Source organism: Pleurodeles waltl, chromosome 7 (assembly GCF_031143425.1).
Source record: "Pleurodeles waltl isolate 20211129_DDA chromosome 7, aPleWal1.hap1.20221129, whole genome shotgun sequence".
Taxonomy (NCBI): Eukaryota; Metazoa; Chordata; class Amphibia; order Caudata; family Salamandridae; genus Pleurodeles; species Pleurodeles waltl.
In genome coordinates, this window is record NC_090446.1 from 67,791,033 (window position 1) to 67,863,121 (window position 72,089).

At 43.3% G+C, this 72,089-nt stretch overlaps 2 pseudogenes; both read right to left on the minus strand.

Moving 5' to 3' along the window:
* Positions 1-15,356, minus strand: part of LOC138246806 (alpha-2-macroglobulin-like) — a 132,405-nt pseudogene extending 117,049 nt beyond the window's left edge.
* A 1,230-nt stretch (positions 15,357-16,586) lies between these two features.
* Positions 16,587-55,480, minus strand: LOC138246807 (alpha-2-macroglobulin-like protein 1; annotated as a pseudogene).
* Positions 55,481-72,089: the final 16,609 nt, after the last annotated feature.

Here is a 72,089-nt window from a genome sequence, read left to right on the forward strand (position 1 = left end):
AAGAGAGCATTATCCTAGCAAGAGTTTGTGAAGGCAGAATAGAATGCTTCGCAGAGACTTGGCGAGCCTTGCTGAAGGCTTCTTCAGGCGAGGTGGAACCTGGTGCCATGCTCGTCTGGATCTGTGTCTGCAACCTGGGTGACGTTTCTCACCTAAGTCGTCAAGTGTTAGTCATTATATACTGTATAATATCTAGGATGGAATTTGCATTGGCACCTTATAAATGTTTTGACATAATCATATACATCAGTGGATGTACTAATAAGGTAAAAATATGTCAATATAGACTACATTATTTGGATAATGGTTGTTTTATGGCCTTGAAAAAGGCACAAGCCCAAGGCTGATGTCGCACTGCGGGTTTTGTTGATGTCTATATCTGAATGACTTGAAACTTTCACAGTTCATGGAGAGATAGGCACAGAATACTCCTGCATCAAAGGCAGACATGTTGATGATTCTGCATAATTTGAGGAAACATGGAAGCCTGCATTGTCAAAAATGGCATTCTCCATGGTCTAAGTTTGGACCCTTATGACCTAATATGGATTCGGGGCTGAAGGTAAACAAGCTAGACAGACTAACTAAAATGTAGACTACAGCAAAAGTTAAACCTGTCCTGTATCTGTTTAAGACCCTTAAACTAAAAGAAAGAAGCCTAAAAGCAAGTTATTAAAATAGATAAAATGATAGAATTACTGAGGGAACAGTCATAAGATGTATGACATTCCTGGAATAATTTCTAAGCTAGATAGTCACTAAATTATCTCTGAATGTGTTTTTGACTGATCTCGATCATCAGAGATATTCATTATATGATTAAAGAATAAAAGCAGATGTCAGAAAAGTGGTTTTAACAAGACAGCAATTCATCACTTGTTACATGTTCAGTAATACAAGTCTTCAAACTGAAATGAAAAAGGTGTCTCTGTGCTGTAAAACAAGATACTTTCAACAGTTTCTTTAGAGTTTGGCAAATGGGATACTATAAAGAAAACTTGACGGACATCCTGTCCGCCATTTTAAAAGAGTCACATGATATAATGCAGTTTTAATACTGCGGATGGCATATACATTACATTTGTGATAGAGCATCCAAATCCACCAAATTAGTCACTTTTTTCGGTTCTTAATATCCTCCAAAGGGGTAATGCTTGAAGGTTTACCCCGGCAGGGCTCCACAAAGATGGTACATTTAACATGAGGTACTTCTGCTGAGCCCATTTTTAAAGGGGAGAAATCTCTAAGCTGAGCAAACCTGGTTTTCTTGCCTGCCTCGGGTGGGACCTCCCTGGGCAAGCTTTAAATGATGTCCTAGTTCACTAGAGGTAGAAGAAATGACAAAGGTCCTGATTTAGAATTTGGCAGATGTTACTACATTACAAACATGACCGATATTGTCTGGCTTATTAGAAATACCATAGCTTGTATCATACTTGTAATGAGGCAGACAGGACATATGTTATGTTTGTGATGAAGTAATCTGTCTACCAAATTGTAAATTAGGCCCTAAGTCTCATTTCCCCAACTTCTGGGAAAGTTCTTTCTGGTCAGTACTGCAGCTCGAAGCCCTCAGAAAAGGCATTTATGCACTCTAACTATCTTTCAGCAGCCTCAGATCCTGCAGGGCCCAGTCCACTACGCTGGGTACTGCAGAAGGCCTGGGCCCTACAACTCTTCTTGCCCTGTAGTAGGTAATTAGGAGCCAAACTATTTTACTCTGGAATTCAGTTCCAATCCCTGGGCAGGAGCCCTTGAGACCTCTGCTTCTAGCATAAGTCAGATGTCAGTAATCTTCTGCCAGCAGTGTCTTCAACTTCAGGTGTAGTCTTCCTTTGTCCACTACAGTTCCGAAGAGGTAGTGGTGAGTTGCCAGTCTTATCCTGTGCACTAGTCAGAGATTGGAGAATTTTTCCTAACCAACAGTAACTACTTTTATGCCCTATGCCAACCTGCTTTTGTATCAGTTCCTCTCTGCTTATTATTATAAAAATTAACAAAAGAACTAAATTCAAGATGGCTGAACACTTCTTCCTTATGGAAGAGCGCCAGGCAAGCCCTGAAACACTCTGCTATTTAGATGAGCTCTGCTCCTCTCTGACATGGTCGCAGCTGTTTTTTCCAACTGGGAAAGTCAAAGGGGCTCTGGGAATGAATGAGAGCAGATTTAATCTGTCCATTTGAAGTTTTTTTGTCTGGCTGATAAGCGGTTTCAGTGACTCCATTGTCTCAAGAAGAGCCTACGGAAGAAGAAACAGTAAGGGGTTCTTTGAAAGTAAAAGGGAGCATTGTTATAAGACTGGGCTGGGTCTATGTTAGGGTTATGCTGGACTTATGATTTAAGCCATTGGTAAACCTTCTTTGAGGAATGCTGGAAGAATCCAATCCATGTGACAACATTATCGCACAGTTGGTCAGCAAAGAACGCCATGAATCATGAATGATATAGCTGGTAATCAGAGATGGCCATCGTCTCTTTGGGATGTGTGACAGTTTGCAGTCTGTTGGGAATTGTATGCCATTGCCAGGACACTGGCGCAAAGTCTGCTCAATGTGCAAGCAGCTTCAGTCCAAACTGTGCCAGCAGTTCGCGTTGACTGCCAGACTTCCCTTTGCTGAAAAGCACCCAGCTGGGGTGGGATTGGGGTATCGCTTCCACACACATGGGCCACTCAGATTATTAAGTAGAAGTTCCAGCCCTACTTCTTGAAAGCTGTGCTCTACCCTTCGGCTAACCCCCATTTCTGTAGTGGAGCTCCTCATTTGTTGAGCTGTCTGGCAACACGCATGCAGCAGAAGATTTATGTTGTTTTCTTGAATCTTGTTCTGTTGGGTTGCTTTTTGACGTACTGGGTTTTGTTGTTTTGTATTTGTTTACCTTGATGATGTGTTACTTTTCATTGTGTCATTGTGTTGTGCTTTTGTATGTTGTTGGTGTTTCTGTGTAGTATTAATGTATTGTATTCTTGTGATACTGTGTTTTGTTATTTTATTGGTGAATTGAATCTTGTTTCTGTGTTGTGATATAGTATTAATGTTGTTTGGTTGCTGTGCTATGGGTTAAATAGCCTGGCTGCTTTCTCCTTCTGATGACTATGAGGGTGAGGGCCTTAAGGTATGTACTAGTTTTAAAATTACCGAAGGTCAACTATGGAGATCATATTTGGAAAAGAGATTTTTATTATCAGTGCAGTTCATTTGCTTAGAGCCTGGCTTATCCAGCATTAAACTGAGAGTCCAAGCACAGCTGCTGAAAATGTTGTTTTGCTTAAGCCATCCTGTGGAAGGCTCTCTGTGCCATTGCATTTTTTGGAACTTTGCCTTCATTCAAGTTCAACATAATAGCTTAATTTATCAACAGCTCAGATTTTATGTTTTTTCAGGTCTTAGAAAAGTAGGATTTTGGGGATTTAATCAGCAAAATATTTCTGATGCTCTAAGAATTGCCCTTATTAGAAAACATTGCCACCTCTGTTGCAGGTGTTTTGCACTCACCGCTCTTCAGGTACCCCACTGCCTTTTCTTTAATCTCTGGTGTCATCTGGTTGGTCTTTGCGAGGTACTGCATCATGTAGATATTGGGGGCAAACTTGACCATGTTCTGCTCGCCACAGCCATATGGCATGGCCATGAGTTGGTCGATGTTCTGCAGGGCAGTGCCCATGATGTCACCTATATAATATGCAGTGCAGTGATGAGAATAGATACAAGGATACAATAGTACTGATCACAAGCTCACTGTTATTAACATAAATGTAAAGGTTTTGGGAATAATAGCAAATGGCTGGCACTAAAGATGTGAAGTAGTTAGATGTTTATGAGATTGGGAATGTGCAAGGGAAGGCATGAGTGGAAATATGAGGGTCTATTGATCTATTAATGAAAGAATAGAAAGGGGTGGAAGCAAAGAGGAAAGAACAGACGTCTAGTAGGAGAAGAAAAGTAACAAAGGAACAAAGAGGCAAAAGAAGGAAGGTATGAAGTGAGAATGGATTGGAGGGACAACAGACAGAGAAAGGTGAAGGTGAGTGGAAACAAAGAACAAAAGGAGTGAAACAGAGTGAAACAGAGTGAACAAGCATGAAGGAGAATTATATGAAAAGGAGAAAAGGGAGGAGTGAAGAGAGAAGTCAACGGGTGTGGAGGAACAGTATAAAAGAGGTGGAGCCAAAAAAGAAACCACAGAGCAAGGTGACGGATACTGCATCCACTAAAATCTAAATCCCATAGGACATAATAGGATTTACATTTTGGCAATGGGATATCCGTCACCATTGTGACTGAGTAACTGTTCCATCAAACTCTAAATCAGACCCTTAATACCTAAATAGACTTACACTTCAGTTTAGTCTTACTCACTGGGAAGTGGCCCCTGTACAATTCTTGGCTTGGTCTCTCACCCAAAACAAGATAGTCTAACTCGCACACTCAGAGATCTGAGTACCATTGCATCGCTAGTGGGTAGGTAGTCTTAAGGGACTTAAGTCTGAAATGGGTCTGATCAATGCAATACACATTCAATCCTGACTGTCTATAAACATCATAGCCTTTAAAAGACACACAGCCACTCCTAGCAGTATCTTATTGGCAAAGTGGCCCTACTCTCTACTACTTCCTACCAACCTACCCACCAAGGATCCACTTTGATGCATATGATTGGCAATAGCTGCTTGGTCTGATTTGACTGTCATGGTCAGTTCCTTTGCAATATTGTATTTTAATCTTCTGTTCTTGTTGGGTGACTTTTCAGATTTCGTTTGATTTCAGTTGCAAAAAAAAATACTCCTTTATGAACTTGCAGATTTGCAATTACAACACTCAATTGCTCACCTCTACCCTTCTTGCCCCAAACATTCCCTCCTCCTTATGTCAATTATTCACTCCTTGATCACTTCCTCTCGCCCATATAATCCCGGTTTGCCTCTTCTATGGAAGAGTCTGACCCACTGCTGTATCAGGAGTCAGTTTCCACATAGGAATGTCCCCATTCCCCTCACACAAGGTGGCAGTCAGAGCATTACCTCCGGCACAGAGTAGAGAGGTTTAGGCCTTCTACTCCAGGACTCCACCGGGCTGAAAAGACAGAACAGGAAACAATCAGGAAACTTCCAAGTGAGTCAGCACTCAGCATGCACTCTAGGACAAACAAGTTGTTGGGTCAGTGAGGTCCCAATTAATAGAACCACCCATGCACGCTGCAGTGTCTCATTTTACACCCCAGCAGGGGTGTGATGCGCAGTCAGATGTGAGGTTTCTGGCAGGAAGTCCTAGTATGACATTGGTTTCTGGAGTGATGTCCCAGTCAGATGTCAGAAAACTGGAGTAATGCCACAGACCGATGCTGGGTTTCTAATTATTTTTCAGTCTGATCTCTGGTTCTTTTAATTCAGGGTTTTCAGTATGATCCTAAACTGACATTTATTTTTCGGATTGGATGCTACGGTCAGACATAAGCAACAAGCATTATATCCCTATAGCAGTCCCATATTCTGACGTCATGGTCTTGGAGTGCAGTCAAAGTGTTGCACTATGCTCCATTAGTGTTGGCAAAATAATAATGTTAGAGTTTGTGATTGTGAGTGGATGGGCACAATTCTGAATGCCACAATTTATAGTCTGATGCATTCCACTCACATCATCTCTCTTTCCATTTGACCTCTCTCTTCTCCTTTGTTCTCCCACTTCCCTTCTCATTCTCACACTACCTCTTTATCTCCGATTTCCCTGGCTAGAGTTTCCCAAAGGTTCCATATAATAAAGAAGGTAACGTAACCATTCTATAGAAGCACTTAATAGTCTGGGAGATACTATTATCTCAAAAACTAAACTCTGTATTTTACTGAAGTAATACCAGTAGTGGTGGGTGAAATATTTCACACTGCAGATGGAGTTTGTGGAGTTTTGTCCACTCCACATTCTGCTTAGAGCGCAGAGTTCCGGCCAACTGCCGTTCGGTGAAGTTTTTTTTTTTTCGGGCACGGCTCGCCAACATTAAGTTGCCAAGCATTAGCAAGAATTTGTGTCTTCTAGCGTGATTTTCAGATGCTATAACACTTCCGGCAGTCACAGCTGGTCGCAATTGCTCACGCTGAGAAAGCTGCCCCTCAAGTAGAAAATCTACTTGAGTGGCAGAAAAACGCAGTGCCCTGTTACTTGCAGCATGATGCCGTTCGCACTGATTTTAGAGTGCGCAACAAGCTTCCAAGCTAAAAATTGCGACATGCCTGAATTCCGCCCACTCGCGGAACTCTGTGGAATCTCACAGAGTTCATATATAACTCCGTGGAATTCCGCAGAATAAAACTCTGCGAGTTCCGCTCACCCTTAAATACAAGAAAGAAATAGAAAAGCAAGCTTTTGAAAAGCAAATGGCAAATGAGGCTCAATTTTAAATCAGAAACAAGTTTAGACTTGTCCTTTAAATCAAGAGCTATTTATTAAAGTTATGTATGACCCGTTTGACTGTTTCACTGAATTGTTTGTAATACTAAACACTCCTACCTTTATAAAGTGATGACATTGGGAGTCCCTACATCATAGTTTTTACAATTGGACTTAATAAATTATATTGTATGTATTCAAGCCTCTACACCAGGAGCTCACAGCTAAGCCCACAGATTATTTTTTAAATGTATCTAAACATATCTATCTATCTATCTATCTATCTATCTATCTATCTATCTATCTATCTATCTATCTATCTATCTTTACTTACAAATTTATAAATGCAGTTTAATAAAATAAAACAGTAAATAAATTAATATTTTTTTAAAAAAAAGCTTTTTAGTGAATTTCTCTGTTTTTTTCTAATGCAAAGTAAGATATTATTACCATACCTAAATATAATGTCACTTTTCCAGTAAATTTCTAGTTTTTTTTAGCGTAAAGCAATATTGTATTATGATACTTAACTATGCCACCACCCCACCGTCCACAGCTTTTGGCAGTGTGTGGCGTGGGGCTGGCTTCTAGGCCTGCCCTGTGGTGAGACTCGTGCCCAACCCCCTGTGGGCAGACAACCCCCCACCTACATGGCCTTCAGTCATGCAGGGCCTGTGGTTGGCTGCAGGGTCTGGCTTGCCACCAGATCCTGCATTCAGCACCACACAGATAGCTAACTACCATTACAGACACTCATGCTGCATTTTTTTAATGGTTTTTGATCCTGCGGGACTCTTGCGGGACCTAGCGCAGCCCTGGTGCTCCAATGGGACACTTGTGGCAGCAGGGGAACCTCAATGACTCCTACGAGACACCCTCAGGATAAAGGCAACCCAAAACAAATATTTTTTAAAACATTTGGCCCCAGGGTGTGTTATTCTGGGACCATCCCACAAGGTCCAGGGTGTCTGAGTACCCTTATATTACCCCATAAATTCTATTTGTTTTTAATTTTGAGGACATGGGGACTAAGTCACTGTGTCCTGAAATGGTGGCTGCAACATTTCTCCTCTTGTTGCAGCTAGTCAATCAGGCACGAGCAGGAGGTTTTTGCTCCCACATGATCGAGACAGTTGATGGGAAAAAAGGTTCTTCCAGCCAGTGAGATAGCTCTGTTTTTTTAAATGTCATGCTCCAGTGAGAGTACCAACAAAACCAACTGTCCAGATAGACATGCATTTTGAACCTGAATTTCTTAAAAAAACAAATCATTAATAGCATCCTTTCTGCCAAATTAGGTGCTATTTTGTTCAATAGTTTGTGCTGTAGTGCTGCTCAAAATCCGTATGGAAATTGCATGGAAAAATTGGGTTTTGGGACCTCCCTTTCTTCTCGGCCCCTGCTTGACAGATCACCCTAAAACTTTAATGGGAGGAGATGAGGTGGATGAACTGTTTTTTTAGAAGGTTTCGTGAACTTTCATTAAATGGTGTCAAAGTTCTTAGCAAATCAAAAAAACACTGTTCATATGGTAACTAGGTCCTAGCAATCACTACACAGTGAATGAATTACACAATTGCCTTCAATTATGCAAATTAAAATACACCTGATGTAAAAAGAATCCCGATGTAAATTAGTGTGAAATAATAACTGGCATTCACTGTTTACCATCTTTGGCCAAGCCAATATTGTCTGTGGCCATTTTAGAATACATTTCCAAGATGCCTTTCAGTTTGCAATCATCGTGGCTATCTTAGAATTGTAGAAAAGGATGTTCTTTTAAGATCGTCACTATGTTGTTTCTCTACACATTATGGGCTGTCACCTTGATAGTATTGAAAATAATTTTGCAAGATCGCACAAATGTGATTTTCTGTGTCGCTTCCAAAATGCCCGCCACTTTGCATTTAGGTGCAAAATGTGGCAATCTTGGAAGTATGGAAACAATTCCAATATGGCTGCAGCTGTTGTTATTGGCTATCCCAGTGCTAGTAAGATTGCACTACAAGTAAATACAAAGCAAATAGCACTGGTGAGACATCTTGGAGCATTAGTTTTTTTATACTGCTAAGATGTTTACAATGCTATGATGGCCAGCTTAGAAAATATAAAATAAAGGTCCAGGTTTATCTGGCCACCACTATTGGCAGTTTCAGGCCTGCACAATTTTACAAGCATTGTGAAGCCAATATTGGTGGAGACAGAAGGTAGAAAGCCACAGTGGGGGAGAGGTGCCTCCACTCTGACACTGGCAGCACTGCACACTGTCAGGGTGGAGGAAATGTGAGATAATAATACACAGGCAATGGAGGGTGGGTATGTCACGTTGGCTCTCATTATCCTAAATAAGACTACTGGATTTCTCTGTGGCAGAGTCGTTCCTGGTGTGGGGGACTAAGTCGGACCCACTAAGAAAGACCCCTGTCACCTTCAATCCGGTTTTGCTCCGGCTAACTAGCAGTGCCTCATCTCTCCCAAGGGGAAGGGATGATTTGGCAACCGAGCACATGACATCTTAGAACTTCTCAGGGAAGTCGTGGTCACTCAGGTCCCAACCAGCTCTCTCATTCACAGTATGATCTCATATACAAATGACAGAAACAGTTTAAGTTTTATAGATTGATTTAATAAAACAACTGTATTCTAGATAATAAGGCGTGAGCCGCAATAACCAGAACCATACAACACATTAGGATTAAAATAGTAACAAAGAGAGTAAAACATAGGAATAACGCTATCATAGTGTTAACTGATTACGTTCTCTCTAATTGTATTCTATTTTGAGCACAGCATGTTAAGCTCTAAGCTTGCCTTTCAGATTCCCTGGGAAGACATCAACCCTCATACCTGAGCAAAGGCCTGTGATCTGGATCAGCATCTGCAACAGGGCAGTCAATGTCTAGTTGTGGTTCCCTGGTCGAAATCTCCCTCTTTCCTGTATTAGGACTAGGAAGTGTTTTTATAACTAACATGTCGATGTGTTAACAAAACGTCCCTACGTAAGAATGTGTATCGTCTACAAACCAAAGACTAAACTCCTACCACGTCTATCGGCAATGTACCAGACTGTATCCTTGACTGAAGCACAGAGTGAGCAAGAATGTATTATTTGAGAACTCCAGTGCTGAAGTAGGCTAAACAGTGAGATATAAGAAAATAAAACAAGACCGTGGAACTGGCTATTGAAAAATAACAGTACGAGGCTGAATAAAATGCATCTAGAGCAAAATGCACAAAGGCCTACTGCCTGAAGCAAACGCGCAAAAGCTACATAAAAATGGCTACACTACAGGTAAACTCAGAGTAATAGGTGAAGGATAGAGAGAGACACAGAGGTAGAGAATGAGAAAAATAGAAAGTGAACATGAGAAAGAAAAAGAAGGAGTGGCGCAGGTCATGCACTCCAATCGAACACATTTTTTTTAAAAAAAAGGATGGTAAACAGAAATTTTCTATGACTGAGACAAACACAAGAATCCGGAGGAAAGCCATCATATAAAGAGGAGGAAACTGAAATAAACAAGAGAGCCTTCCAGTCATGAGCAAGGAGCAGACCCAAAGACTACTGTAAGTATATCTTAATGCATTAGTTACAATGATGTCTGTGAGAGACAGCTTGAGCGGTCTGCAGAGAGGCAGCAAAAACTAAAAGGAAATGAATCAGACTCCTATATTTAGCAAGGAAACAGCTTGAAGGGGTACATTAACTTTGGCAGATTTACCTTGACAAGAATGGGCTTGATGACAGTGTTAATACGTCCTTGGCTGGGTGTCACAGTGATCTCATTGTCGCATACTTCCCTAGTGTCCAGAGCTTCTGTGGTGACTGTCAGATTCACTTCACCTGAAAAGTTGGAGAGGACATTGGGTGAGATCGGCTGTTGAGGTGAGGGGTGCAGTAGGATCCATGGATGAAGTGAACTGAAAAAAAGAGGAATTGGAAAAAGTTTGGATGATGAGGAAATTAAATCAAGGAGAGAACAGCATGAGAAAAAAACTAAAGATAAAAACTAAAGGAGTATGGACAAAAGGGGTCAGAAATAAAGGAGGCAGAGGGACAGAAGATGTGTTGTTACTGCTGATGTCACATGATTTGTTGTTTTGGTATGTTGGCAAAACACTGTACTATAGTATGATAGTTCCCTGGCCATTATGAAAAATGTACATTTCACAATATCATCTCATTACAGAAAATGACAAACTGACTATAGGGTTTGTACCTCTAAACTCTGTGATCTGTGAACAAATTTAACCTAACGTATCAACTTTTTGAACTTCATTGCATGGGTTGTCCAAAGTAAGGGTGACTCTGTTCATTGCCCTTACTAGAATCCAAATATTTGAGGTAGGAACAGGTGCCTTCTTGAAATGGTCATTTTCTGGTAAAAAGTCAAAAGGCAAACCCCGAGCAAGGTTGAACTGAAGATTAGAATCTTTAAGGGACAATTAAATGGAACAATAGCTACCAAAGAATATCTGATTCCTGCTCAAAAAACATAAACAGGGCCTAGAAAAGCCTCAGGAATTAGTGGCTTTAAAGATGAAGAAAACTCCTGCCAAACATTATAGGATCCATGCAGGAAGCATGGTTTACTGGAAGAGAGATGCAGGTGGACTTAAAATGGTCTCCAAAACCAATTAAATGACTAGCCAAAGGGGAAGGTTTCTTGCATGGCCACCTGTGACTCCTTTTATTGTAGCTCGGGGTAGCCATCTGCAATTTGGTGCATGCACAGCATGGAAGCATTCAACCCAGGAACAGGGAAAGTTGATGTGAGGAAAGATATATCCTCATTCACAACCCTAATGAAACTTCAGTGAAGTGCATCCTAAACCCCATAGCCAGGAGAAAGGAGAAAGGGGGTTGATAGCCTGTCAACTAGTGTCATAGGTAAATGCAAAGCGAGCAAGCACCAGACCAAAGGCAGTAGACCCAAGGCAGCCTTCTCACTGGTGCATGAACGGAGGGCTGCTTCCTTTACTAAACATGGTTGAGATGCCACTTCTTGCAGGTGCATGGGAGGGACCCAGCAAGACCCCCCCGCCAGTAACTTCCCCCTTGTAGGAAAGTGCAGCAACATCACAATTAGATCTGTGATAGATTTCTGCCACCATCTAGAAAAGTATGCTTTGCTTGGCTTCTTCCAGAACATACATTAGCGACCACAAATTGGCAGCAAGGAGCAGCAGGGAGTGAGCTTGTTGTCCTGAGTTGTAAAACTTCACACCATTAGAACACTTTCTCAATTCAACAAACTGAATATTCTAGGTTTGAAATATCTTAGCCAATATTCTCGCAGTTTAGTGCTGGCAAATAGATTTTCTGAAAGTGATACATCAGAACATATTGAAAGAAAGTTAAGAGACCACTTTGGAATCCTGAATCTTGATTCAATTTTGCATACAATATGGGATTGTTGCAAATTACTTCCAATACAAGCCAACTGATTCAAATTGATCATTTTTGGCAAAGTTCTAAACTAAACAATTATTATTCTCAGGGTCGGCCAGTAAGGATAGGTATTTTACAAGTTGTTTTCAACTTTTGGTAGTTGTATATTTAAAAGTTATTACATAAATCAAATGCGTTCTTGCTAATGAGCTGAGAGGTGGACAAGCAAAAAAGAATGCCCATTTTATTACAATTAAAAAGGTGTTTATAGCTTTGAAAACATACAATTCTTTCTGCAGTTAGAGAGATCTAGGGCCAGATGTAGCAACGAATTTGCGAGTCGCAAACAGCGAAAATCGCCGTTTGCGAGTCGCAAATGCGTCTATGGTATGTAGAAATGCATTTTGCGAGTCGGAACCGACTCGCAAAATGCATTTCCTTGTCGCAAATAGGAAGGGGTGTTCCCTTCCTATTTGCGAGTCGCAGTGGTATGCAATTCCAAATGGACTCGCAGTTACCATCCACTTGAAGTGGATGGTAACCCACTCGCAAACGGTAGGGGGTCCCCATGGGACCCCTTCCCCTTTGTGACTTTACCCAAAATTATTTTTTCAGAGCAGGCAGTGGTCCAAGGGACCACTACCTGCCCTGAAAAAATCCGAAACAAAAGGTTTTTTTTTTTTTTTTTCTAAGTGCAGCTCGTTTTCCTTTAAGGAAAACGGGATACACTTTGAAAAAAAAATACTGCTTTATTTAAAAGCAGTCACGGACATGGAGGTCTGCTGTTCCCAGCAGGCCTCCATCCGTGTGAGTGCCCTGAGTCTCTATGGGCTCGCAAATTGCGACCCACCTCATTAATATTAATGAGGTGGGTCTTTGCGACCCCATAGCTACTCGCAGAAGGTGTCTGAGACACCTTTCTGCATCCCAAATTGCGACTTGCAATTTGCGAGTCGCAGGGACTCGCAAATTGCAAGTCGCAATTTGGGAGTTTCCTACATCTGGCCCCTACTGCCTATTATAACGTATTTGCTAATCAAGAGCCAGATTTCTGTATATTTGCCAAATCTCTTTAAAAAGATTTGAATTGTGGAAGGCACTCAATAAGTTATTCATATGAGAAATATGTCTCTGCTTTATTTGAAGTAGCAGATATTCCCATTCTAGCTTAATGTTGTTCTATCCTTTTAATCATCATTTTGTAAGTTGTACAATATGCAAATATAGATGTGTTGGTGCCCAAAACAAATTAAAAATGAAATAAATGCAAGTGGTACAGATTAAATTAGTTCAAGGGGATCAAACTTATTGTCAAATGTGAATCCTTTGCCAAAAAAAGAAAAATGTGGATGTTTATATTTAGTAAAACAAATGCATGGGGGGGCCCCTGGCCCACCCTCCGAAGCACCGGGGACTGCCACCTCCCTAGGGCACTAATTAAAACTGATGTGATGGGCCACCTGGCCCCCAAAGCCCAAAGGACGGCCACCTCCCCAGGGCTAATTTAAAAAGAGATGGGGGGGGTCTGTCTCGGATCCCCAGGCCCGGGGGACCACCACCTCCCTGGGGCTATTTAGTTTGAGGAGCAAATAAAGGCCCTGGGGACCGCCACCCCAAAGGGCCGGCTCCTGCTATAGCTTGGGGTGCCCACCCCGGGACATAGCTGCTTGCTGTGACTTGGTGGGAGCTAAGTCACAGCACACACTCTGCTCAGACGAAGTGAGAGCTGTCAAACAGCTGTCACTTCATGCGAGGGGAGCTTTCCTCTATTTCCCTGCCTGCAGAGATGCAGGCAGGGAAAGTGAGGAAATGTTGTTCTCACAGAGAGGGAGTGGCTTTAGCAGCTTCCTCTCTGTGACAGGAATGCCAGCTCCTACAGAAGGTGGGGAACCGGCTGGGACCGCGGGGGCCTTCAGGCTTCCCCTGCAGTCCCCAACATTGTCACTGGGTGCCCTGGGGGGCACCCAGGTCACATGGCCGGGTCTAGGGGGATTGGGTCCCCAGGGCTGAGATCGGCCATGGAGTGGGGGGACAGGCAGCCCCCCCCCCCAAAAAATGAAAATAATTAGTCCGGGCTCCAGGGGATCGTGTCCCCGGGACCAAGGTCAGCCTGGGGAGGGGGACCGCACAGCCCTCCTCTCCAAAAAACCCATGGGGTTTGGGTTCTCATAGGGGTTACTCCCGCTGCACACAGTCAAAATATATATACAGTGGCTTCCTTGGAGACGGCAGCCGCAAAACAAAACCATCTACTGGCTTGGAAGCTGGAGACCCCTTAAACAATATAGATGAAATAAGGATGCCTTCAGGTTTTCCTCAATTGGAAAAGACTATTTTTTTTCATATTTATTTCAGTTAATCATTGTACCTATATTGATTTTGTTCTCACACAGAAGAGCTCCACGAACCTCCCTATAAAGCAACAGACAGCACATTATCATTATCACATGGAGAGCGGTTACAAAAATGTTTAATGCAATTAGAAAAAGGCCCCTTTTGCACCTGTTAAAGATCTATGAGTCAAGGTATCAACAATTCTTCAGTATGCTGCTGAGCTTTTGTCATGTGAAAACTTAGTTTTGTAAGTAGAAGACTTTACTAGTGCAAACATTTGACCCAGAACTAGTTTAACAAGTGCTTATCACAAAGCATTTGGGGCAATCTCCCTCATGGACTTTCTTTTACTTACAACTGCTAGCAACTACTTAAGAGATAATGTGAGGCACAAACTTTCAACTGATTAAGGGAACCTGTTTAGAATTTTTGCACAATTTGAAGTTTGCATTGGAAAGATTAGCCATTACTTATTTAAAAGTAATGAATTAGGATATGGTCTTACAGATGAAACTTAAAGTAAGAATGAAGTAGAAAGTTCAAGTTCCACGTCTTACAGATGTTAAATCATACTCAAGAATAACTAAAACTGCAGTCTTTAAACAAAAAAACAGTCATATTCATCTTCTTTCCCAAAACACTAGTTTGGCAAAAAATTTTATGATTTCAAGAAAATGTCCTTTAAAATGTAAAATAGTGTCAGAATTGTATCTGAGAGACTAACGGGGAAGGCAGAGTACGAAACAGTATTGAAAAAGTCCTCAAAAGAAACATTAGAATGACTTGATATTGCTGAGTGTGAGAATGAAGACAATGGAAGACAGGGCAGTGGCATGTGAGGAGAGATAGTCCGCTAACCTAAGGTAGGGAAGGGGCTCATAGTGTGGGATCTACCAGAATAATTAACCTCATCAGAAATGTGCTCCATGCAGGGCACCATCTCATACCTGCTTTAGGTTTCTTGTCAGTTCATTAACCCAACATGCTGTTTATCACCATTATTTTGTTCTTCCTTGTCCTCCCCTGAAGTTTACCTTCAGATTGTCTTATTGCCTTCTTTGCTTGTCTCTTGTTTGGGGGTATATCCTATGTTCTCATATTGCTGCAGGAATCCTTCTCTCTGGTATCCAGGAGGTCAACATTGCTATCCTGATCTGCTTTTGGTCTCCACATTGTAAATCATAACTAGGAGTTGGGTAAGTTGAAGACATATCTGCCTATAGACTTACCTGTTCGGAATAATCTTCATTCTAACACTGTGATAGTGATCCTTCTATTCAGAGCACCTGATGCTTACCATCTATTGTGGCCTCCATCGTATTTGCTTGAAACCAACAGCTTTCTGATTACTGCCATGCTATGTGAAAAGCTCACAAGCATTTCTCTTCCCGTTCGCCATTTTCTTCTCACTTTGCGTACCCTGATATGCGAAGGACCTACCCCCTCCAAAGAGACTTGTGAAGAGGACTGCAAAGGAAGCTCTGGACTTTCTTTATGGCTCCATCTACTCCTACTGATTGTCAATTTGTGTTAAATTTTTCTAATATCATTACTATAATGATATTAACTTTTCTTTCTGGTTCTTTCTTTAATAATATTGTAGATATCTACTGTGGTATGTGTTGACCTTAAGTAGAGGTCCTGTACAAACATTAAACTTTACTTTCATATTTTTCTGTGCTGTTCAATACGTGTTTGTAGGGGTTTTGGTGCCAAAAAATATCAAATTATAAAAAAAGTGAAAAAATGAGAGAAACTCTTTGCAATGTGTATTCAGGAGAATCAACCCTAGTTCATGTTCATATGCACTGTCCACTAAAGAACTGTTAGATCTTTATTTTTATTAACATTTATCGTTATTTTATTTTAAGACTTTGCCTCTGAAGGTTCCTCGGTTCAGGTAGCCACAAGCACAAAGTCCTAAGTTGTTGTGGAAGTCCCCCTAACGTAAAATACAAAATAGTCACACCATCAACTTTTTCTTAAATTACAGAAGCTCCAAGATAAATTGCCAAGGAAGTGGAAATTTATATATGGAAACTGAAAAATTTCTAAAACGTTTTAGGAATTGTTACATAATAAGGGGAACACATCTTGTTATCCTATGTCACAAACCATTTTACAACAGAATGTGCGCTATAGTTCACGGAGCTACACTAATTACTAAGGTAACACGTTCAGTGGCGCTGCTGAGCAGTGAAGAAGGTATGACCTAGAGAGGGAATAAGGGCTGAAAAACAACAGCTTGCACAGAAACTCTGAGGGATTAATGAATAACGTAAAGAAAAGATGAAGGATGGTGTTGAACGAAAGAGGGAATAAGGAATTGATGAAGAAGGAAGCTTGAAGGAGTGAAGAAAATGCAGGAACTGAGAAATAAATGAATAAATTGGAGCTGGAAGAACGGAGAAAAGGGAGAAAATTAAGAGCAGAACAATTGGTGAAAGAAAGAAAAAACTCTGAAGGAAGGAGTAACAACTTACCCATTTAATGCTGTGACCAACCAATAAAATGTCTTTCCTTCGCTGGCACCCAGGCAGAGGTTGTACTGGCTGCTGGGATGGGGCTCCACCGTGAACTCTTCTGATTTCAAAAGCTTTGTCTGGATCTGTACGGCAACCAGAACACTGAGTAAGACGTCACATACTCAGGGCCACAAACTATCCTCCAGTTCTTGCCAAATAGTAAATCTCAACAATCTAGTTTATTTTTTATGTTTTATTTAACATCAGCTGCATATTTTGTTTGTGTGAAATATTCATTTTTGGCACTTTTTTAATGCAATTTTTGAAAACCAAATAGATTTGTTTTAATTTCTAAGATTTGAATTTACAAAGAGGAGCCCCAGACCTCTCTCGAGTGTAAGTGACAAATTCATTGAAGGAAAACCACAGGAATTCAAAAGGCTTTAAAAATCCAAGAAACAAAAAGATTCCGGTGTAAAAAATACTTTTTGAAAGAAAGAAACTATGGAAATGCAGATTTGACAAGGCTGACTCTAAGATACAAAAGAGGTGAGTACCAGCCAATAAATGCTTGAGGATAATTCTAAAGCGGTGGGGTTGCCACTACTGAGATTAGGCATTCGTTATTGGAGAATGTGCATCAGCCTGCCCAATCTCTGATTAAATAGTAGGTGCTTCTTTTCTTCTGCAAAGTGGATCTCAGTGTAATTCACCTTAAAATCTCAAGGCATGGTTACATTGGTTTGCACCACACTGGCACAGCACCCACATGCCTTCCTGGTACTCACCTTGATGGGATGCTTCAGGTAGTTAAAGACAGTGGCCTTGAGTGTGAAGGTCTCGTCCCACACCACAGAGTATGGAAGTGAGAGCTCCACAAGAACGGCTTGAAAGTCCTCAGTGTCAATGGGGAAGACATCCCAAAACCGATATCCGCCAGACAGAAGGCACCAATGACCCAGTCGGTGATGGTGTCGGGGACGGTGACAGGCACTATGGCTGTCCCAGACTCTCTAGAATAAGAAAAGGGAAAAGTGTAATAAGAGGGGTCTCTGTGTAATGATCTCAGGAGCCTGGCTAAGCCAGGAGATAGTAACAGTAGGAACTGGGGTGTTGCCACTGGTGTTGTTCTACATGGTACAAGGGATTTTATTCACTAGCACTTAGTACAACCTTATGTATTCCCATAGTTAAAAGAGCCAGGAAACCACTGTCTGACACCATCACCACATCACTGCAGAAAAAGATGTAATTTGCTCCTTGGAGCTGAAGTCATCATTCCCACACCCCATTATCCAAGGAACAAGGAAAACTATGGACTACCCAACATAATTCTGCAAAACAAATTAACAAGTTGTCTTCTACTTGTGTAGGGTACACAAACATTCCTCAGTTATAAAAACCTCAAAATTGTTATTTCGTTAAAATCCGTGGAACATGTCACATAAACTGTCCTCTTATGATAATACATTCAGCGTTCCCAACACACCCCTCTTGTGAAATATTGTCCAAAAACTGCTTGCTTCTGAAAATAGTTGGAAAAAGAGGGTTATTTCTTTCTTCTGGAACTTGGAAAATGGTGGCTTAAACCAAAAGCTTTGGGCTATCAAAAAGGCATCACATGCCTTTTTTTAACTGCATGACGAAATTATACAATTTCAAAAAAAAAAATAGGCATAATGATTTTAAATGGTGCTAAAAATATTATTGAATTTGTGAGTTTTAGCATTATGAAAATGATAAGGAAATATATACGTACTTGTTTTATTTTGTTTTCCTGATAAAACAACTGTTTGTTGAAAAAAATCTGTTTTAATGATGAAATTAGAATTACAGTAATGGGACCTCTTGGCATCGCTGGTGGAACCCCTGGGAGCTGCTGGGGACTAAGAGTAGCATGCTACCCTGTACCTAGCCACACCTTCATCCTGCACTATATAGTGCCTACGCTGTCCTGCTGTGCTGGGTGCCTCTTGGCATTGCTGGGGGAGCCGCTGGGGGCCACGTGTACCATACTATCCTGCACCTAGCAACGCCTTCATCCAGCACTATATAGCACTGGCACTGTTCCACTTTGGTCAGAGCCTCTTGGCATGCTGGAGGAGCCGCTGGAAGCCACAGGAGACTACGAGTCCCATACCATACTACTCTGCACCTAGCCATGCCTTCATCCTGCACTATATTGCGTCAACGTTGTCCTGCTGCATGGGACATGCCCAGGCAGAGCCCAGACTAAGGATGGGCTCCTCCTGCAATTAGCGCAAGGAAGAGGCAGGGCACAGCCACTCCCCCCTTAGTTTTGTCAGAGAAATGTTGTAAGTCTGGTAAGAGCTTTCCATATTTTTCTGGGTGGAGAAGACCTTTACCCCCTTTCTATATGTACTGCCTGGCAGGGCTCATTCGAGCCAGGAGCCCATTGGAGTGAGGAGGATGCTGGCTATCCCGCTCATTTATAGGAACTGTTCTTTTAAACGTAACTTCTCTTCATCCCTTTGGTGACCACCCCGCGATATGGGAAAGTGAGTGATCACAGTGGCCCCCTCCGGGGGGGTAAGTGAAGCACCTTGGATGAGTTCTTAAAATAGGGGTTTGGATTTATTTCAAACGAAATTGAGGTGGCGGAGCACAGCTTTTCGCTATTCTTGCTCCCCACCCCCAGTTCCACCCTAAGCCTGGATCCGGATTTGATGGTCGCCCAAAACTGTAGTACTAATGAGGAAACCATCTCTTTAGATATATAGAGCGAAGCTTGGGGTGGAAGCGTTAGTATCAACTAGCACTTCTTCCTCTGCATTGGCCCTGAAGGAGGCACCCAATTCTCAATCACATAGTACAACCAGGGGCCTGTTAGGAAAAAGGAAGAGAGCAGCTCCAAGCTCCAAGTCACAAAGGCCCTGTAGCTCAACCCTTGCACCAACGACTGAAAAGGGGCCAATAGAAGAGGATCCTTTCTTTAGAAAAATGAACGCCCTTCATTGTGACCTCAAGGAATCAATATTAGAATCAATATCAAGTAAGCTCGAGCCTATCTATGCCAGCTGGAGGCTATTGAAGCCACACTAAGTAACCTGGCCTCCCTCTCAGCTGCACACCAGCTAATTTGGGCATCATCAAACACCATATGCCCTGAGGCAAGGCTTGGAGTGTCTTTATCCAAGTTCCCCTAGAACAAAGGAAGCAGAATCCTCCTCTTCTTCAAAGAACACTTTGAATACTCATTCAAAACCACCTAGGGGTAACCAAATGGGAACAGAGTCCCTAGCAAGGATGAGTCAAGGCATGATTGGTAGGGCTGGAACTAGCAGGAAAAGTTCAAAATGTGTGGAGAAAAATCAGATCTTTCCCCAACTCCCCCTGAATGCACCCAGTATGTTTTGGTGCTAAGAAATGTTCAGACTATCCCTACATCGGCTCATGAAGATTTTCTCGGTTTGAAGAATAAGACAGTCCAGTGGCTCAAAAATAAGTCTGCCTGGATGCCGGATGATAATCCTGAGATAAGGATGCTGTAAAAAGGAAACTAAATAGACTCTTTGACTGTTAATTTCAGATCGCCACTATAGCCTTATAGCCCGCTGTAGTGGGCTATGCCAGCCATTAAATACCCGCTCCAGCGTTAAAGGCCCGAGCCAAAGCCGAGGGCCTTTAACAAGGGAGCGGATATTTAATGCCGGTATAACCAAGCTACAGAAGACTAAAAGACTATTAGAACATTCTGCCACTAGAGGGCAGAATTTTCTAATAAATAAAACAAAGGCATCACAGAGCCAGAGGGGATTGAAATCCCCCCAGGCTCTGTAAGGCTTCTGTTCACAGCAACAGCTATGAACAAAAACAATGGAATGTTGGTGTCTACTGGCCATTAGAAGCCTGGAACACTCTATTGCTTTCAATGTAGCTCCCAACATTCCAATGTTCTAATGTTGGTTAAATCCCTTTTACATGTCTTTGGTAATCAATTTCAATCTCCAGGATTTATACAGATATTGCCACTGGGCTATTTTTATAGGCCATTTGTACTCTCTAGGGCAAACGGCGGTGAGGACATTGATTGTTCCATTCCTATGAGACACAGATATAATGTGCACCCCAGTAAAGTCTTTGAACCACTGGCTGCATTGGAATATTCAGACAGGCGCTGCAGTAAACTGGATTCTTCTACCCGGGCAGCAGTTACCATACTCTTGAAACAGGAAACATTACATCATCCGCATAATGGGGACTTATCCATAAGTCAAAACCCTTACTCGGATCATGCACCTCATAGCTCTAAGCAGTCGCAGTCCAATTCAGCACTGCCTAGTAATCAAACAATAGGCCTGTTGGGAATGTCCTTAGTATTTTCTCCTGGAGCATTACAAGACCTCGCTCAAAAATTTCAAATCCGGATTGGGTCAGCTTTATAACTCCTTTGAAATTACATGCTGCCAAGAAACACGGATAATGTCAGCCTTCCATATTGATAGGTATTATGCCTTCTTTCAGCCAGCAATGCCTTCCAATGGCCTTGCTAGCTTCTTTTCTGTGAAAGACTTTCAAACAAAAAAAATGCTGGGCTTCCTCACACTTCCTGGCCTCTCTTTTAACATTCCCTGCTGAACCTGATATCTTGCTGATACATTTTTATTATAATACTTTTAATCAGTCAGTGAGGGATCTAATTGACCAATTCAATTAATGTTTAGAGGATTTTTACCAAAAAAAGTTACTGTTTGTATAATTTGGGCCAGAGATTTTAACATTGTTACATGCAAGTTTTCTGACACATGGGTATGTGGTTTTAGCAATGCACATACTGAAAATGTAGCTCATTTTAACCATTCAGGTTATGGAGAGGCACTAAATGAATTAATGTTGAAGTATAATTTAATCTTCCAAAGTGACATATGGGGCCTGGCGAATGTGTGTATTCCAACTTTTACAGGAAACCAAGCTGAAAGTACTATAGATTACATTATTTTATCAGTTGAGTTAAACCCCTACTTAACTGGCTTTGTGGTGTTCAGTAGTTGTGTAACTCAATTTCTATCAAAATGGATTCCTTTATTAAAAGTCTAACCTTAAAAGGAGCGATAAAATGGTGATCTCCAGGAACAAGGGATTAAAGTTAAAATGGGAGAAGGTGGACCCAGTGGTTTTTAATCAAACCATAGTCAAAGACACTATGGAATCTATTTTAACTTGTCTAACTGATGAATCAGGGCCAGCCAAGATCCAATTCAAATTTGATAATATCTGTAGGGCCATCTTGAACAATCTCACGTCCACTGAACCGCCCTGTGAAACGCTACATTTTCGGTGGGTTAACTTGGCTTGCTCTGTTGTCCATAAGCAATTGATGAACTGGTTACAAAGCTGCCCACATGTAGCATGTGATGTTAAGGATGCTAGAAGGACATATAAACAGGTTCTCGAGGAAAGGAAAACCGAGATTAGGAACAAATACCTGGAAGACCTCATAATGGATGGAAATTTAAGGGATAGTTCCAAATTCTGGGAAGCGGTCATCCGCCTTTCTTTGCTGTACTAGATTATGTAATTACTGTGGATGCATGGGTGTCTTATTTGACAGAAAAGCTTTCATCAGGAGATCTGTAAATGTTCCAAGGGTCCAAAGGCAACCCAGATATGGACCCCCCCCCAGAATCTCCAAAGCCCTATTAAAGTTTACGAGGTGATCCTAGCTATGAATGAATGCATTCCAGGAATGGCACTGGGCCTGGACAGCATTCCAGATGATATTTTCAAAGCACAGTCCCATGAGTGCCCCTTTATTGAAAAACTTATTTAGATCCACAGTATTAGGCCCTATCCCTGATTCCTGGAAGACTACCACCGTTGTCCCTATTTTTAAGAAAGGAGACCGGACCCAGCCGACTTTTTAACAGCAAATCTCCTCAATGTACTCAAGTGCCAAGATCCTGCACCGAGTATTACTATCCTGTCTTAAGATTGGGCTGCAGCAAATAGCGTCTTTTCAGAAGTCCAGTTTGGATTCAGATCGGGCATCAGGACAGTCAAGCGATGTTTAAATCTTTATTTAATAGTGGGGAAGTATGTCAAGGCAAAAAAGGGTTCAATGCATTTGGCCTTTATTGATCTATCAAGTGTCTTTGACCTAGTGAATCACGCCAAGTTATGGGATCTAATGGGTAGAACGGGTGTTGAAACACAACTTTTAATTCTTATTATATGGCTACACTATTTCCTTACAGTGAGGGTGCGTTGTGGCCCTTCAGGCCCACATTAGTTCTACTCAGGGTGTTAGGCAGGGTGCCTATTGGTCCCTTTCCTTTTTCTGCTTTACACTAGTGGAATCAACAATCACTTAGCAGAAAATGGAAGGGATGTGCAATGTATGGAAAATAAATCCATACCCATTGTGCTATATGCTGACGAGGTATTGTTGGTTGCCTATACAGCAAATGTCCTCCAGATTCTTTTAGATTTGCTTCTAGCTTACATGAACAATTTGGACCTTCAGGTAAATTATTCAAAATCTTATATAATGGCCTGTGGGTGCGCAAGCAGTAAGTCCAAGCATTCTGTTATAGGAAACTTTAATTTAGCAAAGGTAAAAACTAAAAACATTCTAGGGATTCTTTTCAATCAGCTCCTTAGCTAGAATGCACTTTTAACTTCAAGACTGCAGACCTTTAACTGGAATATTGAGTCCATACTCAGATTTGCCCACAAGCTAAAGAAAAAACGCAATCATAGAAATGTTGAGCCTGTATAAAAGTAAATGCATCTCGGTTGGGACATACGGAACTGGCCTATGGGAATATTGTAAAATGGGCATCCACAAACCGGCTGAAAGCCAACACATGTGTAGACTATTGTCAGTACTCGGGGGCAGTACCACCTTCATATACCACAAGGAGCTTGGGAAGCCATACCTGGAGGACCTTGTTGGGTTAGCTCCTTTGTTACTATGGGTTAAGATTTAAGGAACCCCTGAGACAGGGCTTGGCAGAACCTGCATCACTGATTGCTTGTTACTCAATATGGAAGACCTGATACCCTGGCTGTCCTACTTGAGGGAATCATTTAAGACGATAGAATTTCAGAAACTATACAATAATCCTCATATAATTGGGCCAGAACAAAAAATATGTGTTACGCAATGCTACTTGGAATATTTTATGAACTTACATTTATAGAAGGCCCAAGCTAAAGAATTAATAGTAAAATACCCTTTAAAGTCAACAACAAGCAGTATAGAGCCCTACTTAGGATGGATCATGAATCCTACACAGTGCTATTGGCTCACACTTTTTAGGCTCTGCACGTTGCACTTTACATTTTCTTTCCCCACGCCAGAGGACTGGCAACAGGATTTACCTCCATGCCGTTGTGACAATGTTTCAACGGAAAGCACTAGTCATCTTATTTTTTTTTGCATCTTGTAATCAGTCCCAAGGCTTTCTTTTCTTGCGAAAGACTAACTTGAGACATCACAAGGATAGGATTATATTCTTGCAGTGTTTAGGATCTCCAGAAATTTCTTATGCATTACTAAATTTCATAATTACAGCTTTTGGTATCAAGAAAAGATATGAATCCAATAACGAGCACAGTGGTTGGACTTGAATGAGCTAATCGTTTTGCCAAACTGTTATCTATGCGGATGTTTGGCTTTAAGGATCAAGGAATACATTTATGATTGTAATATTCTGTGACGTATATGTTTAATAAATTGCACTCAAGTTTTTTTCACCTCAGATTGTTTTGAGTTTGTCATTGCCACAATTTTCTTTTTGTACTGTTTTTCTTTTTATTTGTTATCGCTGTGCTTTTTTAACTCCTGCTGAATAAAGATTTGTTTGATTTGATAAACCTAGATTTAAAGTAATGTATTAAAATGAACTATTAATTGAATAAAATATTGCTTTTTAAAAGTTAGAAAAACAAGATAGGCTTTTGATTATATAAAAGTATTTGTTTACCTTGTAAACAGACCTGGCCACTTTTTGAGTATTACACAAAATTGAGCAGGAGTGAGTGATTGACCCTAAAAGAAGGTCATTGAATAAGTCAGGGACACCATCTATGTTTTAACTAATTTCAAAGTAATTCATATCTGCTTAAGATTCTACTGAGGCATTTGCATATTTGAACAATAAAAAGCATTTTAAATGTACTTCCATGTTGAATTTCAATATCGTACACTGCACATTTAGACTGCTGGAGTAAGCATAACCTTGTTTCAAAGTTGGCAAATGTAGGCAGAAATTGAGGACTTAGTTAAGCCATATTTCTACCTACCCTACTGTATCTATCTTTCAATGTCTTCTCACATTTTTCCTGCAAGAGGAGCTAGACACCTTCCTTTTAGTGTCTATCTTGAGGGTCGGTTTATTGCGTGTTCTTTCCTTGCTACCATGTAGAAAACATATAAAAGTAGGATTAAAATGTATTGATTTTAGAATTATATTCTGAAATGGTTCAGAAGGCAGTGCACTGGTCCACTGATTTTTCAAACCACGCTTAAAATATTTGGCATGCTTGCTATATTTTAGCATTAAACGTGTTAGACTTCTATGGACTTAGGGGCATATTTATACTCTGCGCTGAATATGTGCCATTTTTTAATGCTAATTTAGCGCAAACTTAACTCCATATTTATACTTTGGCGCTAGACACGTCTAGCGCCAAAGGTATGGAGTTAAAGTCATTTGTTTACTGTGAAACCCTCCCTTGCATCAATGAGATGCAAGGTAGGCATTCCCCGGCAAAAAATGACTCAAAGGCCCTAGCGCCTTATTTATCCTCCTGTGCAAAAATGGGGCACGGAAGTAGGCTGGCCTAAATAGTGGCGCTAAGCCTGCTTAGCGCCATTATTTGACACCTGGTCAGGGCAGGCGTTAGGGGACCTGTGGGCTCATTCCCATGGTGGAACTCCATGGAATGAGTCCACAGGTGCTCTCCCCAGGCTCCAGGGACACCCCCACAAACACCAGAGGGACAGTGGAGGATGGGACCCCATCCTAGGTAAGTACAGGTAAGGAAAGGTAAGTATTTCCCTTTTTTTTAATGCCATAGGGGGCCCAGATATGGGCCCCCATACATAGCACAGGGTGCAATGGCCTTGTCCCCTGTGCTGGCCATTGGGGTGGTGGGTATGACTCCTGTCTTTCCTAAGGCAGGAGTCATGTGGCATGGTAGGTTTAGCATCAATAAATGACGCTAGACTGGTTCGAGTCATCAATTTTAACTCTAACCAGCCTAACGTCATTTTTTAACGCTAAACCCCCTTCTCCCATACTGCCACTCCCACCCGGCTAACGTCAATTTATTTTACGCTAGCCCACCCTCTGCGCCGGATTGTGCCATTCCAAAATAAGATGCCCAGCAGGCGTCTTGGAATGGCACTAGCCTTAGTGTGTTCTGTTTTACTCACACCGGTTCACTTGAGTACACATAGAATGTCTTTTATGTAAATAAATATACCACTGGGCCTAAGCTATATACTGCACATTCACTCTGTGCTTTCACACATCCCATCAGTTTGCTATTTTGCCACAAGGGAAGCCAGTCATACAGTGATAGCACAGGTTGAACTGATACTTGACCTGATATTCTCTGATCTAATTCTTGTTGAGATTTTCTGAGGTTAGACAGACCGGTTCAAACATTTCATGCCGGCAACATGGATGAATAGGCCCTTCCTCACCAACAGCATGATGAGGGCCCCCAGCAAGAGTGTTAAACATACTCTTGGCACGTCTCTGCTGGAAGGAATTTCCTCTATTGGTAATGGAAAGAGAGGAAAGAATTAGAGAATGAGGTGGTCCTGGTCTACAAAAAACGAGTCTGTCTAGAGAGGCCACCTGGAAGGTGGGACCACTCCTGACCATGCGTCCTATTCTTTACAAGTGGAAGAGCCTATATATGAACTGGAGTTGGGGATATTCTAGAACTGAGAAGGGAGGAGGAGTCATACAAATTGTGAAGGAATTGGAGGTAAAATACCACCCTACATTTGCTGAAACCTAGTACAGATAAATGATTAGAGACCAGCATATAGGTATGCATTGAGAGTTGATTAAAAGCTTCAATGAGACTGTTACCATCCACAGAGTGAGGTAATGAGGCCTACAATCATTGAATTAACTTTTGTAATGATTGGCAAAGAACAATGGTGTCCGATATTTAATAAAGCACACTAAACAGTGCAACCTGACCCGTTTGTGTCAAACCGCCTCACACTTCTGCAATGACCTTCCCACTTCCAGAAAATAGGAGTCACAGAGCATCTTACTACTGACCATCCTACATGAGGTACCAAATTCAGTTTTGCTGGTCAAACTGCTGTCACCAGCGCAGGACAGCTCCAAATACAAACACTTTCTCATATTGTAGGTTCTCTCAGATGGCACATGAATAATTTTGAAACAGCCAAAATGCTAAGCTAAGACAATGCTAAGTTCAACTGAGAAAGGTCACACTTCACCATTAGTGTTCTAGCTAATGAAAGTATTATTCTTTCAGTGTAACCTCTATGAAATTCTAAGAGAAATAGCATTTGGGTCCATACATAAAAACATACCTGACCTGAATGAAAACATCTACAGTCTTGGGTCAATTACAGCAGAATTTTTTTTTCAGAATAAAACATCTGACTGGTGGGTGGATCGCTGTCCACTCTTGATCATACTTTAGGCCATTAAGAGACAGGATTACCTAGTCTGGGCTTCAGGTACAAAGTATCATGTAAGGTGAAACATATTTTATTTTCCAGTTCAACACCTTGTTCAAACATAATTTTCAGAGAAAACACTGGGGTATTTATCCATTTATTTGAGTTTAAATAGAACTATATATCACGATGATAACATCACTGGCAGTTAGAAAGGTGACAGCTTATAAAATCCAGCCTTGGTGCATTTAGACACATGGATGGTATTTTGCCTAGTTAGTCAAATTCTGGCAATAATTGCGAGTCTCTCTTGACAGAGGGACAGTTGGGAAATAAAAGAGCTAGTGACTCTTGGATTGTGTAGTTAGTTAAGGGAGAATGATGTAATATGTGGGGTAATTAGCAGTGCATAATAAGGGCACAGGTTATAGTTGCCTACACCTCAGTGAATTTCTAGTTTTTTTTTCATGTAAAGTAATATTTTTCTACCAAGTCAACACAGCACAAGCAGCCAACCCCATCCTGCAAGGTTTGCCGTAGACAACCAACTTCACTCCTTTTGCTGTTTGCCGAAGAGGGTCAGCTGCACCTCTTCCTTCAGCCAATCCACCCCGATGGAGCCACCCCCACACTGTGCACAACCTTTTGCCATGTGCTGCGTGGGGTCAGCTGCAGGTCCTTGCTTAGAACCAGACCATGCATCTAACTCCCCACAGGCAGCCACCCATAGTCAGCCCACCCCATGCCACACATGGCATTTTGTCAAGGGTGGAGTTGGCGTGGAGCCTGGTCCCTCATCCAACTCTCTGCAGACAGCTAACCCTATGCTGCACACTGCCCCTGACTACACGCAGCTGGGGGTTAGCAACATGGCATTGCCAGCCGCAAGGGCCTTTGGCCAGTCAGCCAGAAGACTACCAACAAGGGTCCGCTCCTTTGCAATGGCGAAGGAGTATCACCACCCTGGCTGAGCCAGCAGCAGAAAAATAAAACAATAGTTCCCTATCATTTTATTTTTCTGCTGCTGGCTCAGCCAGCAGCATGTGAAGGGAGGGTCAGGACTGGGCAGGAAGGGGGGAGATGGGAGGAGGAGAGAGTGCACCTTAGTGTTGGGCTGGCCGTCTCAGGCCGGCCAAACCGATGCACACTTAGGTTTCTCCAGCCCAGCTGCGTTGAACACTCTGTCTCCATCCCCCTGCCCTCCCCTTGGGATTTGCGGCAGCCGCTGCTGCTACCAATCCAATGTCACCCACAGTCAGCCTTTGGTGTGCATGGCATTGGGTTAGCCTTTGGGCCCTAGGAACGCAATCCCCTGTGTCCAAAAGATATATATTAACGGAGGGGGGCAAGCAGCACCCCTCCCCAGCCTTAATGGGCCTTTCCCGTGGCCAAATTCCAATAAAAAGTGGAGAGGGCTGTGTGCCCTCCGTAACCTTTTCAGGCTCCGGAGACATCATCCCCTGGGGCTAAATACAAATAAACAAGGGAAGGGGCATTCAGCCACCTCCATAAGCCTTCTAGGGCCCCAGAGACCCAATTGCCCAGGGCCAAGTTCTAAAGGGATGAGGGCCATGTGGCCAAACTCCCCAAGACTTATTAGGCCACCCGGGATCCCATCACCCGGGCCGCATTGTATTATACAAGGGCAGAGGACACGGAGCCACCCCCCCACCCTGAAAAAACAAAACCCAAAGTACCATTTTAAACCAAAATAAATACAGGAATTCACCAGTTATAGTTATAGTTATAGTTACTATAACTCATGCCCTAAGGTAAATATAACTAGTGCCCCCACAGTTTTCTCATCAATAATTTCATTGCAAATACTGCAGTGACATTATCTCATTTGCGCTGATGCCGACTCAGGCCATCACCACAGTTGCTAGCTATGCACTCCCACCACTGACGCTGTGGCTGGCACCACCTCAGGAGGACCCAACCTCCTCCAGTGTAGCTGCAAGTAATATGAGGGTACCCCCACCCCTTCCTCCCCCAGCTCCAGAACCTCAGCAACACAAATATAGAGAGGCTCAAAGGTTGCTCCTGGAAGAAAGGTACAGGGAAAGAATGCACTAATTATTTGGTTCCCACTCAGATCCCTTTCCTTTATATGAGGAGGAAACAGCTGACATTCCTAGATTATCTTCTGCGAGTGGCATTGACACATCACCAGAAGTAGAAGAGAAGTTCCTTTGGTGCCCCCTACTCTGGAAGTTCTCTCACTTCACTCTCAAAAAATGCAGCAGACATTCCTGATCTCCAACGTCCAACGGATGATGTCAAAATAAAAGTGCTAACTAAGTTTCTTTTACCTTCTCAACCAGCCTCCGAACCATTGTTGCCTTTTAATGATGCCCTTTTGGACCTCATTTTGTCAGTTTGGGAGAAGCTATCTCTTGCTCAAGTTGCAAGTCGACTGGTGGCCAGGCCCTACCACCCTGCTCTGGGTGACCCCACTTTTCTCTCTTCTCACCGGTCACCAGAGAGCCTTGTCATTCAAGGTTTATGTTCCTTGGGTCATAGGCAAGGAATATTCCCCAATACCCCAGCATACAGAGAAAGTAGGTGTTAAGAAGTGTGAGTAAAGAAGGCCTTCACGTCTGCCAGCAAGGCCTTGGAATCACTAAATACCAATATTCTGTTGGTGCATTACATCTGGCCTTGTTAGGAATGGCACTGATGATTGTTCCTCATGTTCCAGAGACTCTACAAGACCACTTCTAGGAAGTCCTAGCAGAAGGCCAGAATGTGTGTTCAACATATCATCAAGTCGCTCCTTGAAACAGCAGATTCTGTAGCCCATTCAGTGGGCACTCTGGTTGCCATCAGACTACATGGCTGGTTCAGGACCTCAGGCATTGCATATGTGGGCCAAATTGACCAAACTTCCATTTGTTGGCACAAAATTGTTCTGTGAGATAGAAGAACTTAGCACTCGAAAGGTTTAAAAACAGTAAAGCCATGAATCATTCATTAGGACTCCAATAATACCTTAATGAGACTACTGCAAATTCCTCAATTTTTGTGGCTTTGCTAAAGAGTTTTCCTATCAGCAACAGCCGTCCTATCAGCCACACCACCTCAAAACCTGTTGGTCTGCCAATACAAGGGCAGAGGCACAGGTGGAGGTGGTGGATCCCTCCAGCAAGCCTCCTTCCCTGGAAGCAGTCCTAGTTCTCTTCCCCACACACACCCACAGCCTGTGGGGGCAAAAGTGTCCTCCTTACTGCCACCCTGGAAGGTCATTAATTTGGATCAATGTGTCCTTCAGATTTTGGAAAGAGGTTACACCTTCTCTTCCTTGAAGCTCCACCCCCTATGCCTCCACTGCCTTCCACTCACCCCCCACCACCACACTTTAGATTACTTCTGCATTCTTCAACAGGAGTGGTGGGGTTACTACCAGAAGAGGAATAAGTCAAGGATGTTACACATGTAACCACCCGGTACCCAAGAAGGATAGCGGTCTGTGTCTGATCCTGGCCTTAGGGAACTGAACTTTTTGCTCAAAAAGGAAAGGTTCAAGATGCTGCCCTAGCACAAGTACTACTGTCATTGGAACGTGAAGACAGGTTGGTGTCACTTGATCTAAGGGATGTGTATATCCATATCCCTATCCAGCAGACACCAGAAGTTCTCACTATTTGTGGTTGGTTCTAGACACTACCAATTTGCGGTACTTCCCTTTGGCTTAAGGTCAGTACCTAGGGTCTTTCCAAAGGTGATGGCAGTGGCTGTGGCCCATCTCAGAAGGTTGGGCTTCTCATTTTTCTGTACCTGGATGCCTGGCTAATCAAAGCCACTTCACCAGAGGTGGCGTTACTCCATCAATAGTAATCAACTTCTTTGCTATCCGACCTGGGCTTTTCCATCAACAAGCTGAAATTGCACCTTTGGGCTTCCCAACAACTCCAGTTCATAGAGTCAGCACTGGGCATCAGCCATCTCAGCACCTTCCCTCCACCTTAAATGATTGCCAACATCCTGGAAATGGACCTACCCTTTCAGCAAAGCACGTATTTACCGGTTCTGAGAGTCCTAAGAATCCAAGGTTTTCTGACTTCCTGCATTCCCCTTCTGATGAACACACAGTGGGACATGGGGCCCTGCAATGGTGCCTCTGCAGGCAGTGGCTACATAATGGGAGATATCTGTCAGACTCCATCATGGTCCCTCCAGTGCTGCGGCGAAGGTGAAGTGGTGGGGGAACAAGGTGGACCTGAGCTGCGGGATGGCCTTCACTCCCTCTCCGACAGTGACTACAGTAGTGAGAGATGCCTCCACCCTAGGGTGGTAAGCCCATATGGAAGATAGGAGATCAGAGGCTTGTGGTATTTGGAAGAGCAGGTTCTTCACATCAACCTGTTGAAACTGTGGGAGCTTCAACTGGATCTTAAGCCTTCAACCCCTCTATCCAAGGTTGGTCTGTCCAAATCCTGGCAAACGATGCAACAGCGATGTGTTATGACAACAAATAAGGGAGAGTAGGGTTTCACCTCCTTTGCCTGGAAGCGTTGAGACTGTGTTTTTTTGGCACACTGTCAATGAATCTGCCTCACTGCCAATCACCTAGCAGTGTCTCAGAATGTCAGAGCTGACAGCCTGAGCAAACATTATATGCCGATCATGAGTGGCGTCTTCTACCAAAGGTAGTCCAGGACTTCTTCACCCAATGGGGCACTCCTTGGTTGGAGTTATTCACCTCTTGGAAAATGGTCAATGCCAGCAGTTCTGCACCCTCCAGTGTCCAATGAGGTGAGTTTATGGGAATGAGTTTCAGTTGAGGTGGAGGTGCCATTACACATTTTCCCCAACACACTTTATTCCTTGTTTTCTTAGGTGATTTCACCAAGACTAGGCCCAAGTCATTCACATCGCCCTGGATTGGGCAAGAAGGGTGTGTAATAAGTACCTTTTACGATTCTCTACGTGACCACCACTTCACCTTCCCTGCCAGCACTTTCTCTGCCAGTCGAGAGCAATGGTTCTGTATGCCAATGTCTGAGGCCTTCACCTACATATGTGGAGATTGAATAGGGAAATGGAGCTCTTTTCAGCTGCTACCAGAGGTGGCGTTTGTCATCTTGTCAGCACACAACCCCTCCACCAAGTCGATTTACTTAGGCAGATAGAGCTACTTTGTTGCATAGTGTACAGACAATAATGTGGACCCAGTGCAGGCCAAGCTCTTTCAGGTCCTGCAATTTGTACTTTCTCTTGCACAGAGGGGTTGTGCAATAAACACTGTCAAGGAGTACCTTGCAGCCTTGTCTGTATTTCTTTATCTGATGGACGAGCCATCCCTTTTCAAGTCCCCCAAAGTCATGGTTTTTCTGAAAGGGCTGACAAATTTGTATCCTCCAATCCCCTTTGTTGTGCCCCAGTGGAGCACTAATTTAGTCTTGACTTTTCTTACGGGGACTCTGATTGAGCACCTACAAACTTGTTCCTTGAAGATGTTGACTCTCAAAACTGTGTTTTTGGTGACTATCACCTCTGCTAGCAAGCTCTCAGTTCCTGCCCGCCTTTTTACCTCTTCCTGTCCTGCCAAACTGATGTTGAGAACCAGGTGGCTTTCCTGTGAAAAGTGGTGAGTCCCTCACACCTGGGTCAGTCCATCACCCTCCCAACCTTGTACCCTGTCCCATTCCTCGAAAGAAGAGGAGCAGCTGTATCAGTTGGATCCTATATGGGCAGTGACCTTCTATCTGGATTTCACCAAGAGTAACCAGCCCTTCGTCAGATACTGGGTAAAGTGGTGCAGAAAAGGACTCCCTTGAAATGGAACATCCTTTGCACCAAAACCTACCATGCTTTGTCCAAGAAAGACCTTCCAGAAGGCATAAGGGCTCATTCCATCAGAGGCAGATCTATGACTTGTACCTTTGTCAAAGACGTCCCCATCGTAAAGATCTGAAAGGTGGCAACATGGTCATACCTGTACACTTTTGCCAACATTATTGCCTGTATTCTGGGATGCATAAGGATGGACACTTTACCAGGTCCGATCTACATAATATTCTTGCCTAACCATCATGAACCTTCCTCTGAGCTAGGGTACTATTGTGAAATCTGTTCTACAGGAGAGGGATTTGCCGGCAGAGGTGTCCATAGGAATAAAAGGATACTTACTTGAAGGAATGATCTTCCTGGTTGATACTGTTATCTACCTGCAAATTCCTTACCGACCTGCCCGCATTATAGGGAAAGTTAATAAGATCACAAATTATTTTTTTGGTGTTGCACTACTCTGCTGCTGTCATTCCCTCTGTTTGCCTTGAAGGCTTGGAAAAATGGATGAAAACTGATGTCATTGCACCGGGGAGAGCACTATATGGCTTCGAGCTCATCATCTTACATTGCTTCCAGCGTTGACAGAAGCCAGAACCCCTACCAGACATGATGGCTTTGAAGCTTCCGGATGCAGTCTGACACCTTGGATTGTTCTACAGGTGAAGAATCTGCAGGTAGCCAGAGCATACACCAGAAAGATCGTTACCGCAGGTAAGTAACTTTTTCTTCTTAACACAATACTAAAACTCTCCAGTCAGTGCTAATGGGTCACTTTCTCGCAGCTCATTTCATCTGCAGTGCACCGCATCCCAGTTAGCCACTTGTTCCAAATCAAGAGACCATGATGGAATGCTGTTACCATTGCGTATAATTGTTTCACCAATCCAAAATGGCCAACACATTGACTCTAAATGTGGTATCCATGCTGGAACTTTAAAACAATGATAGACTATTTACAGTATCTTTACAAGATGGACACCCGCTGCTATGTTTAGTCTTGTTGTTGCAAGCATATGCCAGCTGTGTTTAGACTGCAGAAAGTTTTCTTTTTTCTACCTGTATTATTGTAATTTATTATTCATATGCTGTTGCGATTGTGTGTGTTTTCTTGTGATTGTGTCAGAGGGTAAATGCAAGAATGAATCAGTGGATGGATAACTGGGTGCAGATTACAGATACATGTCACCATACAGTTACAGGCATGTATGGTGAGAACCTTAAACCATCCGTGGTACAAGAGGCACGTTCATTCAAAAGCCAGACCTATTGGCATTGTCAATGCTTATTCCACTTTCAGTCTTCTTCCTCCCTTCCTTGTAAAGCTTTCTAACATGGTCTGATAGCAGATTTACTACTAAAAATACAAGGAAAAAGAAATATATAACTAAACATTTTCTTTAACAATAGTTTCACACATTGTTGATGCAGGAATGTTAGATTCTGACAAAACCTTGCTCTATGTGACTGAATGTCATGGCCTTCTTGTCTCATTCAGTTTGTAAACATATTACCACCACACAGGAAATAGTTTCAAGTTGAAATGTTCTTGGGTGGAATTTAAAAGCATTGATGTAAACTGTAGATTAATGGGATGACTGGATGTTAGAGAATATTTCCTATTCTTGTTGAAAGAACCATAAACAAGAATACAAAATATTATCAAGAGATTCCAATAACCAGTGTTTAATTTGAGCTAGTTTAAAGTTCAGGATTCACTGGCACCCATTTTGGAGCACTCATTTTCATCATCAGACTCTGATCCAGCACAAAAGAGAGAAAGGCAAGCTGCTGAATATGTAAAAGTATGAGTGTCGGGTCCAAACGTTTGCTCAGGAGCCCGCGGCCAGTGCCTTCAAATGTCTGAGGTAGTGAATGACAAGGATTTGTAGATCCACAACATTCCTCTTTAATTCATTACCAGACCCTCCCTGCCTCTCTATCTTATTCTTCCAGGTTATGTTTCATCACAACTCTATTTATTTCTTACTATTTTTTCATCTTTGTCTTCCTCCTCATCTCCCCATTTTTCTCTCTTGCTCTGGGTTAGAGTTTGATGAGGAAAAATAAGTGCAAAGTACTAAAAATGAGTGCTGGTGGGCCCCACCTGCATCCACAAACTCAAATGAGGCACTAAACAAGCCGAAAAAGGGAAAATGAACTTTTAAAAGAAGGGGAAGCGGTGGCAGTAGTAGAAGGCAGGGAAAGAACCTGCAAGCGTGAAATGGAGGGACAGGGACTGTATGATAGTGGGTAATAGAGACATGAGGTGGAATCAAGACTGGAGAGCTAGGTCTTTGGAAGTCCTGACATTCGGCACTTGTGACAGGCTTCTGAGAACAACTTGGGGCCCTGCTCTTTTTCTTTTCTACTAAGCAATGCCAGTGACACATTTCAACTAGAGAGTAGAACTTACCCAATTTATCTGAGATTCCATATCCAGGTCTCAGGGAAATGCTTCCTGACCTGCTCCTCCACCTTCGGCACCGGGTCTGGCAGAACATTGGCTAGCACCACATCAGGTTTTGGCTTTAATGCTAACAGAACATGTAAAACATTTATGACAGGGCAGAAGGCAGGTAAGATTTCATCTCTTGAGTATCCTATTTTCTGTAATACACCCTGATCAACCTGCTGTGTGAATCCAATTGGTGAATAAAGCATGTGCAAGTGCTTGGGTGCGTCCAAAGGCACCGTTAATAGGAAAATAAAATGCATGTAGAGAGATTACCATCTGCCATATATTACAAACAAATAAGTGCAACAGTAAATCCAGTAAAAACATTGTGAGTTTGAGTGAGGGGGCGAGAGCAAATGTGAGAGGGAGTGAGTATGAGTCAGAGAGTGTGAGTGAGTTAGAGTGTGTTTGTTTATGTGTTTTATGATTGTGAGTCTGCCGCTGGCCATGGCACACGCATTTTGGACTTATGGTGGCACCCAAAGTAACATGCTGTCTCTGGCATATTGAACATAATTTTTTGCGTGAAAAAAGGCATCCATGGCAAAATGCAGGCCTGGCATACTATTGGCACAGGGGGCTCTGTGAATATAATACTATTATTTGCATACTGGAGAAATCCTTGGCATGGGGGGCACCCATGGCAAAATGCTGGCACTGGGGCATTGCAGGTAATTTATGGCCTGCGAGAGGGCACCCAGGTTAAAATGCAGACCCTGAAATACGGTAAGTAATACTTGATATAAAGGGACATGTTTGGCAAGATGGTGATGCTGGCATACTGGAGGTAATTCTTTGCCTCAGACAGGGCAGATCGGGTATACTGTAACTAAAGAGGCAGGTTGGAGGATGCAAACCATAATAACATGCAGTCTCTAAAATAACTGAGGTGATTTTTAACACACATGGTACATGGAGAGTATCAACGGCAAAATTCTGATATTGGAATATTGTATGTAATTCTTGCCATGAGGGTGTACCCATAACAAAATGCTGACCCTAGAATAAGGAAGGTAATTCTTTAACATATGGGAAACTTTCAAGGCAAATTTTGAAAAAAATGTTTTTTTTAAATGGGGTGAACTATTGGCAGGTGTTACGCCCCACGACTTTCAAAGATCAGCAGCAGCCACTGTATGAGGCTATAAATACGAATTAAATTTAAGAGGTAGGCCTAATCATACAAGAAACGTGTACTGAGTCAGAGCAGTAGAGTCAGGGACATCAATACTCATTGTCAAAGGCACACAAAGGCATAGCAGCCGCAGGGGGTGAGGGAGAGGAGCGCCAAAAGCACTCTACGGCGAGTGTGATACCAAGAGGGATGAAGTAATGAGGTGTCCGTAGGATGTACTCACGTAGTTTCATGGCACTTTCACTGAAGTCTTCAAACTGTAGATATATGTCCTCAGCGAAGAGTTAACATTGCAGTGGCTGACGGATGTTGGCATTGGTTACCATCTTTACTCCCATGGCCTGTCGGCAAGGTTGAGAGCTGCGTCATGTGTGGAACTGTGGCTACTGTAATTGCAAACCCCTGTCCGCCTGCCAGAGACCATCTAGCCGAGCAGGGGCAGTAGTTTTTTGTGTGTTTTTTTTTGCAGTTATACGTAGCTAAACTTGACCCTATGGTACTGGATCACTTTACATGAGCACCAGTTACATTACAAAAGAGCACATTCATTTTTTTAATTTTTTTAGGTGAGGGGAGAGTAACTGATTTGCCCAGAATCACCGGATGTTGAGTCAATGCCAAGACCCGAACCTGGTTCCCCAGTTCCACAGTCGGCAGCTCTGGCAGTTACACCAAATACTCTCTAAGTAGTAGTACTGAATGTAATGACTGAGTCCGCTGATCAGTGACAGTGAAGCAACCTACACATTCTTCCCACATTCAGTGAGAGCTCTGACGCTCAGCCAGTGAGTGACATAGGTGGCGTGCCAATGGCCCCATGCACTCAGTGAGGGCTCTGACACTCAATTAGTGAGTCACATAGGTGGTGTGCCAATGGCCCCATGCACTCAGTGAGGGCTCTGACACTCAATTAGTGAGTGACATTGGTAGTGTGCCGATGGCTTAATGCACCCAGTGAGGGCTCTGACAATCAGTGAGTGATATAGGTGGTGTGCTGATGGCACCAAGCATTAAGTGAGGGCACTGACAATCAATAAGTGACATAGGTGGTGTGCTGATGGCTCCATGCACTCAGTGAGGGCTCTGTCACTCAATCAGTGAGTTGCATTGGTGGTGTGAAGATGACTCTTTGCACTCAGTGGGAGCTCTGACACTCAATCATTAGTGACATAGATGGTGTGAAGATGGCTGCATGCACTTAGAGAAAGCTCTAACACACCCTTTGGGGCACACGTATGAGAAGGTGACGCATGTGTCCCAAAGCGCCACTTCTCTTGCATCTCCGTTGCCCCCCCTAATGACACCATGGTTGCGTCACATTTACCGTACGGCACCCCATGGCAGTCGTTACCATGACAGAGTCAAAATTATTGATGCTATTGTGGCACTTTGCTGATCTGGAACCCAACATTTGGGCGCTAGAGCAGCAAAACCCAGGGAGGCCCATAGCTTACTATGGGTGTGTCACTTGCCTTGAGCAGGCATTAACAATGATGGAATTTTTTTTGCAGTTAAAACATGTAAATTTCACTGCACCATTTTTTTGGGGCTCGCTGCGTGGGAACGCCCCCCTTGCATACAAGGGGTTGCGAAGTGGCATAATGCATGCATTGCAGCACTTTGTAAATATGGCGCAGGGAAATGGCCACCTTAACACTGCCTTAGTGTAACAAAAATGACCCTACGGCGGCGTTAAGGCACCATAAGGGGCCTGTAAATCTGCCCCTTTGTGTTTAATGGTGTGAAGTGGAAGTCCAAAATGCCAGCTCAATGAGGCTCTAAACTCACTCTCGGGAGGGCAGTGTGAGGTGATATACAGAATTCTGCCTGCGCTAAGTACGGACTATAACACTCACTCAGGTGTTGACTGTGAGAAGTTCAGACTATTCTTTGCACTCTGTGTGGGGTCTAAAACTCTCTCAGAGATGAAGAGTGAGTAAAGGTGCATCCAGGCAGGGCTCTAACACTCCCTCTGTTGGGGGCATAGAGACACCTGCCAGGACTAAATGAGGGCTCTAAAAAGCCCTCTGGAGGTGAGGATGCAAACCGATGTAGAGATGACTCCCAGCCCTCAGTGACGGTTCTTACACTTCCTCTGGAGGTCTCCTTGTGAGGGGAAGCACAAACAGCCTTCTGACCTTAGTGAGGGCTCCAACGCTCCAGAGAGTGTCAGGTATTTGGTAACACATAGAGCACACAACACTGACTGTGGGCTGCAAGAACCCTCTCAGTGGAGACAGTGTGAGATAATTTATAGACTACTCCCTGAACTCCGTGAAGCTTGTAACACTCCCTCAGGAGTGATAGTGTGAGATAATGTATAAACTGCTTCCTGGACTCAGTGAGGGCTCCAACACTCCCTCAGGAGGGATAGTGTGAGATAATGTATAAACTGCTTCCTGGACTCAGTGAGGGCTCCAACACTCCCTCAGGAGGGATAGTGTGAGATAAAGTATAGACTGCTCCGTGAACTCAGTGAGGGCTCCAACACTCCCTCAGGAGGGATAGTGTGAGATAATGTATAGACTGCTCCCTGAACTTTGAACGGGTTCTAACACTCCCTCTTGAGTGATAGTGTGAGATAGTGTATAGACTGCTCCCTGCACTGAGAGAGGGCTCGAGACTTCCTCTGTGGAGATAGGATTAGATAATGTATAGACTGCTAATTACATTCAGAGACGCCATCTGGTGTGACAGTTTGGTGAGATGCACAGACTCAGCCCTCTGCGAGGGCTCCAAACTCCCTCTCTGGGTATACAAGTTTCTCCTTGCACCAAGAGGGGACTCTAGCGAAAGTGTGAAGCTGCCATTCCTTGCACACTCAGCCTACCTGCACCAAGCTGTAGACGTCAGGGTCTCTGGAAGACAACCATGGCACGAAGGAACGCCTCCTTCTCCAGCCCGGGCAGCCTTGCTCAGCGTCTGCCACTTGGTATGGGTAGCCCCCAAAATTACCACGCCGGATCATGTCGTACACCTGAAGAGGAAATTGTTGAGACAAAAACAGAACAAAGACGTTATTGCGAAGAAGTTAAATTATAGTAAAAGGTGGGTGCCAGTGACTCGCACACAAATCTATAACCAATGAATAGGACTTCTAGTGACTTTATAAATCGAAGGGTGATTGGTTTATTGCGGTCACAAGAAAAGGGCGATTTTAACACTGGCTTATAATTCACAAGACTCATTTCATTTACAGGCCACGAAATTCATACTGCAAGCAGAGAATCCTGCAGTATATACTTTCAGATCAATTTTAAAAAATACAAAAGTATAGCTATTTTAAATTAAGTTACTCACTTGTGTCTTTTCCATTTATTTCCCAATTTAAAGAAATCGTTTTTCATTTTATGTTGCTATTTTTTCATACCTTCTCTTTGCAATCATTAAACTGCAACGGGGAAATAAATGCTTCTAACCAATTCATCTGTTTCCTTTACATTTTGATATAGAGGGCTGACTGATCCAATGGAAAGAACTAAAATAAACAATGTTTTTTTTGTATAATCAAGAGATTGCTTGACTAAGAGATTGAAGGGGGCCTGGACTACTGGAGAAAAAAAACAGATTGAAGGAAGTAACTAAGTAATTCATTGGTGTTAATTTATAACCAATAGTTCTGTGCGGTGCTTTCTTATGTGCATTGTTGGCATCAGGGAACTACATGTTGAGTAGTAAGAGTAACCATGCATGATATATATTAGACCCCCTGACAAAAAACAGGATGGCGAGCACAGGTGAGTCACAGTTACCTTAGAGCAGGAGTTATAGTCAGTTGAGATTACTATAACTCAACTGACTATAACTGGTGAATTTCAGTGGTTTTGTTTCTTTAAAATGGTATGGTATAACTCACATTTTCACCTAACTATAATGTCCCTATAACCTTTGTTTTTCAGTGAATTTCTAGTTTTTTTTTTTTACACTGAGAAATGGAAAATGATGAGAGAAAACCATTTTCTCTAAAACATGATTAATCAGATCTCACTAGAGGCACAGCTAAAATCACCTTAGAACAAACACACCACAAGTCCTAAAAAAAGTTTGGTATCATCAACAAATGATTCATATTGTGACTACCGTCGCTATTGCGGAATACTTTATTTTCGCCATGGCGAGGGTACTTCACAAACTAATCTAGAGATGTCCATTGGCGCAAGAGTTCCTGTAAATGCATTGAAAGTGTGTTGTAAGGCTCCGTTAACATGACGGAACCACACTGCACACTTTAATTTTCTTTTTTACTGAAGCACAATTTTGTTTTTGAAAATAATAAAAACAATGACCCGCACCCCCCCGCATCTCACCATGGGAGTTTTCTCCCATGGTGTGGTGGTCATTGAAAAGCTTTTCTTTTTACCTACAACCATGTTTTGAGTTGCAGTTTGTTAAAATAAAAACTGGCCACACGTCTACCCACTCTAAATCGGGCAGCGGACACATGGCAAAACCTCAGATGGCCCTTACTCTCTCACTCCGTGGCAATAGTATGTATGCAATGGAGATGGGGTAGTCTAAGTCATTTATATACTGAAGGTCGTTTGGTCTGTCAATCTGGCAGGTGGACCTTTGTGACGGATTACCCTCTCCAACAAACTCTAAATAAAGCCCTAAATGTGTTATCACCATTCATGTGTGTTCTATTTTTGTGATTCTCAAAAGCAGGCTTTAACTGCAATGCATTTTAATGACGACTATGATTCCAGAGGCCTTTAATGGCTGGGACAACATGGTTTTAGTGTTGTGGCAAACCACTCAAGGTGGCGTTCCTTTGGGACACCACACCCACATGACCCTCGGGTTCATGGTGAGCTCACCCGGGTACCTTTTATGCTTTTTTAGATTAATTTGTAGAACGCATGGACCATGTCACTGAGCCCTGTAATTCTACCCCATATTGTTACTATTGTGGCCAGCCAATCAATATTCAATCTTTTAAATTGGCCAATCAAAGAATATGGGGGTCATTCCGACAGCCGCCCGCTAGGCGGAACCCGCCATGCGGCCGCCAATGCGGCCGCTTTCACTCAGCCCCCATTCCGACATTCCCGCTGGGCCGGCGGGCGCAAACCTAGTTTGCGCCCGCCGGCCCAGCGGGAATGAGGCCGCAACATAGGAGCCGGCTCCGAATGGAGCCGGCGGTGTTGCGGCCGTGCGACGGGTGCAGTTGCACCCGTCGCGCTTTTCACTGTCTGCTATGCAGACAGTGAAAAGCTGGCCGAGGCCCTGTCAGGGGGCCCCTGCACTGCCCATGCCAGTGGCATGGGCAGTGCAGGGGCCCCCAGGGGCCCCAGGACACTCCTTACCGCCAGCCACTTCCTGGCGGTGAAAACCGCCAGAAACAGGCTGGCGGTATGGGGGTCATAATCCCCAGGGCAGCTGCCCAGGCGGATTATCACCGCCGGGGCAGAAATGGCAGAAAACCGCCGGCCCCGGCGGTGCGACCGCGGCTCTACCGCTGCGGTCGGAATAGGGAAGGAAGCACCGCCAGCCTGTTGGCGGTGCTTCCGTCATTCTTGCCCTGGCGGTCTCAGACCACCAGGGTCAGAATGGCCCCCTATGTGTCATCAACAGTCCAAGAATTACTATTTTGCCTTGTGGTTAACCCCTTGATGCCCATCCAAGCACATTTTTAAATGCTAGTTTCTAGAAACCTACTGAACAGATGTATACCAATTAAGGGGAAGCACACTTTCTGATTAAAATGTTAACTGGTTGTGAAATTTGCTGTAATTCCATTGAGACATTTTTTCTGTATTGGATAGCAGACTTTCATATGGGAATTAAAATGGTAAAATAATCCATGCCCCCTGTTTATTGCCCTTGCTTGGAACAGCATGAAACATTCCACGAAGGAGCGAAAGTGGGTGAACTTTTTTTGCAACGCTTTAAGCAGATTATTTTTTATGCAGGTCAGATATATCCCAGTGCTAAAGTGTTACAGATGAAACCAGCAGGCCTCTGTAGTAGCTGAAATACAAACAGATCTCAGGGCTGAGAAGTTGTCACAATTGCCTCTACCCTTCTCCTTGTTGCTCTTCAAGCCTATGAGATGAGAAGGACATGTGATATATATATATATATATATATATATATATATATATATATATATATATATATATATATATATATATATATATTCAATCTATTGTTTTTCTCAACTGGAATCTACACTCATCATACTGCCCATTCAGTCCTTGGTCTCTCTTATCTGTCAACAGTGTCAACAGGTTGGACTGGAGCAGCAGCATTTCTCACCTTGTTGTTCGTGAGCTCCTTCTCTGGTTTCATTAGTACTGTGCTCTTATCCATGGCACGGACAGCGCATAGAGAGCCGGCAGCCGAATGCAGCTGAAGGGAAATATCAGTCCCTGGTAAGGCCTCTTCTGTAGAAAATCCCAAAGTCACCTGCATAAAAACAAAAACATAAACAGCCCTTTAGAGGTGTCTTTTTTACCTCAGCCTAGAACAGAAACATGGCAAGTTGTGGTTCCCAGAAGGATGTAAACCTGCAAATATTCGAACTACCTTTAATGAACAGTACTTATAATGCCCATTATTTCACTATATATGCAACACAGCCACTGTTTTGGTCTTCCTAAGACAGTTAATATTCAATATTATCCCCTGCTCCACACATACACTTATCCTTCACTAGGACTGGCTGGTGAAGGATCATGTGTCAACGCAGAGCTTCTGCAGATGGTCATGTATCACATGCATGGCCTTTTTCTTGCCCCCCCTCCCCCCTCAGGGACACCAGTATCCACTATTCAGCAAATAGAATGAGTAAAATAAGGTTGACTGCCCTACTAATCCTATTTGGCCATGTTTGGATGGGGAAGACCCAGCCCCCTGCTCTGCCCCCTTGGCTTGCAACCTATTGAGGGCTACATGTATTTGTGCTTGCTGCAGACAATGTTTGTGGTAAGATCAGGGAAATAAACAGTAAAAATCAGCCCTCCAGACCATAAACAGGCCACACAAACCACCAACTGAACAACATCCCTCACACTAACTTGTCAAACCAATGCTTCTGGCGCTGTCACATTGCCATATAGTCTAGTCTAGCCTTTGGTGTGGCTCTTGAGCTCTTGAAATGAAGCTATTTGGTTCTTTCAGACCGAGAGCTGGCCAGTCTGAACCGGAACCATGCCATTTGCTTAAAAAATCTGCATGAGCCACCGTCAGGCCATCTCTTTGCACAGCAGCATCAAAGGCCCATAGGGGACTACCAACGCAAAGCTCCAGCCCGCCCATCCATGACACCCAGCATGCTCTCCATGCTATGCTGACCACCGCCTGCAATGCTCTCCTTGCTCTCGCCGACCCTCTCCAATCTCCAATGTAAACAGGGCTCTTGAATCAAGACTTGAAAAGGTAACTCTTCAGCTGGGCTAATCTGGGGATGAATCCGGCCAGCTCTCCATCGCGGTCGGCCTGAACTTTTGACTTTGACCCAGTCCAGTGCTACCAGATGGCCACAGTTGGCCATCTGGTAGCACTGGTGCTGGTTGGTGCTTTATGCTTTTATGTACTATACTGCAGTTTATTCTTTAAAAATGTTGGTCTTGTATTATTTATTAAATTAAACTTAATTTCTCTAAATTGCTGCTGGATTATTTTGTGTGGTGTTTTCACTGTTTTGCTGTTTGAAGTGTTGCACAAATGCTTTACACATTGCCTCTAAGTTAAGCTTGACTGCTGTGTGCCAAGCTACCAGAGGGTGAAGCACGGGTTATTCTGGGGTTTGCTTGTGCCTTACACTAACAAGGGTTGTGGTTGCTCCTTGACAAACGCTCACACCCCAGTCAACCAACAACCCATTGGCAAATACAGGGGTAATGTAGAGAACCCCATACCTATAGTTGTCTTTAAACACCCTCACAATTTGCCTATTGTTACATACTCTGCGCGTCACACATTTTGTTGTTTTGGGAAATTATCTCCCTTGCCTTTGGAGAAAAGTTACAGAGTACAGCCTGGCATGGCCCCCCACATGTATATGGTGTGTCTGTGTATCTCTGTCCAGGCAAAGGGAGGACATTACTATCCTAGGCTGCCATCTGAGAGGGGTATATTCCGATCAGACATATTCAGAATCATGGACACTACTGTGGCGCCCACCTGCTTAGCCTAGACTTGTGACATTGGTATATTTGAGGTGTGTGGTGAAGGAAGGTTAGTCTTCCCAAACAGAAACAGATACTAAGGGCCAGATTATGATCCTGGTGGTCCGACCGCCAGGAGACTGCACCATCACAAGGATCAGGGATCCCAGCAGGTTGGCGGCGTTTAAAGTTGTGGTCAGTTACGGCAGTGCCAGGTTCGGCACCGCCATGCTGATCATTGCATTCTTTGCATTGGACCCCGCCAGCCTTTTCATGGCGGGGTCCCCGCCATGTAAATGCAGTGCTGAGGGTCACAGAGGTCCATATTGTGGGCAGTGAAGGCCCCCCTGCCAGCACCCTTGGAATGCGCACTGTCTGCTCTGGCAGACAGTGTGCATTCCGAGAATGCTGGGGGCACCCTCTGTGCTATGGTATTGGCCTTGGCTCCCTAAGGGAATGGAGGTCAGTACCGCTGCACTGTTTCCTCCGGGCTGACAGGCAGAAACATCATAATACAGCATTTTTTGCCAGTCAGCTCAGAGGAAACATTGTAATATGACGGAAAGGGTGGGAGGCCTCGTCCCCTTGGCTTTGGAAGTCCGGCTGTCGGAACGCCAAAGTCGTAATCAGGCCCTAAGTTATTTTTCAGTGGCTATATTTTCTAATTGCTTTTCCAAAGTGTCAATCAATATATACTCCGTATATCATAGATATTCATTATCCAAAGTTTCTATGTAAAGTGTACATTTTATATAACTTGTTTAGAATAATGCTATGGAACTGCTGTGCCTCCAGTCACGGGCAAAAGAAGGTTTATCTTCAAAGAAATCTAGTGCCTAAAGCATGTCCGATGCTAGAGCGCTACTTGCAAACTGAGTGTCCACTGAGGTTCCCAGTGTATAATCCTGTGCAATGTGCAGTTAGTCTGCAATAATACTGAATCAGTGGGTGAAGCTGTTCTGTTAACTCCAATGAAAGTACATTCTTGTAAAAGACATTTAGGACACAGTATTTAAGTCAGTCGATTTTCACATACCAAACGATTATGGCTGTGCAATGGCTGCTTGTGCTACCAAGGAAGAGGAAAATCGGATTTTTTTAATGAAACATTGCTCTTCTATTTTTTAAAGGCTATCTTGGAGAAGTACTTTTTTATGTGACACCATCATTTGTTTTTATAGACTTTGAACGTTAATATAATGTTTTGGTTTCTAAAATGGCACTACTTTCCAAAATTTACAAAGGGTAATTTTAACACTAACTTGTTTTTGTTTACTGTTCCTGCTGCTAGCTGATCGTAGATAGGGATGAGGTGTGAGAGTGGTTACTGAAGGAATAACGTAGTAGTGCTATATAGCATTTGTATAGCAAAGTTGTGTGATATAGGTTTTTTGAGGCTGTGTGTTTTTGGCTACAGTAGAAAAAGAAAAGCTTACAAATAAAACATAATTGAACATTGCAAATGCAGAAGAGCAAAACGTAGCTATGTTTCGCAATTGCAATTAAAGGCTCACAAGTTATGAATTTCCTGGGATCCCCTTACACCTTTCCCTGAATGAATAGAGCAGCTCATTAAAACTTTAAAAAAAACTTTTTGCACGTATTCCAAGGAAACCTGGGACACACTTTTTGTTTCAGAAATTGGCTCTCCATGGTTACAGAGATTTTCCGGCATTTCTAACCCTCTCCTGGGTCAGTCTTTCTCATTTAGGATAGGTTGCGAATATTCAATGTTGATTTAAAAGTATGATTATTAATTTTGAAGAAACATTTGTTAATTTCATGGCAATGGTCTCAATTTCAAATGTTGGGGCATTTTGGTTCTTTTAGGTGGCATATCTATTTATACCTATTTTAAAATAAAAATATGCAGGAGTTATTTGTGTACGGAGGAGAAGCAATGCATGTGAATTTCTCTAAGATTTTAAGATTAAACTTTGAATCATTTGCAGGAGGTAGCAGATCTTGTGTATGCATTCAAAGATGCAATTTTTAGATTTATTTTTTACTCATGTCCGTTAATGTTTTCCACTTCTGTAAGACCATGTAGGAGAGATAACAGATATGATTTGAAGAATTTAGTAAAATATGTAATTTATTACAGAAATATTTAAATCATATTTCTCAGTTCCAAGGTCTTGTACCAGTATTTGGCTTATTTAATATTATATTTGTCATTTCAAGTGTATTTTCATTAAAGCTCAGAGGACATTCTAACAATGTGGTGGCTATTTCAGGCTGTGCTTCAAGATCAGGGACTGTGGTGTGCGATTATAAATCAATATACTACCTGTTTTTTTGGTACACGGATTTAAAACAACACAAACATTGATGTTGATGTGAAGGAATTCAGAAGAACAGAACAGAAGCTGGCATCTAGAAGTGCATTGGTGCCGTAAATCTGCGTTTATGAAAGGCTAAATATAGGCAGTGAATGAAGGTTTAACACAATTATTGTCAAACTGCTAAGGTTTTTTAAAAGAACTATAAATTAATGCTATAACATGCAGAATTACCATGTAGGCCTTAGATGAAAATTTGAAGAAATGTAGTATGCTGTCACATTTATGTGTATTAGTCTTGAATAGCTGAAGTAGCATTTTATTGCAAAACTGACCTAGCCTAAGAATGTGAAATGTGTAACTTCTAACAAGCTGACATGCTGACATGCTGACATGCTGACATGCTGTGAAATTAATGACTTAGGCCCTCATTACAACTCTGGCGGTCGGTGACCGCCAGCGGAAATGTGGTGGAAGCACCGCCAACAGGCTGGCCATATTTCACACCACATTTCGACCGCGGTGGTTCCGCCGCGGTAACAGCGCCGGCGGTATACTGCCATGGCGGTCCCGGCAGTCGTATTCCTCCAGGGCAGCGCTGCATGCAGAGGATTTCGACTCCCCTTACCGCCAGACTGTCCGTGGTGGTAGACACCGCCATGGAAAGGCTGGTGGTTTAGGGGCCTCGGGGGGCCTCTGGGAGCCTCTGCACCGCCTTGGCACTTGGCATGGGCAGTGCAGGAGCCCCCTGACATAGCCCCATTGCGCATTTCACTGCCCGAATTTCAGGCAGTGAAATGCGCGACGGGTGCCACTGCACCCGCTGCACATCAGCATTGCCGCCGGCTCTATTACGAGCCGGCTTCAATGTTGTGGTGATATTTCCGCTGGGCCAGCGGGTGGAAACGCTGTTTCCGACCACTGGCCCAGCGGACATGTCAAAATATGGTTTTTGCACATACTGCCGGCACTAGCAGTATGTTGCCGGCCTTCAGCAAGGCGGTAAGCGCCATTTACCGCCACGGTTGTAATGAGGGCCTTAATGTAAAAGAAGTTTGTTTTGACCTTGCCACAGGCATATTTTTGATAAAGCATGATAGCTATATTAAAATGTTTCATTTAACTCTGCCAAATGTTTCTAATCATGCAAAGTCTTTGTATGTTGCATGACTAAGTAGATTGTGTTTAAGTGAGGCAATGCAGAAGCATAAACATGATATTGCAGTTTTCTTAAGGAGAGTAAATGATGAGAACCCTATGGGAGTTACACAAAGTAGCTGATAAAAATGGTTCACTTAAACATTGCTGCCTATGGACTATTTTTCCACTGGTGAGATGATGATAGAGTGTTACTGTTCCCGTTAAACAGTGAAAGCTGATTGGTTAAATGAAGAAGAAGAAGAAGAAACATGCTGCAAAAGTTCAGATTGTATTTTCTATTATAATGTGTGTTCCTAAAGTAGATGGAATGCTAATACATTCACTTTCCCTGCCCGAATCTATGCGGCTCGAAGAGTCTACTGAGTTTCTTGAACCTCTCTTTAAGTGAAGTTCAGCTTTGATTGATAATTGTTAATTGATTCTGAAGCTTTATGCTTTAATCTCTCTGTTTGGAACTCTTTATGGGTTCTAACAGACAACCTTTTCTTGTTTTCCCCAAGTGAATCCTTAGTCTTAGAATAGGGGTTCCTTCATTTATGGAGCATGCTTAATGCTGAGATATTGATTACTTATTTTTATTTTTTGTTTAATGATAGATATTGATGACATCATATGCTGTTTTAATAAAGCTGTGATATTAGGAAGACTGATAAATACAACTTTTAAACTCACACAACTCTCATTATTGACTCAAAACAGTACTTGAAATTGTGATGATTATTTAATTGATGTACAGCTCTTAGTTAATCTCAACTTGCATAAAAGGTCCATTGACCTGTGAAGCGGGGATTTCTCCTTGATGCGTTTGTAAGCCTTAGCTCATAAACCAATATTTACCTGAGAGCTCTGGTCCAGCAACACTTTTCATCAGCTGTCATCTGCATTTTTGAAAAAGTTCCTGTTTCATTAGGATTTGATCTACTGAGTTATGTTTCTAAAGTTTGGTTAATTTATTTACAGATTTAGTAAATATTTACATTTGTTAATGCTGTGTGATCTTTCCTGTGCTACGCAGGATAGAGCCTGACTGCTCACCTTGTTCTTGAAGCACTTGGATACATGCAACGATGTTGTAGCAGCTGTAACTTCGCCATCCTGGAACATGGTGTAGACCATCACCTTGGCCAAAGGTGCCATATCTGGGCTTGTGGGGAACTGGATAGAGAAGGAGCCCTGAAGGACTGGGGCAAACAGAAAGGAAAAAGTCATGGAAATGGTAAAGTGTATGTCAGAAATTCGAAATATGAGAGAGCAAGCTATGCCCTTAGCAGAGAGGAGAGCAGAGATTTTACCTGTTTTTTTAAGGAGCATCCTGTTACTCTTAGTGCTCCTCACACAGGAGGCCGAAGGGTCAGATCAAGAAGAAGGTTTGAGCATTCCTATATACGGTTTGTCTAAATCTCCACACAGTGACAAAAGACAGTTAAAAGCTGAAACACCTACAGTTAACTCTTTGTTAACTGATAACGCCTTGGTTCCAGTGTGAATAATTCCTCCTTTCGATGCAACCTGGGAGTGAGAAGAAGTCAGTGTTGTGCTAAGAGGCAAGCCACTGATGAGCCCTTGAATAAGCTTTGCTACAGTACTATACTTGACAGAATCGACACTTGCCTAACTCCTGGTTTAATTTATTACCTTGACAAGGTCTCATGCCTGCAAATAACTACATGACTGTGAGAATTGATGGGGGTATTAAGGTACACCGAGATTAATTGTAACCATACCTAAAGCATTTCCAGAAACCCTTACTACACGGGCCACAAGTCTGAAACTATTTTATGTAACCAAATGCTATGAGTTACAAAGCACAGGATTGGTAAATGCAAAAATATGTTTTACAAAGTACTAAACCCATTTTGTGAGTTGGAAATAGATTTCCGGCTCCCAAAATTGGTTAAGTGACCCATATCAAATCACTCTTCTGAAGGAGCTTTTAAATGGATATTTCTTCCTAGCTACACCTCAGAATAGTTTATATCAATGGTGTTGCAGTTGCAAACCGTTGACTAGTCACCAACACCTCAAAAGAGGTTGTAACTCACTCACAAAGTGGAAGGTGTCCACTGAGTGACATTGATGGAGCAGGCAGTGGTACAGGAGATCACTAAATAAGAGTGGAGCAACCAGTAATACAGGTGACAACTACCTGCTCTTCTCAATGTCCTCCCATATGGGAAAAAGTTTTTTTAAAGCAGCACCGGTTCCATAATGGGCGAGGGCAGCATAAAAACAAATTGTTTCCCATTACAGAATGCAAACAGAAAAACACAAGGATGGTGGTGTGCTGCTCCTTGTAAGCCACCATCCCTGTGTTTGTAGGCGATTACATGGGTCGCAAATAGCAGTATGCCTAATGAATATTCATTAGGCAGATTGATCTGTGAGCCCCAGCAACTATGGATTTTGCAGCCTGAAGTGTTAGAGCATAGGTTGCATTGCAAAATCAGAGGTTAGTCACAAAGTCGGTGCACAATTTGAGACCTGTCTCTTTTGTACAACTGGCTCATACACTTACACTTATTTATTTCCTTGAGAGCTTACTACTGATCTCTGTCATGGTAGGCGTGTGTCAGATACAACAGATAAATGTAAAAATAACAGCAATAATAATAGCACTAAAGCAAGTATCAGGTTTGGAGAATTATTATTGAAGAAAAATAGCAATCTTCATCTGAATAGAAGTGAAAAGCAACCATAAACTGTACATTTCACAAGTGGTCAGCTTTGAGGATAACTACTATATACTGTGAAAAAATGAGTTTTTATTGTCTGTAGACAGATATGATTTAGTCTCACATTAATCAGTAATAAGTTCCAGAAGGTATTAGTTGCAAATGAGAGTGAATGATATTAAGTTTGTGATGTTCTGAAATGTGCAGATCTCTTTTACCACCAGAGGTTTTGAGTGAGTCAGTGAGGTCAGGTAGAGTGAGTGTGAGATGCTGGCCTGGTTTGTAGTGGGTACCTGAGGTACGTACACCTTAAATCAGGTCCAGTGATCCACCTTAGTGAAATGTAGGCTGTGTTTCTAGCAGTTTAGGCTGTCTAGAGGTAGCTGTGGCAGAGCAGCTTAGGCTGAACTAGGAGACATGCAAAGCTCCTGCAATACCACTATAGTTACACTGTACTTATACACAATAAAAGACAATACTCAGTGTTCCAAAAATAAAGGTACTTTATTTTACTGACACAAGACCAAAAATATCTTAGAGGCAATACTCCTACTGGAGGTAAGTATTATACACAATATCTACACTAGTAACCAAAATCAGGTAAGTAAACAATCATAGATTAGTGCAAACAGTAGAAAATACAATAGATTGCAATGGGCCTAGGGGCAACACAATCCATATACTAAGAAAGTGGAATGCGAAAGTCAGACTCCCCCCCAGGCAAGTGTAGTGTGTAAAGGGGCGCTGGGTGTGTAAGAAAACACCAAAGGTAAGTATAGTACCCCACCGCAGAGCCCAGGAAAACAGGAGTAAAGTACAGCAAGTTTCCTCAGAACACACTACAAGTCGTGATAAAGACTGCAAGCAACAAACAATGATTCCTGGACCTGAAGACCTGTGGAGAGAGGAGACCAAGTCCAGAAGTCGAAGAAGAGTACAGGAAGAACAGGAGACCCTGCCAACCTAGAAGAAGGTGTAAAAGTGGATTCCCTGGTTGGAAGAACAGTACAGAAGAGCACCAAAGAAGATGGTTGCGGGTTCCTGCTTAGTGCAGGAGGTGTCCCACGCCATGTAGTTGGATGCAGGCTGTTTGCTTTGCTGGATTCTGCCAACAAGCCTTGGTTCAAGCAAGTACGTGGTTTGCGTAAAAAAGGAGCTGCATGAACCCAGGAAGGACCTGGGGGTCTCATCTCGGACTGAGGAGACAGAAGGGGCTCTCAGCACTTCAGAGAGCCCTCAGACGACCAGGCAGCACCCACGGGAGTCCCAGAACATGGGGACAAAGAAGATGCAAAGTGCAGTTGTCGCAGTACTACAAAGGAAGGTCCCACACCACCTGAGAACAACTCAGTGAGTTGTGCGTCACAGGATAGAGTGCTGAGGACTTGGGCTATACTGTGCATGAAGGATTCTTGGAAAAAGTGCACAGAAGCCCAAGGAGCTGCAGAAAACGCAGTGCACAAGGGTACTTTTGCAGCACAGGGAGGCAAGCTCTTACCGCATCAAAATTTGGACAGCTGGATCTTTGGACAATCTGGGTTGCTTTGGTACACAAGCTGTGTTCCAGGGAGCATGCTTGTTGCCAGTAGAGGAGTCGCACAGTACCAGTCGTCGTGGTGAAGTGTTCCTCCTGAAGCAGGGAAGCGACTTTGTCACTCTATGGGAGATTCCTTCGGTCCTTCTGGTGCAGGGTGAAGACAGGTAGTCCTCGGAGAATGCACACCTTGGAAACTGTTGCAAATGCTGTCTGGAACTGAAGTTGCAGGTCGCAGGAGTCGTCCTGGATACTTTGTTGCAGTTAAAGCAGTTCCTGGAGCAGTCTGCAGTTGATCCGATGGTCAGAAGCTGAAGCAGAAGATGCAGAGGAGTCCTGGAGGAGTCTTGCAAACCGAATTTGAGAAACACCCAGAGGAGAGACCCTAAATAGCCCTGAGAGGGGTATTGGCTACCTACCCAGATATGCACCTATCAGGTGGGGTCTCTGACGTCACCTGCTGGCACAGGCCACTCAGAGGTCTCCAGAGGGTCCCCACACCTTGGAATTGACAGGGTGCCCTCACACACAGTAACTTTGCACTGAGCCTTTAGTAAATGAAGGTTAGACTTGTAGGTGACTTATGAGTTACTTAAGTGCAGTGCAAATGGCTGTGAAATAGTGTGTGCACTATTTCACTCAGGCTGCAGGGGCAGTCCTGATGAAAGGTTGGTATGAGTTCTGTATGGTGGCAAAAGAAATGCTGCAGCCCATAAGGATCTCCTGGAACCCCGATGCCCTGGGTAGATAGGTACCAAATTCTAGGGACTTATAAGGGGGGTCCAGTGTGCCAATCAGAATTGAAATCTGGAGTCACTAAACTATAGTGACACATTTGATAAGTAGAGAGAGCATAAGCGCTGGAGTTCTGGTTAGCAGATCTTCAGTGACACAGTTAAGCATACTGACAACACAAATAGGCCACAAACAATGAGCATTGGGGTCCTGGCTAGCAGGATCCCAGTGAGACAGGCAAAACATACTGACAAACAGTTAGAAATTGTGGCTAACATGCCAAGCAAGATGATACATTCCTACTGTGAGCCATGTCAATACGACCTTGCTTCTTGCTTTGTTAAGAACCAATCAATGGTGGAAAGTTTGGGTATTGTATGAGCATACTTTATCACTATGATAAGAGTTTGCATGTTACATGGAATGTTGCTTTTAAGGATTTAGGTGATGCATTACCATAGACTAACTGTGATATAGTAAAGCATTGACTGCAACCTTTATTTGGCCATTGCTGACAAAGGCTTTTAGGCCCATATTTATACTCTTTTGCGCCACATTGGTGTAATTTTTTATGAAAAAGCAGCACAAACGTACAAAATATAATTCTATTTTGTAAGTTTGTGCCGCTTTTGCGTAAACAAATTACGCAAATGTGGCGCAAAGAAAGTATAAATATGGGCCTTAATTTTTTAAGGAGTAAAGGTGAGTGTCACCAATTTGATCATGTTATTCATGTCTAGTACCACTGAGAGGTCAATATCAAGTGTGAAATCAAGGTAGACCACAGTGGGAGGGAGGGACAGCACAAAGTCCTAACTCACTGACTTCCATGATGTACACTGTTGCAACACCTGCACTCCTTAGTATTAATTTCCTTATCCTTTGGCACCTTGAATTATTCTCTGATACCAGCAGACATTACGTTGGCTGCAATTTTGGAGGGAAGAGACACTGAAGAAGAAAGGATAGGATGGGATCAGTTATGATATGGTGTTAGCTAAGATCCTGATGAGATCACTCAGCCTTAAGCTGGGAGTATCACTGTAGACAATACTCCTTTTCTGTATGGTGACTGCAGATTTTTGGCTTTTTTGGGACCCTGTTTTTACTAGACTTAAAAGTCTGTGCAATTTTAACTCTGCTAAACATACGCTGACAGCAGAACAATAGCTTACGCCTGTTGACAGGATGGACTGGTTATGGGGCAATTGATCCCTATCGGCGCAGTAAGGACAATTGGGGTGGACACATAAACTGCTTTAACTCAAGATGCACATAGGTGAGGCCTCCCATTCATAATTTAGTATAAGGAGGGACCTGAGAAAGGAAAAGCCTTTATCCCCAAGGCCCACACTAGCCAGGCTTCACCCGAACCCAGTGGGAGGGAAGCTACCCCCATAACTGTATTCAAGTGGACACAGGGAAGTGGATTGCTCATTTCCCTGGCCACACTTCTGTGTTCTGCACAAGGGAGAAAGTGTTTCCCTATCTTGGATTTTAGCGGTGAGGGGCACCAAGGGATTACTTGCAGTAAGGCATAGAGGAATTTCTGAGAAAGTGGGTAGGGTGGGTCCCAGAAACGTTTCCCCATTGATTAGGGAGACCCCAGGAATCACCCTTATCTTGTGGCTAGCACCAACTATAAATGTAGCACTACAAGGAACCCTTCTCACAACACTTTCTTCATCTGCGGAAGATTAGAAGAGGACTAGGCCAGCCGCCTGTGACCCAAGAGGAGCTGTGAAGGACTGGACCTGCTCCCTATTGTACCAGGACAAAGACCTGGACTCCAAGTGTCAGTTGGTTCACTTTACGTGTGGCTTCAGAGACACAATAAGCTGCAGGAGGTATTTTTCTTGAGGTGACCTATTGCTCAGTACAGCCTGGTCCTCAACTGAACCTTGCTGGTGGCCTCTCATGGAGTGAATTCTAGACAGGGTGCCATCCCTGAGGTCCTGGGAGCTTTAGAAGTGACTGAGAGGACCTGCTCCAGAAATCCTAAAGAGTTGGAATTTGGGACATTTTTACACCTCCAAGACCTTGGTAGCCGTCAGCAGGACCTTGGGGTAAAGGTGTCTGAGTTCCATACTCCTTCCTCGGACATAGCCTCAAGTTTGCTCCACTGGAGGATACTGATTTAGAATTTGATAGACAGACAAACTCTAAATCTGCCCCAAAGTAATAAAGTACAATCTTTGACCGGACAAACCCACTTGGTGTCTCCGACCCATGATCTATTGCAGTCAGTCTGATATCATGCCTAGGTCCTGCTCCATCTTTTGTATAGACTATTATTGGTGCTTAGTGCTTTTGGTGCTATTTTTACTTAAACATTTAAAAGTTCTTACCTCCAGTTTCACTCATTGGTTTTTGCCATTTCGGTGTCATTTTGTTGATTAGTAGTTTGACTTTATTATTGTTTTAGGGCTGTATAAATACTATACACATTGCCTTAAGTTAAGCCTGTCTGCTCTGTGCATAGTTACAAGGGATTTGAGCTCAGGTTAATTTATTGTCTATAGGGTTTATCCTGACAAGTTAGTGGTATTATTCCTTGAGGTGAGAGGCTGTCCATCCAAATACTAATCCACTTTTCTACAGACACCCATTGACTAGTCAGAACATGACATGGATTATGAACATGAAGACAGACACTCATGCAGCTGTGGCAATTTGTGATCGGTCAGAGTATGCCACTAGCACAGATACAAAAGTGCAAGGAAGGACACTCTAGCTGCAACACCTCACAGAAAAGAAAGAGAGTGAATTATATGCACTGCTACTGCAACACTTTAGATCTGTACCTTTGTGGGTCCGATTCCCCCTATAACAACACCATATCCCATTGGATGTGTTATCCTTCAGTTTAACCCTAAATTCCACATATATGCTTCCAAAACATCACCAGATAGTGCAGGTCCATCTGTTCCGCATCTTTCTGCAGCTCTGTTCGCTGGATGATGTAGTCCACCTGCATGTCATGTGTGTAGTTGCAGGACAGCTCTCCCCGCACAGAGTGTATCTTCAGGAAGCTCTTGCTCTTAGAGTAGAAGGGTTTCACCAAGAGGAAGGCATCTTGATAGCGTGGAACCATTTCGATGTGCCCCCAAGACCACTGCTCCAGCCTGAAATGCCCCTACAAAGGACATAAAAATACTAAAGCATTCCTTATCTTTGAATTGTGAAATTATGCAGGTACTAACGTAGAAGCACTTAATTGGAAAAAACTGTCTCCTACAGTCCCTGGGCCTCTGACTACATGCCATTGATATAATGGATAGTACAATTTTCAATATAGGGGCATGTACATTAGATATAGTTATCGTCAATGGCATGGGGGGCCTGGATCTACTGCACAGTGAAACTTAGAGCCTCTCAATTACAATCTTCAGATGACATTGACACCCAAATTCAATACCCTTTTTAATCTTCAAATACTTGCTTGCAATGGCCAAAATGGTTCTATGCCCTGATGTCTAGAGCCTGCTTGAACTCATAATGAAAGGCAATACACATATAATCCACGCATTTCAATGTGAATGATCTTCTTCAGGGAGGGCTTCACCATAATGCTACATCTTACTAAAACTGCAAAGTCAATGGGAAAGTACATTTGAAGTGTTTTTTTGTTTACCAGCAAAGGAATTTATATTAGAAAGCATCTTTACTCAGTATTTGGAGGTTACATTGCCATGTTTACCAGCTGAACCTGTACAAAGAGTCCAAGGTATACACTCCTTGTAAGTGGATGGAAACTTACTCCATCTCCTATGTCACTAAATAAGAGTTGAAAGTATTGTTTCACAAAGTACTGTCATGCTGCAGAGTGGAAAGCGGAAGATACTGTTCAACTCAGGCTTCCTCCCCGATTAGTGCACATCACTTGAACAGTAACAAATGTCCCCGTGATCCACAGAAACCCATTCAATCTAGAGGAAAGTTCATATTTATTTAAGCATCACACAATGAGCAAACGCTGTTTTCCACCTGGCAGGAGGTGTACATCCTCATACAGCTGAGCAGCAAGAAGCTCCATCTCAGGACTCTGACTTCATAACCAAGTTGAATTGAGTTTAGAACAGGGCACTCAATAGTGTGCTGCTGACCCAGTGCCCAGCACCAGGATCCTACACTCCATGTGCCACTTGTAGGAGGATGGCTTGAACAGGAGACAAGTTGGACCAGAGAACTTAAAGCAACATCAATGAATAATTTGAATAATCCAGCACTCAAAATATTCAAGTTTTGTATAAAAAATTTGAAAAGCTACTTGGTATCAAAAGAAGACCCCATCAGACAAGTAGACTTTTTTGAGTGATAATGGGGCAAATATAGTTGGAAAACAGTTGACCTAATTCAAGTGTCCCTAGGGTAAGGAATTGTAGGTAGTGCATTATGCAGTTTTAAAACAAACATTTGCTTGAAGTTAATGTTTACATCTGATCAGATCCATTTATAAGAGATATTAGCCTACATGAGCCACATACACATCAAGTGCTTCCCTCCTTCAAAACCACAAACACGGCTGTGTCTACCCAGCCCTCTGAGATGGCCTTTAGTGCTCAACCATGTTAGACAGAGTAGTGCGCGTATGGCCTAGTAAAGATTTAAAGGTTTGTAGAATGTGTTGCTTAGGGCATGTTAGGCTTTCTCCATATTCCAAAAGGTGATTTTTTTTTGCCATGCACAGTAACTTCATACTTTAGTTTATTTTCTTCTTACTTATTATGGGGGTCATTCTGACTCCCGCCGGCTGCGGTAACCGCAGGGCCGGCGGGAGCCGCCGAATGACCGCACCGCGGTCAAATGACCGCGGCGGCCATTCTGGCTTTCCCGCTGGGCTGGCGGGCGACCGCCAGAAGGCCGCCCGCTAGCCCAGCGAGAAAGCGCCTTCAACGAGGAAGCCGGCTCCGAATGGAGCCGGCGGAGTTGAAGGCGTGTGACGGGTGCAGTGGCACCCGTCGCGATTTTCAGTGTCTGCTTGGCAGACACTGAAAATCTTAGTGGGGCCCTGTTAGGGGGCCCCTGCAGTGCCCATGCCATTGGCATGGGCACTGCAGGGGCCCCACGACACCCGTTACCGCCATCCTGTTCCTGGCGGTAAAAAACGCCAGGAACAGGATGGCGGTAAGGGGGTCGGAATCCCCATGGCGGCGCTGCAAGCAGCGCCGCCGTGGAGGATTTCCTAGGGCAGCGGGAAACCGGCGGGACACCGCCGGTTTCCCGTTTCTGACCGCGGCTGTACCGCCGCAGTCAGAATGCCCATGGATGCACCGCCAGCCTGTTGGCGGTGCATCCGCGGCACTCTGCCCTGGCGGTAGTCAACCGCCAGGGTCAGAATCACCCCCTATGTCTGCTCTTTGAGGCTTTTGAAGGTGTTTGGTCGACACAGATATGGATCATCACTATGTAAGCCTCTTCTATATTCACATTTGTTCTGCTGAAGCTCCCTTGTTCTTCAGCTTTAGTCTTGTGCAAGTGAGTGAGGGATTTTGATCCTTGATTATTTTGCTCATATGAGCCAATGTTCATTGCAAATAACTTTTTCTAAAACATGTTTCTATGTTTTAAAACCATGTTGCATAAAAATGGTCAAGGATGTATTTGTTTAAGCCTTTCGTTCTTAGCATAAGATCCTCTACTTCTGAAGACTTTTCAAAGTAAGTCAGTTTTATCTCTAGTGCCCTTAACTGCTGCCTGTGCTTGTCCACTGAGTATCTGGTGTTATGTCTTCTTTTATAAGTCTTGGATGTGGTGCAATCTATGCTAGTGTTACCATATGCATTAGTAATCTACTGGTTGTTGTCAGTACTGTAGAAAGATTATAAATAATGTGTCCATAAAAAGTGAGTAGCCTATTATCCATCCCTGATCGCCATATTGAAAGTGACCAATTTAGGGCTGTAGTTGCAGTTGAGGACTGGGTTCCATAATATCACTCTCATTGTACCTAGAATATTATCTATTTTAAAGTAGAATTGATTCTGGTGTAAGAACAAGAGAGAGTTCAGGATTTCACAGATTTTATAAATGGTATATGTCCCTGTGAATATATTTAATGTTTTAAGCAATATAGAATTTCATGGTTGGAAATTCTCAACATTTTCTTGTTTGACGGACAGCGTCAAGATTGAAATGCCTTCCAAAGTAAATGAGACTAAAGAACTGTGAAAGCTCTAAATAGAGGTTTTTAATGCCAATCTTCTAGCAAGTAGGTTTTTTTAGGATAGTTTAGGAGATCAATTGATCATAATTTACCATTACTCTGTTGAGTCCAGGTGTGGATCACAAGCTGTTATGGCATAAGAGTGTGCAGACGTTAATCAGAACAATCTAATTGTGTCATTGTGAAGGGCACTTCATTCAGTGCTAACCATCAAAGCTAGAGGTTGTTACTCTCAGGAGGTGTAATAATGAGATAGCCAATGACAGGACTCCTGCATGTAGTATTGCAAAATATGTGTTTTTACTCAGGTTCATCAACTAAGTGGGCAGCAAGTTTAATAAAAAATAAAAAAGATAAATGCCTGTGCATTGTGATTTTTTCAAGATTTGCCTTTGTGTCACTGTAGTCATTTTTTGCCTTTGAGACTGAATAATGCATTCAATAATAACTTATGAAGTCTGATTAATGGTCACCAAATAACCTGTTGTAATCCTTTTTGCCCAAATCTGGTCGAGACATTTTAATCTCAGTTCAAAAGCAGATGTGTCTATAATTTTATTTGTAATTACTTTATAGAATTAAGGAATTGTTTTTGCTAATATTGGTGTTGAAGACTCAGTGTAACATAATAGAAATTCACTTTTTCTCATGGAATCTACAGAACATACCCCCTACCTCATACCATCTACCTCAATTAAAAAGGCAGTAGAAATGATAAAACAATAGTGTGGATGAAATGTAAAAATTGTAACTTCTTAGTAAACAGTACATAGGTTGTAACCGATGAAGATAATAGGGTAAAGATAATAGGACATCTACCTGTATTTACAATGTTACAATTTAAAATCATTAAAAACACACATATTGAAGATAATTCCACTGCCACATCTGCTGATAATTCAGTTATTGTTGAAACAACGTTCCAAATGTAAAATATAAACACTTATTCTCATACAAGCAGCAAACTGCACTTCTAAAATATTATAACCACTTACTCTTACTGTTAGTCAGGAAATAGGCTCGGGCGCAGCCCGTGGTTCATATTCCACTACAGTGTTCTCTGAGGCTTTGCTACAGGGTAAACAGAACTGGAGCGCGAACTCTGAAAGCAGATTGTGACTGAGCCCGGCGCCATTTTGCAGAACTTGTTTTTGCACTTTGCCAGGTGGTTGCTGTCAGTAAAGCTGCGGAGCAAAAAAAAGTGGTGCTGATCCCCGGGCTTTTCCAGCTGCCTTCGGCCCAGGCACGGGGGCACGCCAGGAGGGACGGCCGTCAGCGGAAGGAGGACAGCGTGAGGTACGAGCTGCTGCGCTGTATGCAAGGCTGTCCCCGGTTCCGACGACTCTCTTTTACTTTCCCGACTCGGTGTCTTCGGCTTTCCCCCTCCCTGCCAGCGCTCTGCACCTCCTCTGAAGAATCTGAGTGCTACAGCTGGCAGCACGGTGAGCAGCACCATATCTCCCAGCCTCGGAGGCTCTGCGTTGGAGGAAACCCGCCTAAGCGCCCAGATCGCCTGCTCCCCGGGACGCACCCCTTCCTGCGGGCTAGTGGCGCACCACCCCTGGAGGCCTGCCCGTGACAGAGGTAGAGCCAGAGCCGAGCGGCAGCGTAGCTCCAGTGCCCCACAGCCAGGCAGCATGGCGACACCTCAGTGTGTTAATCCAAGCCATTGTGCACTTGCCTGTTGGTGATATAGGAAGAAGCTTTCCTCACAACACTTCACCTGCAACAGCTCACTGTCTACTAAAGCCCAGTGTTCAAGGATTGCAAAAAGGCCTAGGACGCTGCCGCAAGTCCTGACGCTGCCGCAAGAACAGCCAGTACAGCCCGAGTGGCTCTCACCGCTGACGCCGTCACGCTGAAGGTTCCTGGGCCACCGGAGGTTTTTGGGCCACTCAGCCCACCAGTCCATCGCCCTCCCAGGATCGCCGGGACCTGGAATCGGGACCTGGAATCGGTTCGGGGAGAAGCCCCAAAACCCCCAGACTTCCTGAATCCCAGTAAGGCGAGGCTTCAGGTAGCAGGTGCCGGGATAGCACCGGGAGAGCACCGGGAGAGCGCGCCGGCCTCACCCCACCAGCAAGTTCGGTGGCGGGAGCCCAGAGACGAGCAGCCAAAACACCAGCCAGACCCCATTAGGCAAAAGCAGCCCCGCGCGACCCCCCGCGGACCCTGCGGAAGCGGCCCAAACGCGGGTGCGGCTTGCGGGGGGTGAGGGGTGCAAGGGCCGAGGAAATCTAAGGGGTACCAGGGGGTTGCCGCTTACCCCAAACGCCAGCTCTGCTCCACCCCACCCCTACCCCACCCTGCCTGCTTGTCTGAGTGCGGCAAGTTTCACTGGGAGTGGTAGGGAGGTGGAGGTGGCCCCAGGATCTTAAGATCGTCATCATCTTTGGTAGGTGACTTCTGCAGCCCCTCAGCAGCTCCTAATGCGTCTGCCGTAGCTCTAAATTGCACAGCCCTATCTGATCAGAGCCCAGACCCTCGGACCAGACCGGATCAGACCTCCACACCTGCCAGGCAGCGCTGACACCCAGGACGAGACCTGCTGCACCCTGACAGTGCGGAGCAGAGTGTGGGAGTGAGGAAGTGTGGAAGCGTGCGTCCAGTGTCCAGATTCCGTCAGTAACGGACAGCGAGAGGGCAGCAAGTAGCAGGTGGCAAGCAACAAAGCTCACTGATGCTCGCACTTGACGACGCAACAAGAAAGTGAAAGCAACTACAGCCTCTCTCAACTGGAAACTCCCGAAGATCTGAGTAGACCCCCCCCCACAAGTAAATCAGCACCAGATTGATCAATCAGAGATTCATCTGGGGTAGGAGCATGAGATCAGGCAAGGCCCGAAGTCAACCCGCAATTCTAACGAAGAAAAAAAGGAAAAGAGAACCAACCACGGACTGCACAGCAGTAAAGAGGAGAGCAGGCAGTGGCCAGGACCCAGACCACCCCAACTCATGCAGAGACACCCGATAGACCACAGCCTTGGCGGAGTACAAACTGAACATCCCTCCCGCATGGAAGAAATAATCTGGGGGGATCCAGACGCTATGGAAGTGGTGAACTCACAGGCTAACTTCCGCAAGAAAACCGACTACTTTGCTGCGGTTACAACTCCAGCTCCCAAAAAAAGGACCGGATCACTGGTTCCAAGTTACCAATTCTCAGGGCACGACCTATTGCTCACCCCGACTTGCAAATATCAGAAACCCACGTAGAGAGTCCTAGAGTGAACTCACCTGCTCCCATCCCCATTTCACTTTCACCAGTAGTAGTAATTGTGAGGAAGCAGCCCCTGAACCCAGATGGCACGGATGCAGTACAGGATCCCTGCACTCTGACACCAGGAGCGCCCTCCACTCCGGGGCTAGTGAGATCCTTAAGGAACACCAGCATAGATCGTGAAATGCTCCACCGAATAACCAGTCCAGTAAACCAATCAATTCTGGACTCAGAGATAGTAGCAACTGTGGAAATCCTAGAACACAAGCCCTGGCAAGACACCCCCCTGTGCCAAAACGCCAAACTCCATTCCCCCCCAGCACTTGGATGTGGAAATGAGGAATTAGAACACTGGAACACGGAACAGGGTCACCCGTCTAGGACACCCGAGAAAGAAACTGAGATAGTAGCTCAGATCCATGCCCGCAAAGCATTTAAAGTAACCAAATCCGGAAGTACCTCTAGCATGGATAACAAATTCAATCTGCAACCTCAATTACAACCACGTCCCCCAGACATGGCATGGGCAGATGATATGTGGGCTGCAATCCTAAACTCATTGCAAGCTACAGTTATGGCCCTGCAGTTCCACTCAAATAAAATGGACATCCAGGTAGACCTGTTAAATACAATGGCAGTATTTATCTCCGGTATCGACAGCAAGCTGGAAGACCTAAATGCCTTAATTACAAGGGCACAAACTAATCATACTAACGACTTTACCATCTGCTCCTGCTAGGAGGTGGTAGATAAACTGTCTCAACTGCCGCAAATCCTAGAAGGTATACTTAAGGAAATCGCCTCCGCCCGGAAGGATGAACACATTCATATAACTCCTCTCGCTACCTTGTTGACAGCTGTCCCGCTTTCACAAAATCAAGAGGAAAATCCTCACTCACCTCATAAGAGAGATAAGCTCTCAGGTAGAAAGTATTGCTTCAGTTAGCCCTAGAATGGAAGATATGGAGAATTATTTCCCATCGCAAGTCACTATCAAACCCGGGAATGGTGAGAAACCCCCTCATGGATTTTATCTAAAATAGAACGCAAACAGGCAAGAAAAGGAAGACGATCTGCTCGAGCTCTTCAATTATCCATCCCAAAGACCACTGAAATCATCTCACATGAGCAAAGCCAGGAGCATCTGGTTCCAAGTGGTAGGGAGAACTGTGACATCTACGTCCCAGCAAGCACTAGCAGTAACACAAAAGCAGGACCCAGGACACCCTCTATCATAAAAGGGGCGGTCCAGCTAACAAAGCCCCAGATGGGGCCGCACGCTGTGTATAGCAATCCCTCGGATAATCGTAATAGACCCCAAAAGGACTACCAGAGCATAAAACTAAGAACCACTAAGCATGAACAATACAGACAGACATCGCAGGCAAATCCGATGGGCAAGAGGTATGTCCTTGGCACAAGGCCGGGTGAAGCGGCCTACATGGAACATGTCGACCACGTAGAGCAACTCCTGCCCCTTCACGAAGGCACCCAAAATGATGAACCAACCCCCCAGTTGCTGTGGGTTCCAGAGTTCATCCCAAGATCTAACACTGATATTCTCAATCGCTCATCTATTCTAAGACTGATAAAAGCTCTCCAGGATCTACAGCATGTGGGTTCAGACGACATCGCTGCAATTAAATTCATCCAAGCCAGAGGCTGCCAACACACGGACCCCACGCTCAGTATTTTTGCGGACCCGGCCCTACCCATGCAGATCTTAGAAAGGAAGGACCTACTGAAAACCTGGGGTATTGAGGTGGGCATCTACAAAGGTGAACGATACCCACCTCCATTATTAGCTTCTGATCCTCTGGAAACGCCAAAAGGCATGCGGTCCATCTTGCACGGTGCATGTGCAGCCACCCCAGACAGCAGAGGGCCTGCAAAAAACATTTTCGAGAAAAGGCTTCTCAAATCCCCGTTGCAAGTCCAATTTTGGAAGCAGTAAGGCAAGAAAAGGCTGGTCCAAGTTCAGAGATCCCACCTTGGAAGGGAGCGGGTACCACGGCTCTTCCTTTGGGAGCATCGGGTAACAGCTGAACAGCTGGGGAATTACCCCCACAAAGAGTATTGAATATCTGCTCATGGAATATAGGTGGCCTGCGGGCAAAAATAGATGACCCAGAGGTAATAAAGTTTTTTAGCACCTTTGATATTATACTTCTACAGGAATCCTGGGCAATGGATTCAATACCGTTAGTAGGATTCATTGAACATTTCAGTCCAGCCACAAAAATGAACAGGCCTGGCCGGCCAAGGGGAGGTCTAGCGACATACATTAGCACGAGCATCCGAGCAAAGATCACAGAGCACAAGGAGGAAGACTTAACCTTCCAACTTATCAGGCTCGACGGATGGGGAAAAAATATACAGGATCTAATGATCCTAGTCAATATATACATCAATTCAAAAACTAAAATAATTGAAGCTAATAAGTTACTATCCGAATTGATAAGGATGAAAAGCATGGTACAATCAGCATATTGGCTAATATCGGGCAATTTTAATCTCAGTCTATTCCACATGCCTGGCGAAAATCACATCCAAACAGTGGCAACAGTGCCCGCCCAATCTCTCCCTACCAAAATCAGGAAAGACAAATTAGGTGAGAGTTTCATCCGCACCTGTGAAGGTATAGGCCTCTTCACACTAAATGGTCGAAAGCTGCTCGACATTCCTCCAGCATGGACAAGATCCTCTGGGAAATCAGTCTCATACCTAGACTATACACTGGTAACCCCCGCCTTGTACATATTAGTGAGTAACTTCAGCATTGTGGACCGAGTGGAAAGTGATCACAAGCTTCAGGTAATAGGGATCCCCTCATCACCACTCAAACCGGAAAAAGCAGTAGCCCTGGAATGGGCTTTTGGCACCGAAAACCTAAAACGACTCAAATGGTCATCCGATACCATCGTAACCCAAGCAGAAGACGCTCTACTAAGGCTAGAATTAATGGCCACAGGTAGGGCGAATTTGACAACGGTCTGGGAGAACTTTGCCACCAACCTCATTAACGCAGTCAACGTAGGAAGCACAAGAAAGGGAGCGCAATTGAGCCTCTAAAAGCATTTATATCTTCCACAGCCTATACGGAGAAGGAAAGCAATTGTAGCTAAATTATTAAGGCAAATGCGAACACTCCCAGACAACGGTCCACTATTGGCTGCCCTGCGAGAGCAGAGGAAACTCCTAAAAAGCAAATTATGGTCATTTAAAAAACTGCAGCAGGAGACGCTCTGGGCCAAACTACATTATGCATCTAAATCATCCGACTCCAAAAGATTCTGGAAGATCATCAATACAATGGACAAGGGACCAGTGGCAGCTAATAACGCAAATATTTCTGAGGAAGCTTGGGTACACCATCTAAAGTCACATCTAAAGGAACTGGATACCGAAATCGCTCTGCAAGCCCAAGGGTTCTCGGAGAGTCAAGAACCCGAGGTTGCAGAATGCCTAAAGATCTCAGCATCAGAATCATTGGGAAGTCACAAACGGATTGCTCCCCAGGGCCTAATGGTTTACCGCAAGCCCTGTTTAAACAGGAAACAGAAAGATGGGTCAACTTCCTGGCTGAGATGTTCAACTGCGTGCTCACAACGGGAATTGTCCTGGCAACCTGGAGAGGCTCAATAATTCATCCCATCTACAAAGGAGGGAACGCAGCTTCCCCAAGTTAGTGACATACTTATAGCTCTCCTAGATGTCGACCTTAAGTATATTTCATCCTGTGTGTTAAAACATCTACAGTCTTGGGTTACAGACAATAACATTTTGCCATTCAATCAATGCGGTTTTACCAAACATCAAGGAACACTTACGAACCTGATGGCTCTGGGACTCATCACAAATAGAGCAAAAGCAACCAGGACCCCCACCTACCTGTGTTTTGTTGACTTTAAAGCTGCCTTTGATTGTGTTCCCCGTGGTAAACTATGGGTTAAACGACAGCTTTGGGGACTTATAGCTACTATTTAAAAACCATCAAATTAATTTATTCTGACACATGGGTGAAGGTGACATTAGGGGGCGGCTCTCACTTATCTAGGGCAGTTAAAACAACAGCTGGTGTTAAACAAGGCTGCGTATTGGCCCCAACACTCTTTAACCTGTATATAGCGGATCTGTCTACAAAGCTAAACGTGGATCCATCCCACTCCCCCTCCTTGAGCGGCCAGCAATTATCTAATATGTTATGAGCAGATGACCTACTACTAATTAGTAACACCAGAGTAGGCATGCAGAAACTGCTAAATAAATTAGGTGAGTTTGCAAAGGTAAACAAGTTAGAAATCAATCACAAAAATCCAAAATTATTACCATCAATCGCAGGCATACCGGCCAGCGTAAATGGCTCCTAAACGAAAAGATCCTGGAGGAAGTAAACTCTTACAGATATCTAGGAGTCGTGGTCGATGCCAGGTGCAACTTTGTGGCTCAAAAAGAAGCAATAAAAAACAGGGCGCAGACCCTTGCTTACGCATTCTGCAAACTCACTAATTCAATCTGTGGCCATGCCTTGAATCCCTTAACAGCCATAATGAGAGCCAAACTACTGCCAACTCTCTCATATGGGGCAGAAATAATGAGGGGTATGGAGGAAACTCTTTTGGAGAAGCTTCTGATAAAGACGTACAACTGTGTCTTTCGGCTACCATGGCATGCTCCCGCTGCCCAGGTCAGACTAGAATTCATGTTGGTTAAACAATCACTGGCTCGACCAAGAGCTTTCATCAAATGCTGTTACAAACTGAGCCGCGCCCAAGAAGGGTCTCTAGCCAAACTAGTCTGGCAGGAAATCATCCTGGAAACTACAAAAGATATCTGGAAAGGAGTGTAAGCCTCTTGAATCTAGGTGGGGTTTGGGATCAGTCACTTACCACGACAGCTTTTAACAAAGCAGTCAATAAGTCAAAGAGGCTCTGACCAAAAGGTCGCATGGCTGGCTGACCCTTAATTCGTATAAAACTCTAAAAGAATCTACACTCTTAGCCGCCCCCTATTCACGGAAAATTAAGCAATGCTTTTTAAGGCTTAGGCTGGGTGATGTCCCAACGCCAGACCTCCTCCCAATTTGGAAGAAAGGGCCACAAATGGGCGCACAGGAGTGCCGCCTTTGTCATCGGGCGGTAGAAAACCTGATGCATGTGGTCTGCATTTGCCCGGCCCTGGCTGAAGATAGAAAACGTTTATTGAAAAAAGAAATAAACAGCCTAGGGATTAGATCCTGCAGACAAGCACTAATCGAAGCATTCAACCCACTTACTCTTGCATTGAAGTACACAGATTTACCTGTAATCACTTCATACAGTTTAGTGTTATGTAACAACTCCAGTGGCAGTTAGTTCAACAGATAACACTGTTTACAAGATATTTTATTGTCATTTGTCCAGATTGTCTCAGCCTCCCAAATGGCTCACTGTTAGTTTGGCATATGTGGGTGCAAATGATGTTCCCACTGCTATATATATATATATATATATATATATATATACATATATATATATATATATATATATACATATATATATATGTATATATATATACATATATATATATGTATATATATATATATATATATATATATATATATATATATATATATATGTATATATATATATATATGTATATATATATACATATATATATGTATATATGTATATATATATATATATATATATATATATATATATATATATCAATGAAAAAACAAGGGTTACATAGACGTTATAGTTAGGAAATAGAATTAATAAATGAGAAATTCACGGAAAAAAAACAAAGGTTACATGGACGTTATAGTTAGGTTCTGAATTTACTCATACAAAACCGTAGAAATTCAGCAGTTACTGTATAGTTACCTGAGCCAACTATAAAGGGCGCTCCCATAATGCACTGTTTATGACCTCACATATTACATCACTCATGACATGGTCAGTGAAATCACTGATGACATCACTGATGACATCTCATATGACATCACTCATAGAAATTCACCTGTTATAATTAGAGTTATCTCAATTAAGTATAACTTCTGCCCTAAGGTAACTATAACTCACGCCCCCGCCATACACAGTTATGGGATCAATAATTTTACTGCAGATGTTACAGTGACATTATCAATTATGTTATCAAAGATGTCATCAGTGCTGTAATTTGTGGGGTAATTAGGGGTGCATGATGAGGGCGTGAATTAGTGATACCTTAGGGCACGAGTTATAGTTACTTGGAATAACTCTAACTATAACAGGTGAATTTCTATGTTTTTGTACGTTTAAAAACTGAGCCTAACTATAATGTCCCTGTAATCTTTGTTTTTTTTTAAAGTGAATTTCTATGTTTTTTTTAATTCTATTTCTTAACTATAAAGTCCCTGCAACCTTTGTTTTTTTCAGTGAAGTTCAATTTTTTTTTAATGTAAAGTCATTTTCATTACTATACGTTAATCTAACCACCACCGCGCATGGCCATAAGCGGCCGGGCCCTGCGGCCAACCACTATGACCACCCAGCCCCGTGCTGCACAGAGCAGGGTTGCCCGCCGGGCCTGGCTTATGGTCTTGCACAGCATGACCTTAGATGAAGTTGGTGGGGTTTTCTTTTTCTTTTTTTTTCTGGATCTGCGGATCCACCTGTGGAATCGCGGCTCCACAGATCCACTTGTGGATCCACGATTCCACAGATTGGGGGCAAAAAATAATAATTGGGCAATCTTTTGCCCATGAGGGGTCCCAAAGGGACCCTCCTATGTGTCCTATGGGGTCAGGATACCATTATCCTGACCCTTAATGTGTTTTTTTCACTGATAGATTCCCAACCCCCTGAGCCAATGCTACAAAAGAAAATGGAGGCTGCAACTCTTCTGTCAGGTTGCGGCCAGCCAATCATGGCCTTGCTCTTCTCCCCGAATTTACGAACCCGGACCTGGAACCATGGTTCTGGGTCCGCAGATTTTCCACTTCCCTATATATCTATATTTTATGGTCTCAAATTACTCCGAAACTACTGAATGGATTTACACCAAATCATAAAAAGCATGATCTGTGCAACAGAATATACCTTTGTGCCAAATTTGGTGTAATTCCGTTCAATGGTTTGGGCTATGGGCGTGTCTATAGGTCATATGGAAAAATGAATGGGGAAAACGTGTTTTGGGATCCCCCTTTTTCTCAGCCCCGCTTGACAGATCACCCTGAAACTTTCAAGACAGAAGCTGAACTTAGAAAACTAAACCTTTTGAAGATTTGTCAAGCGGCACCAAAGTTATTGGCACTAGGTCCTAAGTATAAGTACCCAGTGGCGACCTCCATTAGGTAATATATTTATGTGTGTATATATACATATATTTATATATATATATATATATATATATACATATATATATATATATATATATATATATATATATATATATACATATATATATATATATATATTCATTCACTTAAAAAAAACAAAGGTTGCAGAGATGTTATAGTCAGGTTCGCATTTTAAACATACAAAACCATAGAAATTCACCTGTTATAGTTATCTCAAGTAACTATAACTCGTGCCCTAAAGTAAGTATAAGTTGTGCCCCCACAATGCACAAAATCTTAACCTCTGGTTTTCAAGTAAATTTCTATTTTTTTTTTAATTCTATTTCCTAACTATAACGCCCCTGTAACCTTTGTTTTTTTCAGTGAAATTCTATGTTTTTTTAACATATAGTAATTTTCATTACTATATGTTAATCCAACCACCGTTGTGTGTGGCCTTCAGCCGTGTGGAGCGGCGTTTGGTGGTAGGGCCTGGCCTGCAGCCAAACTGCCTAACCACCCAACCCTGGGAGAAAGCAAAAGAGAGAGAAAGTGAGAGATTGAAAGAGAGAGCAAGTTAGGCTTTGGTGAATGATATACTTGAGATATTTCCAGACAAATTGAAAAGAAAAATGTTTTGTTAATTAGAAAGAGTGAGATCGCCTTTCAGTATGTAACTTAAATATGTATAGTTGAAAAGAAACAAAAGCAGGAAATGACACAGACACACCTAAACTAGAACCCTTAACCACTAGGCCAGAGGTGACCCCTTAGGGTGAAGTGTCCAAACTTAGCCATGACATTCAAGCATCAGATTATGAGGGAAAAAAGACTTCAATGTTCCATCACTAGGAATATTTAACAGTGAAACACTCGAAAATCAACAGACACAATGGCAAGCGATACTAGAATTTGAACCTAGAGCCTACTGAGTGACAGCACAAGACCGTGACCATTAGGACAGAAGTGACTCTGTTCTGCTCTGCATCCAAAGGTAACTATAACATTCTTTCCAAACATCTTCTAGTCTGACTCTTTGAAGTCATTGCATGGAGAGACCATTGTAATGACAATCTCTCTCTCTCTTCCATCAGATTAAGGGGTGGAAAAAAGAGAGAGAGAGAGAGAGAGAGAGAGAGAGAAAGAGAGAGAGAGAGAGAGAGAGACAGGACTGCAGGGTGTAGCCTCAAGGCCCCTCTGGTCCTAGCCCGCTCCCCGCATCCTGCAGGAGCGGCATTGCTCCCACATGCAGGGAGTTGCTTTAAATAGCAGCTCCTTGCCATATTATTTTAACTTTTAATTTCTCAAAAACTACTGAATGGATGTACACCAAATTACAAAAAGCACAATCTGTGCAGCAAGATCTAGCTTCCTGCCAAATTTGGTGTAATTCCGTACAGCAGTTTGGGCTGTACACTTGTCTAAAAACCCTATGGAAAGAGGAATGGGGGAAATGCATTTTGTGACCCCCCCTCCCCTTTTTCTTGGCCTCCCCCTTACTGATCACCCCAAAACTTTCAGGACAGCAGCTGAACTGACCAAATTATTAGTTGTGAAAGTTGTGTGAAGATTCCTCAAGCGGTGGCAAAGTTATAGGCAAAAAAACACTCTTGATCTGGAAATTAGGTCCTAACTATAACTACCTATTGGTGATTATATATATGTATTAAAAACTCACTTGATGTAGTGTAGAAAATTGTTTCAGTGTTCTGCAGAGGACAACAATTTGTAACTTGATGACGTTGCACATTTTAGTAAGTGTGCATACTTTTTCTTACACACCCTAAGTAAAATTAGGTTACTACAGGTTTTGATTTATAATTCTCATACAAAGGGGGCAATCTGCATGAAATGTTTAAGGGCATGCCATATACCATATAGAACATGAATTTTGCCAGTGACTGAAAGCAGCTGGTCAATTTTGTTGCTTTCTCTTTGCACATTTCATGGATAACACCCAGACTCCATGCAATACCACTCATAACATCCTTCACTTACCTAAATTACATAGGCATTTGTGTCAGTATTATACATAAAGGTAATGTGTCTTACATGTGTCTGTCACAAAACTGTATCCTATATTAACTTGCAAGTATATTGCTGCAATTGGGCCAAAGTTACAGGTAAAGTTGACTTTTATACTTATAACATGACTTAGGGCCTGATTACAAGGCTGGTGGTTGTGAGACTGTCAGCCTTGTAGTGGCGGTCAGGCCCGCCGCTGCTGTGGTGGTCCGACCGCCGCTGCTGTAGTGGTCTGACCACCACATTAAGACCCTGGAGGTCAGACGCCAGGGTACGGCAATCA